This window comes from Ruditapes philippinarum, unplaced genomic scaffold (genome assembly GCF_026571515.1).
Source record: "Ruditapes philippinarum isolate M1 unplaced genomic scaffold, ASM2657151v2 ctg1271_1_1_1_1, whole genome shotgun sequence".
NCBI lineage: Eukaryota > Metazoa > Mollusca > Bivalvia > Venerida > Veneridae > Ruditapes > Ruditapes philippinarum.
This window is the reverse complement of record NW_026862369.1, coordinates 31,632-103,720: the sequence shown is the minus strand read 5'-3', so window position 1 is coordinate 103,720 and position 72,089 is coordinate 31,632. Positions and strand designations below refer to the sequence as shown.

At 32.0% G+C, this 72,089-nt stretch overlaps 2 protein-coding genes across 2 annotated transcripts in view; one reads left to right on the top strand and one right to left on the bottom strand.

The window, feature by feature from the left end:
* Positions 1-45,840: 45,840 nt before the first annotated feature.
* Positions 45,841-50,951, top strand: LOC132718857 (uncharacterized). The gene is made up of 3 exons (XM_060702596.1): positions 45,841-47,418; positions 49,690-50,532; positions 50,795-50,951. Exon 1 carries the CDS (start codon positions 45,957-45,959, stop codon positions 47,412-47,414), a length of 1,458 nt encoding a protein of 485 aa, XP_060558579.1. The 5' UTR covers positions 45,841-45,956; the 3' UTR covers positions 47,415-47,418; positions 49,690-50,532; positions 50,795-50,951.
* Positions 50,952-57,456: 6,505 nt separating this feature from the next.
* Positions 57,457-72,089, bottom strand: part of LOC132718856 (glycerol-3-phosphate dehydrogenase [NAD(+)], cytoplasmic-like) — a 22,769-nt gene continuing 8,136 nt past the window's right edge. Inside the window, 9 exon segments of the mRNA XM_060702595.1 lie at positions 57,457-60,670; positions 61,262-61,368; positions 61,838-61,947; positions 63,340-63,460; positions 64,203-64,315; positions 64,814-64,955; positions 65,377-65,475; positions 65,477-65,521; positions 66,190-66,367. Coding sequence (XP_060558578.1) covers positions 60,574-60,670; positions 61,262-61,368; positions 61,838-61,947; positions 63,340-63,460; positions 64,203-64,315; positions 64,814-64,955; positions 65,377-65,475; positions 65,477-65,521; positions 66,190-66,367 — 1,012 coding nt within the window. The 3' untranslated portion in view covers positions 57,457-60,573.

Here is a 72,089-nt window from a genome sequence, read left to right as displayed (position 1 = left end):
TATTGCTTAATCAAAATCCTGCATATTGTAAAGCTATGCCTAAATTGAAAGATAAATGTCACTTAAATGCCACTTAAGTAGGTAAACGATCGTACAATGACATAATTTGAGCATCTGCAGTCGTAAGCAACAACCACACACACACACACACACACGCACACACGCACGTACGCACGCACGCACGCTAAAAAGTTGTAATAAATGAAGTAATAATATATGATATATAAAGGTTGTTACAATGTATTTTATATAATGTATTGGAAAAAGAAAAACATAACATACAAGACTTGTTACTTATACAAATTTGTACTTTTTATTGTACAAACACTAGTTGTATATGTAAAAGTATCTTGTTAGATAAAAATCAAATGATGTCTGTATGTCTGCACACATAGACTAAATAACGCTTTTTACGTATATAATTTACTTTGTTAATTGTTTTTCTGTTATCGATATGGTAAATGCAATATTCAAATTTATTAGGAGATAGATCTACATTACAATTACAAAATAGTATAATGTTTATGATCGAATTGCGTAAAACCCTGATTTTTAGAAACTGCATCCATCTTTTTAAGTTGTTTTTCATAACATTGAGGTTCATCGATACATTTTTTCAGTTAAAGAGCGGAACATGACAGGAAGATAGTCATTAAATCCAATGTTATTCCACGTAATATATCATTATTTTTTAACTGGACAGTAACCTTTAACTACAGATATAACAAGGTCGTACAGGGCAAACAGCTTAAATAGAAATAAAGAAAGCACACCAAGAAATAATTAAAGCTTTTTTCTAAATCAATGTTTCAAACTTCAAAGCATACCAGTCACAAACAATACAGACACTAAAATAAAACATTATAGCTCCAATCATACCTCTTATCAAATACCGCCTCCGTGGTCGAGGGGTTAGAGTCGATGACTTCTAATTCAGGTACCTCTCTGGCGTGGGTTCGATCCCCGGGAGATGCTTTGGTAGTTTAGCGCGGAGGAAGGTAGTCTAGTACTGGTGTAACTCTCCAGGAACGATGGTTAGGAAACTACCCGCCTATATGACTGAAATAATTTATATATTGAAACATAACATGGCGAATCTATTTAGGTAATTTTTCGGAATAAATATACCATTATGGTCAATTATAAACGAATAAAAAGATTTGGATTGATTTATTAATGTATGCTATCAATGCTTTTATAATACTTCAAAAAACAAATAACTAAAGGTAAGGTATTCCAAAATCAACCCAATGTTAAATTCCATAATAATAACGAGAATATTTTCATTTTTTTATTTGGGCACGTGAGCACTGTAAATATATAATTTGTCAGTTTTATATCATTTGCGTCTTTAAGCGTTATTTCAGGTAGCAAATCAGCAGAACCTTCTGATGAACCTTTCATATCAAGCAGTTCACCATTTCTGACTGAATACCGCATACCCGCATAATCTCTTCAACTTTAAGTGCCATTATATATTTGAGTATAAATGATAAGTGTACACTTAAAATTCAAAATCACCTAACATTTCAACATAATTGTTTACAATTATCAGTTTAAGGAGACGTCAACGACAACGACGATCATAATAACTCCATTTGTTTCGGAAAAAATACAATATTGTACATTTCCTTTCTATATGTTCAGCACCCTATCAATCTATTCAAGTCACACCGGTACTAAGTTTTATGGTCAAAAGGACTTTTGAGTAGAAGCTTCAAGCTAATGGAAGATTAAAGAATAACCTTTGCATTATGTTTTCAAACTGAAAACAATTGAAAGATATTTTATAATTTGATCTTGCAAAAGTGCAAATTTAAATCTAAATGATATGCTTTTCCGATTGTACATATGCAAATGAAATAACAAGACATCGCCCACAAATAGTAATAACTTAAAAATGCTCAGATTTATGCTATGACGGTATTTCATTTGTTATCTTCATAATAGATATTACCTAAAAATTCTTCAAACATGTTCACTGATTTTCTCATCGTCAATCAATAATTTAAATTACTTACAGATTGTAGTGTAATTAATTCTTTTAAAGACATATTGTTTTTATCTTAAAATCATGTAATATCAGTTAAATTGGCATACATGATATTTGAAATGAATAACATAAAGATTTATTCCAGAAACACTTTTTAAGACTTCTTAATTAATATGAATTTCTGTTAACACGTTGTTAAGATTTAAAAAAGTTACAGACTTACATTGAGCTGAAGTAGAATTCACTATCATTTAATAATTGCATAGTTAAACCTGTCCAGATATACTTTTGAATATAAATAATATAGTGGTAAAGCAAAATTGGTTTCATTTTTAAATGATTATTTCTATATACAGTGACATGTGTATGGAACTGCAGCAAAACTGCATGTAATAAATTAAGAAAAGAAATATTTGAACTGATCGTGATCATGAATTAATTATTTTCTGAGCACTAAAGAAATCAATTATGCTCCTTTTGAAAAAAAAACTTGTGAAATGGATAGTCAAATATGGTACGAAATAATCGTTATTATGTTAATTTTGAGCTTTTGTATTTGTAATCAACACAGACATTCAAATACTGACTCTGGAATTATTTCTGGATTACACGTTATTGTGTCTTTCCTTATTCAAAGAACAATTTGTTTGAGCATGTCAACAGAAATTCTTTTATGAATGAAACCTTTTCCTGCAATAATTATTATGGAAAACGTTTCCATCACTAAATGGCCTAAAGACTTTTTAGCCATTTCCATGCTAAAATTGTTTACAGAATATTTTTGCTGTAACACTTAATAACAAATTCTAAAATCATGACCCAAAGAAACAATCTATAATATAAACCCACAATTTCTCTTGATATATATAACCAAAACAATATATAATCAAAACATTGAAAACATGGTATATATTTCTTTCAAAATCTTTAAAAGTCTTTAACGAATATATCATAACAAAGTAACAAGATGTTAAGAGCTAGGTAAAATGTTTTTTGTCAATTTGAAGCATAAATCATGTTTTATTACATTTACTTATAAAATATGTCCGGAATACACACTCTGAAACTACTGATTCTAACATTTGATACTCTAAGCAAAATTTTATTATGTCGTTAATTAAAAAAACAATACTTATTTAATATGTAAAAGAGACCACTTAAATTATATAAAAAGACTCTATCACTTAGTTTTTTTTATCTCACTAACCCGCTAAGGGTATCGAATTCAATTCTTAATATTGTCGTAATGCAGTTAATAGTAGAAGAATGATGCTTTAATACTGCATTTCTTATATTTACATTGACACTATTGATTCTACTAAAGATATAGCTGTTTATCCATCTTACACGAGAACGTTGAATAACAAAAGCCTCCTTTTCAACAACTTAGTTATCTTATTTCTCGTTCTTTCTTAAACAATCTTTCAAGTGTATTGAATTCTTATATCTTTATGCAGTTAAGAGTCATCATGTTCTTATACTGTATTTATTTGTATATATCTATCAACAAATATACTTCTTACAAAGATAAATTAGTTGGAATTGCTATATCATAGTTATCAGTTAGATCATTTTTATTTTCTATCTGAAACCAATTTTTAGAGGGCTATTTATTTCTTACTACAGTAAATGTTTAACATTCACATTCAATTTTATGTCAGTTTAAAATAATTAATATGTAGATTATATTTACTGGAAAATGTAATTATAACAGGAGATATTAAAGCCAAAATTTTCAGCAATCGCTAGATATAAATCATTTGATACTAAACAGATATTTTTGCAGACTATCTATTTGACATATTCTTGCATATATATTTAATTGGTATAATTACCACTCCGACAACAAAGGAAAAATTTATTTGATTCGTGCTAAGATTGATACTCATCGACATATTTAACAATTAACAAGTTCTTTAAGAAGTACTTTTGTTTAGTATTAGTTTCAACATTATCCATGTCACTTAATTGCTCGTGAACATTAAGCACAATCAAGTATACGATATCAAATGGTTGACGCAAAGTAAGCGTATATGTGTAACATTTAATGCAAGTTTTTTTTGCTTGCCTTTTTAACCTGACTTAAAATATCTGTGTCTTAACATATAACTTCAAAAAGTTCATATGTTAAGCAAAACATCATAAATGTATATTAACTAATCATTTTCAACATTGCATTTTGATTGCTTCATTATTAAATTTTTTGGAACCATTGTATTAAAATGTTGAGAAATAAGGATAATAAACAAGGTAACAGTAAAATATATCAAAGACACGCAATGTAAAACCCTGGAGAATATCTTTTGATAACTACTTAAGAAAGTCAGGCAATAATTCCCCCTTTCATAATTTGCATGATATATCATCTAAATCATGAACTTATATTTTTCAAAAAACATTTGACATATAAATCCTTACTATTATCGTGTATACTGTTTAAATGCAGCGAAAAGCCAGCATTTCCAGCAAAATGCCAGCATTTCTATGTAATCAAACTGATAGTTATATCAACAAATATAAACAAAGTAATGTGATAGTGACTTATAAGTCTTTTTTTGTTTATTTGTTTGTTTGTTTCATTTTACGCATTTTTCCAGCAGTATTTCAGTCATATAGGCGAGTAGTTTCCTAACCATCGTTCCTGGAGAGTTACACCAGTATTAGACTACCTTCATCCGTGCTAAACTACCAAAGCATCTCCCGGGGATCGAACCCACGCCAGAGAGTTAACTGGATTAGAAGTCATCGACACTAACCCTTCGACCACGGAGGCAGTATAAATTTTTTAGAGCATTTGATTCATGACAAGTAGATCTATTACTTTCAAATACCATTTTTTTCTCGTTGGATTTTAAATCATTTCAGCAGCAATTGTGAAACCATTGTTGCTTCAAACATTGCATAATAAGAAACAAACAAATTAACTGCAAAAAGAAAACATGCTTTCTATAGTCTATAGGAAGCAATGGCATGACCCATTTAACCTCCTGTCAAAATATGATGATGAATAACTCACTAAAACCATTCTTTGATTTGACATATCATTAAATTCAGCACTATTTACAAAAAATAGAACAGCATAGATCATGTTAACTCTGTTTGACCTTTAAAGATCACAAGAATAATTTATTCATCAAACTTGAGAATACATCTTATGTAAATATAATCATCTCAAAGAAGTTATTGTTTTATTATATCATAAAAATAACCAAGAAAAAATATATAAACATGCAAGAATCAGTAAAGAAGACGTCATTGTTTCATTATTGTTTTATAAAAATAAGCAAGAAATATGTTATAATCATGCAAAGATCAGTGTTGGTTTATGTAAATGTGACAAAATCAGCATCAAACATGCAATAGAAACACCGTCGATAATAGCCCGAGAAATCAATTACTTTGTATTATCACTGCATATACAGTCTTGTTTTCTTTTCTGTTTACCGTTACCGTTTAACTTTTTTCATTTGATTTTGGCCACACCAATTTAGTCAATCTTAATCTCTTAGTCTGCTTGTGGCAACTGAATTTACCCATGCAACCAGTGCAGACCAAGATACAGAGGTCTAGTCATGATCTGCATTATTCGCTATTACATCAATATATTTTTTAGTTTGTCTCAATGAATGGTTTTGTTGATTAAAAAAACTGACAAGTCCATTTTATAAATTGTCATTATAGTTATGAATAAGAGATGAGATGAATAAATCCATTTAACATATTTATGCAGCATTATTATTTTTAGGAAGGATATACAATGTCCCTCTCAGCATTGAAAAATACGAATGCACCAGAGAAGCAAAAACTCCGCATTGATATAAACTGAAGTTATTGACTACTGACATCAAAATGTCTTACGTCCAATTTACCTTAAACATTTACTGGCGCTATATCAACCAACAAGAAACTTAAGATCAAAGAACTCTTCAAAGCAACTTGTTGTTGCCAAAAGTAGGACTGTAAGATATGGTGAACGCAGTTTCTCTTCGGTGGCACCTAAACTGTGGAATGCTCTCCCAGACAGTATCAGAGACTCAAAAACAGTAGATGTTTTTAAGAAATCTTTAAAAACACATTTTTTTTCAGAAAATTTATAGTAACTAACTGTGCTGTATTTGTCATCACTATGAATTGGCGTGCCGTCTTTTGTTATGAGATATCTGGGTACACATTTGAAATATAATAGTCTATTTTTGAATCACATTTCCATTACTAATTACTGTTTTCATCAAATTGGATTTAAATTTCAGTTGTCTTATCTTGATTTGTGGGTTTTTTTTTATTAATTTTAATAGTTTTGTTTTAACGTTTCTCTTTATTTTATTTTCAAGTCTTAGATTATTCTTCATATACATTTTTTAATTTGATCGACTGAGTTTTAGACTTTTAGATTAATCATGGTATATTTTATACTTTGTAAATGTATACATAAATGTGTGTTGTTATTATTTTTATTACTTTTTTTTTTGTTTATAAAGTCATTGTAAACGTATATAATTCCATTGTAAAGCGCCTTTGAACATTTTATTTTTTCGAGAAGGGCGCAATAGAAATGATGTATGGGAAGTAGGCAGTAGCAGTAGCAGCAGTAGGAAACGTGAAGTTAGCAGTAGCAGTAGCACAGCAGTAGCAGTAGCAAAATTATAAAACGTGAAGTTGGCAGAAGCAGTAGCTCAGCAGTAGCAGTAGCAAATTTATAAAACGTGAAGTTGACAGTAGCAGTAGCTATGCAGTAGCAGTACCAAATTTATAAAACGTGAAGTTGGCAGTAGCAGTAGGATAGCAGTAGCAGTAGCAAAATTATAAAACGTGAAATTTGCAGTAACAGTAGCTCAGCAGTAGCAGTAGCAAAATTATAAAACGTAAAGTCGGCAGTAGCAGTAGCTCAGCAGTAGCAGTAGCAAAATTATAAAACGTGAAGTTGGCAGTAGCAGTAGCTCAGCAGTAGCAGTAGCAAAATTATAAAACGTGAAGTTGGCAGTAGCAGTAGTTCAGCAGTAGCAGTAGCAAATTTATAAAACGTGAAGTTGGCAGTAGCAGTAGGACAGCAGTAGCAGTAGCAAAATTATAAAACGTGAAGTTGGCAGTAGCAGTAGCTAAGCAGTAGCAGTAGCAAAATTATAAAACGTGAAGTTGGCAGTAGCAGTAGCTCAGCAGTAGCAGTAGCAAAATTATAAAACGTGAAGTTGGCAGTAGCAGTAGTTCAGCAGTAGCAGTAGCAAAATTAAAAACGTGAAGTTGGCAGTAGCAGTAGCTCAGCAGTAGCAGTAGCAAATTTATAAAACGTGAAGTAGGCAGTAGCAGTAGCTCAGCAGTAGCAGTAGCAAATTTATAAAACGTGAAGTTGGCAGTAGCAGTAGGACAGCAGTAGCAGTAAGTTGGCAGTAGCAGTAGCTCAGCAGTAGCAGTAGCAAATTTATAAAACGTGAAGTTGGCAGTAGCAGTAGCTCAGCAGTAGCAGTAGCAAATTAATCAAACGTGAAGTTGACAGTAGCAGTAGCTCAGCAGTAGCAGTAGCAAATTTATAAAACGTGAAGTTGGCAGTAGCAGTAGCTTAGCAGTAGCAGTAGCAAATTTATAAAACGTGAAGTTGGCAGTAGCAGTAGGACAGCAGTAGCAGTAGCAAATTTATAAAACGTGAAATTGGCAGTAGCAGTAGCTCAGCAGTAGCAGTAGCAAATTTATAAAACGTGAAGTTGGCAGTAGCAGTAGGACAGCAGTAGCAGTAAGTTGGCAGTAGCAGTAGCTCAGCAGTAGCAGTAGCAAATTTATAAAACGTGAAGTTGGCAGTAGCAGTAGCTCAGCAGTAGCAGTAGCAAATTTATAAAACGTGAAGTTGGCAGTAGCAGTAGCTCAGCAGTAGCAGTAGCAAATTTATAAAACGTGAAGTTGGCAGTAGCAGTAGCTCAGCAGTAGCAGTAAAACATTTATAAAGCGTGAAATTGGCAGTAGCAGTATCAAAATTATAAAACGTGAATTTAGCAGTAGCAGTAGCACAGCAGTAGCAGTAATATTGTAGCAGTAGAACAGCAACGCATTTTCGCGATTTTACTACTACGTTTAAGAGGGGAAAAGGCCGCAAAAAATAACTCAATATTTGCCCTATTTACATCCGATATATATCAAAGGATGAACCGCAAGCAAGCGGGATTTTTCGTTTTGCATTTCGAATTCGAGTTATTTTATCGTGTTACAATCGCCATTCAGACGACAATGAAAAACCAAGCTGACTTCATTCAGATGAACAGTCACTTCACTTCGGCTTTACCTACGAAAACCGAATTATTTCATTTTGTTCTATATATACCCGAAAATCAGAAATAGGTGTTAAATAGAGTTAAAAAATTTTTTACGGTCGTATGCAACGACACGAATTCTGCATGGAATGGAATTATTTGTAAATGAAGGGGATCATCCTTTAACTATGGAATTTCATACATGACAGTGTCCTGTTTAATGCGTACTTGGTCCTGTTTACTGCGAGCTGCCTCCTGTTTAATTGCATAATACTCAGCTGGAACTTAATTGACATTACGCCAGAGAAAGGATCGCTCCGCCCACTGGTTCACGCGACCCGGTCAGTAAGAACCTTAGACAAAGTACGGTATCGATGTATTGGCAAAACTGTAATGTCACTAATGTTACAAATGAATTTACCTTAATTTAAAATTTCTATATATAAAAGGTTGATGCTTTAATGGTTTTATTGAATAGTAGATCTTTTTCTCAATGTATAAATGCATTATGGTATTTCAAAAAAAAAAGCGTAGGAAAAACAATATCTGCATTCCGTATTAATGATGCATGAAACGTTTTATTAAAGATCGTGTTATTTCTTGTTGATTTCAATGAAAACTTAAAACTGACAAAATATCAGTTTATCTTACAAATTCAAAGAGAGACTATATGTAGAAAGTATATGATTATGTTATGAACGTTTTTATTTCGAAATTGAAAAAGCGAAGCAAAAACAGTAAAGTTATATTAGTGACACAAATATATTTAAAATCATTTTTCGGGTTTTATGTGCGAAATTCAGTTGAGATAATACATTTTTTGTCATGAATTGATAAAATTGATTCAGAAAATTGCATGCCCTTTTTAACTTTTTATATGTGATTATGTAATGTTAGCATACATTTGATATGATTCACGACATAACACAACGTTTTTCTCTTTAAAAATATGCTTCACATACATCAGACATGATGTTATTGAAATTTGTTTCGTATAAGCAGATCTTTTTGAATATTTTATATTAATTTATTGAACTTTAATAGAAATACTCAGGTTAGATAATTTCACCAAAGTTGTTATTGTATTTACTCATTATATTTGCATTTCTCTTGTAATTTTGTTGTGATTAATGCATCCGAGGGATCACTTTGTTTCCAGATTTTTTACAGTAACACAATGTTAAAACTGATTTCTTTAAATCAACATTCATACATCATATAAAGGGAAATGTTAATATTTTGAGATACTTTTATCTATTTAACCTTTCCTGATCTTGTTTATACTAGGTTTGTTGGAACTCTCTATATCGTGTAGATATTGATGGAATTAGATTCCATTTCTCATAAATGTCTTGAAAGTATCAGAATGTTCCAGATATGCAGCTCGTGTGTTTCTCATATGTGGGCATTACGCACGCTCATCTCTGACTTTAATTGCAAAAATCTTTTTCTAACATACTTAATCATAATTGTACGGAGCCCCTAAAGTGACATTTTCCACACTTTTTCCCGGGACTTAATTCATTTAAACGAAATATTAATTTGTAATAACGATATGTCAATTCATGTTTACGAAATACCAATTCGTAATTACGAAATATTAATTCGTTTTCACAAAAATATTTATTCGTTTTAACGAAATAATAATTTGTGTTTATTAAATATTAATTCGTTATCGAAATAATAATTCGTTTTTACGAAATATTTATTCGTAATTACCAAATAATAATCCGTCTTTTTCGAAATATTTCGTTTTTTCAAAATGTTAATTCGTTTTTACGAAATAATAATTCGTTTTTATGAAATCCTATTCCATTTTTGAGTAACCATGAACAGTCACAATACCTTCATTCAGTAATGAAGACAGCAAGCAAAATAAGATACCTGAGTAATTGGTTATTAAATTATTTCTCAACCAGGCAAATAGTGCTTTATATTTCTTTTGTAATGGAACTTTAATGAGAATCATCGTAACAAAACCATCATAACAACCATCGTAACAATATAAACAAAAATATATGGTGCTTAAATAGTTTTTATTTCAACAGTTCAAAAATGTGAAATGGCGTCTGTTGCGCACTTCAATTTAATAAACAATTGTGATTTTTCCCATTAGACGTATTATGTTTCTAATATACATGTAAGAATGTAAAACTCATTGTCATTTACTGTACATTATTACAATGTATATTAAATGCTGAATCCCGAAAGACTATTTAGAGGCAGGCAGTAGATATTATACAATATTAATAGTTTAATGAATGTATGTGTAAACTATTAACCAATATTGCAACAATACGGAGCCCCTAAGGTGACATTTTCCACACTTTTTTCCAGACTTAATTCGATTTTACGAAATATTTATTCGTTTTTACGAAATATTAATTCGTAATAACGAAATATTAATTCGTTTTTACGAAATATTATTTCGTAATTACGAAATATTAATTTGTGATAATGAAATATTATTTCGTAATTACGAACTAATATTTCGTAAAAACGATTTAATATTTCGTTATCACGAATGTTTCGTAATAACGAATTAATATCTCGTAATTACGAATTAATGTTTCGTTTTTATGAATAAATATTTGTCTTTTACGAAATGCATCATGTGATTAAAAGGACTCACAAAAGGCACAAATGCATCTTTCTTGTCGGCTAAATAACTAAAAACCTTTGAAATTTACTATCTTTATATTATATTTTAAATTAGTGTTTTTTATCATGGCATGGTGCCAATAAATAAATTTTAACGAAACGTATTTCTTTAAGATTTACTAATAGTGTGTATGATATATAGTCGTTATTTTTTTTTAAAGAAACATGTCAGAAAAGACTAATTATCTAAGAAATTTAACTTTTTTTTTGCCAGCTGTTGGGAATATGTTCCTTTGTCATAGTCAGGCATTTGAGAAGCACATGCACGTAGCGATGCACGAGAGACAAGAAAAGTGACATTCCGGCAAAACATAAAGCGAGCCGTGAAATTTCGTGGTACGGGATACTTCGACATGGCGAGATCTCGTGTTACAGTATCATGCCTCGCTTCTGGTCTCGTCGGAATGTCGCGTCTCGCCCGATTCTACGCGGTCAGATATTCCATAATTATGGCATTACCCGGATTCTTTTAGGAACTCATGCACGTTGTAAGTGCTTTTCAATGGCGGGTCTGAAAGTAGCACTTCTCTTAAAATTGCAATATTTTTATATGTTTCTGATGAAAACAAAGTACGTGTGGGATGGTCATCTCATTTTCTTCCTTAGATCATTTAGGGGTCTCCGTGACCGGGTGATTTCAAAAAACTACTTGCCTTTAACCGCTATTGGTTTGACACGCACTCAGAGCGTCGAACTATTCATGCGAGGAAGCCCGTCCAGGTTCCAAATGCAGAATACCTATCCGCGTGCGCACGTTATATTCCTTTTGAACGTAATAGCTATCGCGTTCGCCGATATAAGTATCGAGTGGCCACGTAAACGCTTTTGTGTGTGAACATAATAAATAAGAAAATCCCTTTTGCTACCTTTTTGTTGCTTAGAATAATTCTTTAATCATTTATAAAACTTTGAGTATCGGAAAGAAACGTGTCACAATTGATAACGATAAAAATCGGGCTGCATATGTGCTTTTTAGAATCGATGTTCGCCGTTTCACCTCATGTCAATTGTCATCATAAATAGGTTTGTACATATATTTATATAAAATCTTAAACCTAAAACCTACAGTGGAACTATATATTATTAAACTTCTAATTCAAGAAATTTGATTGGCTGAACCGGAAGCATACACTTAAACATACGAAATCCCGTCCATCGTGATAAAATGATGAAAACGCAATGGTACGATGGTGAAAACATGATGATACGAACGTAAAAAAACGGTTGTATGATGGCGAAACAACGATGGTACAACGGGAATGGTGAAACTACGAAATCACGATGGTAAAAACGTAATGGTACGATGGTGAAAATACGATGCTACGATGGTGAAAATACGATGCTACGATTATGAAACTGCGACGGCATGATAATGAAAATGCGATATTATTTTCACCATCGTGTTATTGCATTGGCGTTATTTCACCATCCTGCCATCGTTGTTTCACCATCGTACCGTCGTGTTTTCATCATCGTACCATCGTTACATCACGTTTTCAAAATTGTACCATCGTGCATAGTGTATCAGGGGAACAAAAATTGTTACTTATGTCCAAACGAAAACACCGTATCGGGCGATATTTGAACGATACAATATCGTGACTCGTTTCGCATCTCGCCTGAAATCTTCGCGTCTCTCTTCGCATATCGTACGTCGACGCCAGACAAGAAAATCCTTCGAGGACCACTAAATATTTCCCTCTATATTCTATATAAAATTGACATTTTTTTCAAAGACCTACAAAACATAGCTAGATCCATTTTAGAGAACAAATAAAGAGTTATAGATAAAACGGAAAATGTATCTCCAAAGAAAAAATGTCTAGCGTTACTATTTGTTATTGTAAAATATGCTATGACGTGGATAAACCACCAATATTAAAATTGAAATTCACTTATTAAATAACACCTTTGCTCGCATTTTGTTTTACCAAAATGTCTAAAATCGCGTGTCCCTTATAAAAAAAAGCTATCGCGCGCACATGTAATAGTACTAGTATCGCGTGGCCACGTAATAGCTATCGCGTGCGCACGTAATAGATAAGAAATTACTATGTCCCCCTATTTGCCACCGTAGATACTACCTTTGGTGTTGCATAGAATATTTCTTTAAAATTATTTATAATCTTTAAGCATCGAAAAGAAAACGTGTCACAATTAATAACGATAAGAATGGACTCTGTACATATGTGTTTGAGTTCTGGATACTGCACGGGTAGAAATTTTCATTGTGACACGCAGAACAGGGATATTCTTTTAGTTAATATAGGACTCCTATGCAGAGGTCGGTCGGAAGTGACATAAAAACGGTATTATAAATACAGACAACACAGAACAATGACTGGTTGCCATGATACGGACGGGCATAATTATTACCACTTTCTATTGTGTGTCGAACACATCTGTCTCATTTCCCATTTTTCGCAAATATAAATGTTTACGAGCACATCGGTCACACCTCGTGAGACAAATGTGACCCGAGACAAATGTGCTCCTACATTGCTTGCAATACTGTGATTATTGCTTGTTGAACTAGGTGGCCTTCAAACTCGTAGTCGAGATTTCAAGTATTCGACCTCGCACTTTCAATTTACGTTTCGCCATTATCAAATTGGTTTTAAGCGTTGTTACTTTAGTTACCGGTTGCCCAACGTACACAGAGGGGTTGGTTTGTTATGTCTGGGGGATACTGAACTTGAATACTAGAATACAAAAACGGTAAATACGAGTTTATTGAACTTTATTCGGGACTGTGTGAATTCGTTCTGTGTTAGGAGTCGGATAGGACGAGTTTGGTAATCTCGTGTGAGAGTGGTCCATTCTCCCGGAATAAACAAGTCTTTGTAATTCTAATGCTGTTTCAATGACCGTCATACACACCGATGGTCAATGTTGTACTTATACAGTAAAGAAAAGTTATTACACTGAATATTTCGAAAATTCGAGCAATGTTTTACATTATTATTACATTTTATACAGTCCAGAAGTGTAGTAAACAACAAGAACAAAAAAAAAGGTTTTTAAGGCTTATAAAGATCGATCCCTTTTTTATTTGAATATATATAGTAGTCGCAGTGGAAAAAACAGTTTCGAGGGAGCCTTGATGCGTGCCTTATATGTGACTGCTATCTATGAGGAAATACAAAAGACACGAACTATATTCGGCAACTGTTATATATGGTTCTTTGACCAATGTGATTGCAATAGATTTCTATTTTGAAACAAGAAGAAAATAGTTAGAAATAGGCAGTAAGACAGTAACACTGTTTGTTTGTAACGTTATCACAATATTCGGAATGTTTTGATATTATTGCTTTTTAAAATATGCACAGCAAGCAATAGACAGTAAGCAAAGCGCTGTATTTTGTATGTCTTGCTTATATCAACACCGATTCCTAAGTGATATAATTAATATCTTAGCATCAGAGTATCATTTTCATAGCTCCGTCCTATTCAATCTACTCTAATGTAAGAAACCAGTTATTTGGAAATACACCAAATTTGATATCTTGACACATGTCTTCGAATCAGTTAAAAAAATCAACATAAAATTTGGGTTTTTTTAGAAGAAATTAATTTTCATCATGTTTTCGTTTCCATGTGCATTAAACCAAAGGTCAGTACTTTCTGATTTGCTGGAAAAAAATGAAAACCCGATTAATACTTACCAACTACAGAAAATATTATGAAAAGTGAAAATGTCGAAAATTTATTATGTCGAATTACGCACCTATGTCCAGATTGAAAGTTAAAGTTTGCTCGTTTAATAATAAAAAAAAAAAAAGAAATCTTGTCCAGTTTGTTAAATTTGAAAAAAGACGAACATCATATATAAATCATTTATTGATAAATTATGTTATGTTCGGTCATGAAATCGATTACCTTGGAGTATTCAGAAGTGTTCGGCAGGGCATTACGAAGGCAAACCGATCTTCGGTTGTAAATTTAAAAATTTCTCTAAAAATACAATTAAATATATGATGAAACAATATATATGACATTGTCTTCCTTCTTTCTGTAACATGTCCCCATAATTTAGATTGACTGATTTACTCAACCCATTTAATAGTGTTATTTTTTTACCAATTGATGTTGAATAACAAAATAAAATAAAATATGTATTAACTAAAAAAATTAACAACTGAAAATAGTCATATTGTGGAAGTTGTAATACATGAATTGTTGAAAATGAATTATTCATGTCAATGCTCAATGCTCGTTTTATAAATTTGCTACTGCTACTGCTGAGCTACTGCTACTGCCAACTTCACGTTTTATAATTTTGAGCTACTGCTACTGCTGAGCTACTGCCTACTGCCAAACTTCACGTTTTATAAATTTGCTACTGCTACTGCTGAGCTACTGCTACTGCCAACTTCACGTTTTATAAATTTGCTACTGCTGAGCTACTGCTACTGCCAACTTCACGTTTTTGAAATTTGCTACTGCTACTGCTGAGCTACTGCCTACTGCCAACTTCACGTATTTATAATTTTGCTACTGCTACTGCTGAGCTACTGCTACTGCCAATTTCACGTTTTATAATTTTGCTACTGCTACTGCTGAGCTACTGCTACTGCCAACTTCACGTTTATAAATTTGCTACTGCTACTGCTGCAGCTACTGCTACTGCCAACTTCACGTTTTATAAATTTCGTACTGCTACTGCTAGTGCTGAGCTACTGCTACTGCCAACTTCACGTTTTATATTTTTGCTACGGCTACTGCCGAGCTACTGCTACTGCCAACTTCAAGTTTTATAATTTTGCTACTTTTACTGCTGATGCTACTGCTACTGCCAACTTCATGTTTTATAATTTTGCTACTGCTACTGCTGAGCTACTGCTACTGCCAATTTCACGGTTTATAAATTTGCTACTGCTACTGCTGAGCTACTGCTACTTGCCAACTTCACGGGTTTTATAATTTTTTTTGCTACTGCTACTGCTGAGCTACTGCTACTGCCAACTTCACGTTTTATAATTTTGCTACTGCTACTGCTGAGCTACTGCTACTGCCAACTTCACGTTTTATAAAGTTTGCTACTGTTACTGCTGAGCTACTGCTTTACTGCCAACTTCACGTTTTATAATATTGATACTGCTACTGCTGAGCTACTGCTACTGTCAACTTCACGTTTTATAATTTTGCTACTGTTACTGCTGAGCTACTGCTACTGCCAACTTCACGTTTTGATAAATTTGCTACTGCTACTGCCTGAGCTACTGCTACTGCCAACATTCACGTTTTATAATTTTGCTACTGCTACTGCTGAGTTACTGCTACTGCCAACTTCACGTTTTATTAATTTTGATACTGCTACTGCTGGGCTACTGCTACTGCTAATTTCACGTTTTATAATTTTGCTACTGCTACTGCTGTCCTACTGCTACTGCCAACTTCACGTTTTATAAATTTGCTACTGCTACTGCTGAGCTACTGCTACTGCCAACTCCACCATTTATAAATTTGCTACTGCTACTGCCGAGCTAGTGCTACTGTCAATTTCACGTTTTATAAATTTGCTACTGCTACTGCTAGTGCTGAGCTACTGCTACTGCCAACTTCACGTTTTATAAATTTGCTACTGCTACTGCTGAGCTACTGCTACTGCCAACTTCACGTTTTATAAATTTGCTACTGCTACTGCTGAGCTACTGCTACTGCCAACTTCACGTTTTATAAATTTGCTACTGCTACTGCTGAGCTACTGCTACTGCCAATTTCACGTTTTATAATTTTGCTACTGCTACTGCTGTCCTACTGCTACTGCCAACTTCACGTTTTATAAATTTGCTACTGCTACTGCTACTGCTCACTGCTACAGCTAACTTCCTACCGGTATAGAAATGTGGTAATTATTATTATTATTAATCTCAATCAGTATACTGATCACTTTTCCATATTATTTAAGATAAACTATATATACTTAACACAGCCGCATCAGGTTCGTATAACAATCAATGGCATGACACAAAAAGTACAAAATGTTTTTCTTCATGGTTTTTCAAAATTTAAATCAAAGTAAATCATAATAAGGTGCCCTCTTGTTCAATGAATTATCATTTTGTGAAAAATGAAACTAACAAACAATTTTGTAAAGTAACACCGCTAAAATTTGATCTAAAAATATAAAACGAGGTAACATTTCAGTGTACTTCATTGCTAATTTACATTGTTTACGTCCAATGAGACAACATTTTATCTACACAATTCATTAAAATATACTATACTTTTCCTAAACTATTTCGAATATATTAAGTGATGTATACTTTTTCAATTCTTCAAAAATCCTTAAGATTGTTTTGAACACGGAATAATTGTTCAAACAAAGAAGGTAAAATACAGCCTGTAAAACGAACAAGTCATACATTCATATAAAATCAGGAGAACATAATTATCAGCATTATGGCTATAACTTTTAATAGACATTTGAAGACAAGAAAATGTAGAGCAATATATGACCATCATGATTCTTTCAAAAGTTATGAATAAACCATTACAATTAGAATGTACTTCTATTCAAATATCTTTAATCAATTACATGTATATTATAATACGAGCTAAGATGATTCTGAATTAAATTAGCAACAATATGAACATACAGAATGCATTGCACGCATCCGCAGCCGGGTAATATCGGTAATATTATCTCATAGTATTATGTAAAGTTAATATGTGTTTGATGAAATATTTTCCACAGAAAAATAACCTACAAATCTATTACATTTTTCATCAATCAATGTTGTTTAAGTTAAAGTCTAAAACACCAATTGAAAATGTTGCAAGCTAAATTTGATTGAGCCTGATCTTGGACTGAAGTGGTTAATATAAGCAAAATTCAACGCCACCCACTTATTATCACTGGATTAAGCTATATTTATTAAATAATCATAAAAATATTGTAGAAGTATATAATGTAAATTAATGACAAAGTACTGAATGCCAAACTCAGATGAAGTTTTATAGACTGGAATATATTTTCGTAATGTCTGTTATGATTTAATGCAGTGTCTCTGAAAATAATCGTTATAGATATTGTTTTATCCGCTTACTAGCCTGAAGAGGTGTTTTATTCAATTATAAAAAGTGATATATTCCGAAAAGATATTTCATTAAGAAAAAGGAAAAGTGAAAATTACTATCAATTATAATCCAAGGCCTTAATATATCACTGTACCTAAGAATGAAGTCATCGGGCAATGAACAAAGTACATTGAACTTTCAACTACATTAGAATTAGGGGTGCAACTATACGGTCAGAACCATATTGTGATATATCTTAACCTCTAATTGATATCAATTTCATTCAATTATTTGTGAAAGGTAAATCTTTATTAATCTCATGGTTCTCTATCAAATGAAAGAAAATACATAAATATGAAATAACGTTTATATGTAGATAAAATATAAAAGAAAAGATCACAGCACTAGGGTTCCGTGCCACAGTACGTATCGGTTGATTTGTTTGTTTGGTTTTACAGCGCTCTAAAGATCACAGTATAGGATGATTTGGGATAACCTCAGGTGTCAAGGTATCGCACAGATTAGAATATTCTAAAATGCATATTTTTGATAAATCTTTTACTATTTATTAGCATTATGACATTAGATAAATGAAGTAAGTTTCTCATCTTGTTTCCATGACTTGATATCATGACATTTACCTTATATATTCTCAAATAAGCTTAAAAATCCTACAGTGATAATGACCTTTTGTTGTAAATGATGAACCCGTTTTTGAACTGTCAGTTTTCGTGTAAGTAAACAGTTGCAAAAAGGCAAGACCATATCTTTGTATGCATTGAAAGGATTATTTAACTAATACGTATCTAAATCAGATTTACAAAATGAAAACGGTCAGTAATCGAAATACTGGCTGATCTTGGTTTACACTAATCCTATGACCAGAATTTATCTTCAGCAAAGGTGCATTGTCTAATGTATCTGTACTGACTCCGATGCTTCTAATAAAGACAGAATCTTGAAATACAGTAGCGCATTTTAATACCCTGGTTCTATGATTGAAACTTTGGACAAAAAAGACTTGGTCATAGAACAAGACCAAAATGATTATCTAGACTGTCTGACCAATCAAATAAATGTGCTCTTCCTTGTTGATATCATATTCCATACTGCTGACTACTTAGAGAAACGTGAAAAACATGCAGATTAATACTGGATAGGTCCAAATACAACATCAACAGTATCACTTGACAGATCCACATACAACACTAACATTAACACATGACAGGCCATCCATTAATTAATTTGGTATGATACAAGAGATTTAAGTTGTTATTTGTAACTAAGGAACTGTTAACGAAACAGAAAAATGTTGCATAAATTTCAACGAACACTGACACAAAAATGGCATATTGCCAAAATTACGACTCTAAAGGATTATGTTTTTGAGATATGGTTCAATATTTGTTATTTCCTTACCCCATTGTGTCGACCTTTGTTAATAAAATTCTTTAAAATCCATTTCGCCTTCCTTACATTATTTCAGGCATTTGAAAAAAACCCTTCCAAATGTCCTTCCGAATGTCCTAGCATGCAAAGCTTGAAGACAAGATGATCAATTATCACCAATTAAACTTACTGTAGGGAAATATGAAAAAATAAGAATACAATCTTTACAATCCTGCCTAACAAATATCATAATTTTAATAAAGGCACATGCTTAACAAGTTTTTAATACACTATTTTCTGTGATTTCTCTTATTGAATATCAAAGTGAATATTGTTATTAACAGATCAAAGTGATATTATGTGGAAAAGAAAACATTCGCTACGTTTTCACCTAGACAATGGATTGCCTTCAGCTACAGACATAACAATAATGTAGTGTAATTTCATAATAACAACATTAATAAAAGTCAACAACACACATTATAAGGAATCTATCAAAGGATGAAAAAATACCAGTTACACCATCCACCTACAAAAGGCTATCAAAGTTGAGATAGAATAAAAAAAAATTAAAGAAAGCAATCGTTCCAAACCAAATCCCGATGCAAAATGCATTCCTTAACTAAGCTCTTAAACGTAATCAACATTTCAATAATACAACTATAAATATCTGAATAGTCGTTTACAGATTCATATTGAAAAATATTACACCCCTCCCACACCAATCCCATTCAGATGTATGGAATGTTGACCAAATTTAAAAAAAAAACAATAAAAACAACAACAAAGAAAAAAAGCAAAGAAACCCAACAAAAACAGGCAATTGTTGTTTTGTCAAAATCTCTAATAATTATTTTAATGGCAAAAAAAATAAAAGGTTGTAGACTCTGTTTGTATATGAGAGACAATGGTAGCTGCAATATTTTCTACTCCCCTGGCACCGGCTTAGACAGTATGAAATGTTCAACACATTGGATCAATTCCGACGGATCAAAAATGTGTTACAGCACTGGGATGAAGTAAGTTGCTATTTTACAGCTGACCCACAGTACCACAGTACATAACACCCGATGTTTTGAGATGTAATCTACACCTTAATATGCTGAATTTTATAATTGATGTATCTAGCTATATTAACAGAATTTGGAACATTTCATTATAAATTTAAGATTTAAGAGATATTATATCAAAAACACCAAACTTTAGCTAACAAAAGTATAGAGACCAATCGTATAGCACGGATGGAAAACGCCGATCATTTTCATATACATCAGATTAAGGATTAAAGGAAAATAGAAAATAGAGACGAAATACTTCATTATCATAATCTTAAAGCTATGTGAAAGAAAATCTGATTTTTACAACGTATCTGATATATATAAATACTTTGGATAAACATTATAAAGACTTGAAATAATAATTCTGTGAATGGTTAGGTTACAAATCATGACAAAAACATTTTTGAACTTTGTCACACTTTTCAACTCAAGTACAATCGTATTCAGTTCCTCAACAGAAATAATGCCTAATTATTTTCTAAATGAAGACTTCCACTAAATAATTATCTTCGAGTATGCTTCTACGACTAAATGGCCTGTAGAAGTATTTGGATAATGACAGAGAAGATAATGTTTTAAAATGCTTTCCCATTTGAAAAAATGTAATAATTAGAGGGAAATACATTTAATTATACTACAATGTCTCGAAATAGCACTCACTAACTTTATATGTATTGTGAAAACATGTACTTTTATGCCGATTCACTTAAATTGGAGCAAAGATCATCTCGTATACAACTACATGAAATATGTTTTAACGTAGCGAAAGTGTGTCTTTAAGTGTGTGATTATCTATAATCGCTAGTCAGTGACTTTTATGTAAATACACTTTTCGTTGCTGATTAAATTCATTCTCTGTTGCTCTTTTTCAAAGGATGAATTTAAAAGTTACTTCTTTAAGCAGATAGGTCTTCATTTTAGATTGATGAGCAATAGTTTAATAGTTACCTCAACGAACCTTTTATAACTTTATAATCCTAAAACCGAACCGAGAAGCCCCTTCGTCACATGTGTAGAGCCATGTCATACCAGTTATCTTGGATACTAAGTACCTGTCTTTATCATTAAATATAAACAAACATAAATGAATAACTATAAAGGCTTTTAAAATTCTGCAATCAATTTCTTACATACAGTGTTCATGACATACTTTTTATTCACTCGAGGTAATTTTACCGTTTTTATACAAATAACATTCATTACACATTTTAATAAAATCTGTTTAATACGGACATTTCAGTGCAATTCTACATATTGTATGTCGATCTTGTAGGGTGCAATAAGAAATTTGATGTGATGCACAATACGACGCACGACAATTGGACGCAGCGCATAATACAACATTTATAACAATGCGACAAGTCACTTGATATAATATTGTTCACATCACATTCTATATTAAGAGGCAATGTACATATTTCTTTTTCATTACCACTTGTATTGAATTGTCATGAAATGAGTCGCCCCTATTGTCAATAATCGTATCATGTGTCGGTTTCACATATCACGTCCACCTCAAAAGAGCAATGAATGACATTAGAGGATGACACATACCGGATTCCGTAGTTAAGACATAGTTGTTTCCTGTACCTAAATTCGCCAACACAGTTTTAAGTAAGAAAATATTGAACAAGAAATTTTATGAAGTTATCCTACTTCAGTTAAAGTCACTATATATTTCTGTAAACAAAATAAACTACACTAAAAATTTGATTTTCCTTAATTCTTTAAAAAATACTATCAATAACTATATTGTCACTGATACTAAGAGTTCATCAAAGACTCAAACTTTCTCATTCATATTTTTTTTCAGACACAGTTCTAAAATATATAACAGATGTTGTATCAGCGAAAAAGGCAACTTGGTATAAAATTAAATCAAGCATCGTAGAATGTTATCAAATTCAAACTAACGGACATGTATTGATTAAACATTTTATTGTAAGTTTATAAAATAATGACAAATGAATATATTGCGTGATTCCTATTGTTAAATTCATATGTGACATCATCCAGGATATTCTTTCAGATTTATTTGTTAATTTGTTAAAATTTGTAACTTATATGTTTGACATGAGTATTTAGTTTTGAACACAGGTGTCAGTCAACCTTACTGTATATGTGCTTTGTTTAACGTTTTTGAAACTATTGTTTGATAGTCTTACATTTACGGTTTATACTTTTAAAAGATATACATTGCATATCGTTAGAACAACAAAATCTACAACACTAACATGTATCTGTAATATGTAATACAATATATTCGCTGGTAAGCAAGTTTATATTTCATTTCTATTTCTATTTAATAAATACAATAAAGACCTTCTTTCAGTACTGTGTGCAACACATTTGGCATATCTACTGAAGCTTCAGTTATTACTGAAATGTCAATTTCTCTTTAGCAAGTCTTAAAATAAGACCTTACATTTCTGCACACATTTTTTGTCGTGAAAACAGATGTCTAACATTACATTATTAGCTGTTTCATAGAAACAATTATCACGTTTTTGGTTCTTTGATGTATGTCTATTACAAAGTCAGCGCTTTACTCTGGCACTTTGTCCTTAATTTAATTTAACCGTTTGATAGTGCAACATTATTTTGACGGATAAGGTTGATTCATTTGTAAAATTGGTTCATCCTCTGTTACAAGAAGTGCAAGATGTCAAATTAAACGCGTGACTGATTCTGATTACATCAATGGTAGACGTGTTTCTAAGATTGTTGACAGTGATATATCAATGCTCTGTATCGAAAAAAACCCTGAATGACTATACAAAATAGATTGTAAGATTTCTTTTTGTTATTCTTGTTCCATAATCCATTTTTTATATATCTATACTGACATAAATAATAATAATAATAAAGAAAGAATGAGGTTTTAATCTTAAATGATATAGTTAAATTATACAAAGCATCTTCTTTCTAATCAGTATGATATTTTTCTTCAACCAATCTTCCAAGTGTAAGGATTTCTTAATTCTTTTTCACGGTTAATATTTGACATTATTGCAGCCCTCTTTTTTGTTAGTAAACTTTTGATTTATCTTAGAGCATTCTTATAGCTTATTGAAATATTAAAATTTTGATTTGTATTAAAAAGGATAAGAGAGGTTTTAATCCTGTTTTATTACTATATACATTTACATCAGTTTCTTACAAAATGTTGACATAAATACATCTAAAATTTTAAGCAATTATTGAATCGAAATTGCTTCATGTGCAAATGTCTTTCAAAAATTAGCTGACTAATATATTGTCAATATTTGCCTTGTCGTTATAATACCAAGTTGATTTGATTCGTGCTGCAATTTACATTTCAATCAACATGAATCAACTTATAAGTAGTTCCTGTGTGGCTTAAGCATGGAATATATTCATTAATCACCATACTAAATTTTCTTAAATCATTACTTAATTAATCGTTTATATATAACACATTTTGATATGGTGTTAAGTAGTGGATTCGAAATAAACTATCAAGGTTACTATTAATGCAAAACAACATTTCCCAAATGGTGGACCTAACATAGAATATATTCTTATCTCTTACTGCCATAAAGAAATCACATGCTGAACAGAATATCCCTTGGAACAATATTTCTTTTTTATTTATTTTTTCAATAATGTCTTTTTATTATAAAATGGTACATAACAATCCTATAAAAGTCAACTAAAATATAGAGAAATAAGAAATAAGCTGAATACGGACACTGCAATTTTTTTTAAAAAGAATTTAATATCACCACACCGCTATTCATAAGTTCATATTACGAATTTCCATCTTGCTGGTTGAAAACTCGAATAACTTACTTCCATTATTTAAGCACAGAGGTACCGCCATATAATCCACCGACATTTACATATGTTAGATGAAAAAAAGTCCTAACAAGCCACTGGAAGTGTTCAAGCTAAATATTGAATAATTTAAAGATTCTTCACAATATATTCACGCAAAAACATATCAAAATGAAAATCTAAAAATGCAAGTATCATTTTTATATTTCATCAATTATAGATAAACCAGATAATTTTCAATTGGTAAAAATAAACTCGTGCTGAAATGGATTTTAGCTGAATCCAATGTTTCAATTTTTCGTGACACAGAAAGTCATAAATGCTTAAATTCTTATTAATAAATGAACTTACGAAAAAGGTATTATTCAGCTTGCATATCAGTTTATCTATCTATCTATCTCTGGATACTGCCAACCCCTCTTACGAGTGTTAAAGGCAGGAATTTAGTGCACGCCGGATTGTTAGTAAAAGGTGAAAAGAAAAACTAAAAAAGAAACATTGACATGCTTGGAAGGTGAGACTGAAGATGTATTCTAGTCATGGTTAAAATGTTAATAGCGAAACAAGATGATAAGAGATAAAATAGTTTAAAAACACTGGGAGTAAGACTAGTACTGCAAACCACCACTGCCTGTTTGAACTGACTCAGGTTGGGTAGGGTGGCAATGTTACTAGGAAGTTCATTCCATAGTATAATGCTATGAGGGAAGAAAGAGTACTTATGGTAGTCAGAGGATACCTGTATTTGGCGTAGGGATAAGGGATGCATATGTCTGGTTAATCTATGTGGGGTTTGAACATAAGTTGGGAGATTTATTGCAACTAGGTTATGGTATATCTTATAAAACATTATCAGTCTACAATCCAATCTGCGATGTTCAAGGGATCCCCACCCCGTTCTTCCTGCATGGCTATGACACTAGAGTGAGGGGAGTAATCCCTTTTAACCCATCTTATTGCGCGTCTCTGGATCATCTCAACTTTGTCAATATTGGTTTTAATGTAAGGAGACCATATAGTTGAGGCATATTCAACCTGTGGGCGGACCAGGGACTTGTATGCTAGTTCTTTCACTTTCTCATTTTAGTAATGGCATTTCTTTTAATAAAGCCAAGGGATCTGTTTGCATTGGAAGTTATTCGAGATATATGTGTATTAAATTTCAGGTCAGCAGATAGATCTAGTCCGAGATATTTAGCATTTGTAACAGACTCTAGGACTTGGCCATGGAGCATATATTTGTGTTTAATTATGGTTTTATTTTTGGTGATATGGATGACTTGGCATTTTGAAGGGTTAAACTCCATGTCCCACTGCTTCTCCCACAGAACCATATTGTCTAGATCATGTTGGAGAGTTGGGGGTCTGAGGAGGAATTGATGGTTAAGTATACAGCAGTGTCGTCTGCAAATAATCTGACTTGGGATTTAAGGACAGAAGATGGTAGCTTGTTGATATATAGAAGGAAACAAAGGGGCCCTAGGACAGAGCCTTGGGGGCACTCCAGAGGTAACTGGGACTTCAGATGAGCAGTCACTATCCACAACTACTGTCTGTCTACGGCCAATAAGGAAGGACTGTATCCAGTTTATAATTTGAGGACAAACACCATGTTCTTGAAGGGTATCTAAGAGTTTAAGATGGTTTACTTTATCGAAAGCTTTGGAGAAGTCAAGAAGTATGAGATCTGTTTGTTTGCCATTTGAAAGGTTGTTCACAAGGTAATCAGTTAGTTCAATGAGTTGTGTCACACATGATCGTCTTTCTCTGCATCCATGCTGAAGATCAAAGAGTATGTTGTGGGTGGTAAAGTGAGAGGATAGTTGAGAGGCAACAATGTGTTCAAGTGTTTTACAGAGGATGCATGTAAGGGAAATTGGGCGATAGTTTGCTGGATCACTTGTATCACCTTTTTTGTAGACAGGGCATACGTTTGCACGGGTCCAGTCATTGGGAATATTACCGGTGGTCAGGGATTTTTGGAAAAGAACTGCAACGCTGTCAACAATTTCTTCTCTCAGCTCCTTCAGGACAATTGGTCTAATGTTGTCAGGGCCGGCAGCTTTGTTGGCATTGAGGTTGGCGATGAGCTTTAGTACACCTGCCCTACTGATAATGATGTCATTCATTTGTGGGTACTGACAATACTTTCTGGGATCCATGAGTCTCAGTTTTTGTATACATTGATCTTTAAGTGTAAGTGGTATAATTGGTGAGAAAACTGATTGAAATTGTTTGTTAAGAATGTTTGCTTTTTCGGTGTTATTACTGTGTTTACTGTTACGGTAATATATCTCAGTAAGTTATAATATAATTATGGCCCGGAAAAGATGTCAACCAAAAAAGCAATCATAGAAATATATTAACAGAGCTACTGTAAGATGTTCACACTTTGTGTTATTAGACTAACATTTACGGACGATGAACCAAACCAAATTATACACCCAATTTATCCCATAATTCTCATTTGCAGCCGCCTTTCTATCACAATATTAATTGTATAAGGATGATAAGACTCCACTTTTAGCAAATTCATTAGTTCAAATAGTTCAAAGATGTGATGTGATGAGTCTATATTAAATAAAGTTTGGATGACACTGTTAATAAAACTTACATTTTAACTTCGATATGCGTGCAATTTATCAAAACCGATAGGAAAGTACAATTAGTGTAAATGTTTTGATCAAAATGTAACAAAATGAAATACTGATTTTCACCATTTTATAACAAATAATTTTGAGTTACTTATGAGTCAATAATAAGTACAACTGCAATTAATACAGCCTCTAGAACTTCGTCAGAAAATTGTTTCACTAGACAAGTTACTGATAACATTGCTTTTGTAAAAGATACTTTTATCTTAATGTGTAAATGAGAATGTAATGTTCAAGAACTGTACAAGCGGTGAAACTTTCTATACATTGATATGTTTTAGTGTTGTTACAATTTGAGATATTAGTTCTTTTTTTTAGATAATTTTATGAGCATGTAAGTTTGTGACGAGAAAACCAGAAAGCATCACAGAAAAGCTACATTCATAGCATTTTCATATTAAACAGTGTAATGTATACCATTATATTTTAACAGTGTTTTGCTTACAGCTATAGACATTACAAAATCTTTTGTGTAGAACTTCATCAGGCAAACAAAATGAATAAAAATCGAGAACACACATTGTATAGGAGGAATAAAAGAATGAAAGCAATGTTATAACATCTGTTACTATACCACATGGTCAGCATTTAGAAGTTATAGCTCAAAAACTATAAATAATTCTAAAAAGATACAGATTGCAAACTTTTACGCGCCTCCCACGCCCACTCAATTCAGATTTTACAAGATGTTGATCAAATATTCCAAACAACTCAAATGTTGTTTTGTCAAAATAACCGCTATTATAATAGCATATATAAGAATGAAAAGGTTGCATACTCGGTTTGATTAAGTCAGTTTATGGAGCAAATTTGACCACGTCCCTGTCTTGAACAGTATTCAATATCAGACACTTAACATATTTAATAAATGCTTCCAAAGGAAAATGTATAACAACACTGGGATGAAGTAAGCGGCTATTTTAACAGCTGTCACAGAGTATATAACACCAACTATTTTTTAGTATAAAAATTTAACCCAGAACCTGCTAATTTTTTTGTAATTGGATCTCTGAGTAGTTCATTTGCGATTTAAGGGATTTTAAATCAAAATATCAAAATTTTCACAAGTATAAAGCCTTAAGTTTGTCATATCATCTATCTTGGGTACTATGTATTTTTTCTGTTTTTCTTTAAAAAATAACACACATTAATGAATAACTATAGGCCATTAAAATTATTCTTTCAATTTCTTGCATACAGTGTCCATGACAATGCAATACTTTTATATACACAGGGTAACTTTTAAACCGTTTTTATACAAATTGCTTTCATCTGAAGTACTTATCAAATCTGTTCAGTGAATTTTTACATATCATATATAAGGCTTTGAGGTCGGAATATGGCATTTGAAGTGACGCACAATACAACGCACGGCAACAAGAAGCAACGCTTGATATAATTAATGTATACTTGTATAACAATGAGACCTGCCACTTGCTTGATATGATACTGTTTATGTCACATTCTATTTTAGGACAAAAATGCACATATTTCTTATTAATTTCCATTTGTAGTATTGAATTTCCATATAATAAGCCACCTCTTTTTGTAAACAAAATAATGTACATCTAAAATTTTGTCCTCACTTCTATTAAAAACCTGTGACTGATATTTTATGTTCATCTAAGACTTAAACTTATCATTCACATATGTGTTCAGACACGATTGTCAAATATGCAAGCAAATTCTGCAATCAGCTTAAAACGGCAACTTAATTTTTTAAAGGAAAAAAATCAAGCATCGTATAATGTTAAACAATTTAAACAGGTGAAAATTCATTTATTGAACCTTTTATTGTTTATAAAACAATGACAAATGAATTTTTTTCATGATATCTATTGGATGACATATTTGTGTCATCATATATGGTATTCTTTCAGATTTATTGGCTAATCTGTTCATATTTGGTACTAGTTTGTTTGACACAAGTATTTAGTTTAGACTTTACTGTGTGCGTGCTTTGTTGAACCTTCTGAGGCCATTAATTGATAGTCTTACACTGCGTATATACATGTATACTGTTTCGAATGTGATTTTTAATGAGGATATGCATGTATTACAATAACTTATTATATTATTATAGATAGTCTTCAGTTTCCTAACAGCGTTAAACAGAACAAACAATTTGATATTTATAACAATATAGATACGATATTTCAGTATGTCCTTTAAAAAAGCCACGCAGTCTGGTTGAAAACAAATAAATAAATGCAATCTAAAACATTTACATCTTATAAAAAAAGAAATTGCGCATGCAAACTTTCATGGCAAGCAAATCATAAAGATAGAAATCGTATTGTCATATCTGAATAATCCTAAAAAGTAGGTTCTTCATTATTGTTAGCAATGACAGAAAACGCTTTGGTATAAATGTAGCAGCTTCATTTATTACTAAAATTTCTATTTCTCCAAGCAAGGCTTAAAATAAGACCTTTCGCTTCTGCAGACAATTTTATGTTATGAAAGCAGATGTCTAACTTTACTTTATTAGCTGTTTTGCAGAGACTTTTATCAATTCTCTGTACTTTTACAAAACCGGTGTTTAAATCGGGCACTATGTCTTTCTGTGTATTATATCACAACACATTTAGCCGTTTATAGTGCAACTTTATTTTGTTAAAATCAACCTTTTCATGAGACATATACCCTTAACCGTAACATGTTAACATGACTGATACGGTGGTGAATTTGTTTGTCAAATTGGTTCTTCCTTCGTTGATTTTGTTACCAGAAGTGCAATATGTCAAACTAAATGTGTGACTGTTTTAGATTGCATCAATGGTTAATGTGTTTCTAAGATTACACTTCTGACAATGATGTATTCATGTTCTTTTTTGTAACATGTCTATAGCATTATACAAAATGGATTGTATGATTTTAGTTTTGTTGATTAAAGAAGGAAAATATTTTTTCCAGTTTTGCGTTGTTTGTATATCTATACTGATATAAATACTTCATATGAAGACAGAACGGTGTGTTCATCTTTAATGAAATCTATGAATTACAAAACCTTTTTCTTCCAGTCAATTAGATATTCTTTATTCCTTTCAATTTTCAACTAATCTTTTTATTGTAAGGATTTCGTATTTCTTACTACGGCTTATATTTGACCCTAGCTTTCTTTTTTTTTGTTAGGTTTTTGTCTAAGGACAGTCTTAATCTTAGTGTCTCAAAAGGTAATTGATTTGTATTGAAAGTGACAAAAAGGGTAATGCATTACGTTTACATTTTCATACGCAAAATACTTACAGAAATGCTGCTCAAAAATTGAAGCAATCATTGAATCCAAACTGCTTCATATGCATAAGTCTTTCAAAGATTAGCTGTCTAATATATTGTTCAATATTTGCCTTGTTTAAATTTGTATTAATAGTACGTAAATTTGATCTTTGCTGACATTTGCATTTCAGTCAACGTAAACCAATTTACAAGTACTTCTTGTATGTCTTTATCATAGAATAAATTCATCAATCAACCTACTAGAAATATAAGATTACCTTTACTAAATTTTATTCATTTAGAAATTTCCGTAAATATTATTATGTTTCTAAGATTTTTGGCAGTATATTTGATCCTATATAAACAGTAATCTATATAACGCATTTATAATACAGCAAAGTTCCTTGAGAAACGAAAAGAAAAATATTTCATAAATTGACAGCAGCCGTGCCTTTAGTTTTCTATAAATGCCATATTTATCCAACTAAAAGCTTTACAAAGTGCAGTTTTATAAAACACATTTTGATAAGGTTTTTAAAAGTTAATGAGAAATACTAGTAATAAGACAATTTATGTGTCTTACCAAATAATGTCAAACAGCGGCCACATGCAAATTAGAGGATCTGTTTGTTATCTTCAACAATATAAATGCTACATAATAAATTCTCTAAAATCAACTTTAATTAACAGACATAAAGATAATAAACATCGACAGTGAAAAGTTGTCGACATCAAATGAACACCCCTGATTATTATTTTATAATTACTCTATTAGAGAGTAAGGCAATATATTCACATTAAATTTTTGGCATACCGTGTTATATGCAATACACATATCTAGATCAATATAGTACTTTTTAAAAAAATTTGTGTCCACAAGTTTTCTTTTTATAAATCAAACTTTATTATGGTTAAAATATATAGATTTATTCGGCAAAGACAAATAACGATAAATTAAAAAAAAAAATGACTTAATTAGCCGATTACAGACAATTCTAATTATGCCAACGCAGCATCTGCGATGCGGTGGCATATAGCGATTCACCTGTGTGTGTGTTTGTGTGTGTGTTTGTGTGTGTGTTTGTGTGTGTGTTTGTGTGTGTGTTATATAGATTATATAGTGAACTTAAAAAATCTTCTTGTGAAAACCCACTAGTCCAATTTCAACCAAACTTGGCAGGATTGTTCCTTTGGTGAAGGGCTTTCAAAGTTGTTCAAAGAATTTCATTCCATGCAGAAATCTGGTTGCCATGGCAACCAAAAGGAATTATAAGAATAAATTTATTAAATCTTCTTGTAAAGACCCAAAAGGCCTAGAGCTTAGATATTTTGCATAAGGCATTGTCTGGTAGACCTCTAACAAGATTGTTCAAATTATAGCCCTGGGGTCAAAATTGGCCCCGCCCCGGGGGTCATTGATTTTTCACTATGTACATATAGTAAAAACTTAAAATACCTTCTTGTTAAAACCCAAAAGGCCTAGAGCTTAGATATTTTGCATAAGGCATTGTCTGGTAGACCTCTACCCAGATTGTTCAAATTAAAGCCCTGGTGTCTAAATCGGCCCCGCCCCAGGGGTCATTGGTTTTCCTTATATGTATATAGTTAAAACTTTAAAAAATTTCTTCTAGCAATTGACAAATGCTAGAGGTTAGATATTTTGCATGAAACATTGTGTTGTAAACCTCTAGCAAGATTGTTCAAATTATAGCCCTGGGGTCAAAATTGCCCCCGCCCTGGGGGTCATTGATTTCAATATATAAATATTGTAAAAAATAAAAAAATCTTATTGTCTGAAGGTACAAGGCTTAGAGCTTTAATATTTGTTAAATAATATCATCTAAAGGTACTCTACCAAAGTTGTTCAAATTTTGCCTCTTGTGTCAAAATTAGCCCCTCCCCTGGGGGCCATAGGTTTATCTTATATGTATATAGTAAAAACTTAAAAAATCATCTTCTCTAAATTTGCAAAGGATAGAGTTAAGATATTTTGCATGAAACATTGTGTAGTGAACCTCTAGCAAGATTGTTCAAATTATAGCCCTGGGGTCAAAATTGGTTCCGCCCCGGGGGTCATTGATTTTCATTATTTACATATAGTGAAAAAATTTTTTTTTGTCTGAAGTTTCAAGGCATAGAGCTTTGATGTTTGAAATATAATATCATCTATAGGTCCTCTACCAAAGTTGTTCAAATGTCAAAAATTGCCCTGCCCGGGGGCAGTGATTCTCATTATGTACACATAGTAAAAACAGAAAATAAAACAAATGTTTTCTGAATGGGAGAAAGCTATAGCTTAGATATTTGACTTGAAATGTTGTTTGGTGGACCTGTATCAAGATTGTTATTAAACCCTTGGGTCAAAATTATGCCTTGCCCAAAGGGACTGTGACCTACTTTCTTGTCCTTTGATGTACAGCAATGACATTTTCACCATGTGCACAGTTTTAGTTGTAAAATTGAACTTTGACCTAGATTTTGATGATGTGACCTTCTTGTCCTTTGATGTACAGCTATGAAATTTGAACCATGCGGTGGCATAGCATTTTTCTCAAATGCAATCTTGTTTTCTATTTAGAATTAAATTCATTACGCCAATATCAAAGTCAAATGATAGTTTTTACACTTCATATTATTAGATTCACATTTGCAGACGATTAATCCAATTTGTCACTAAAATCACATTTGAAGCCTTTCTATCACAACTTCAAGTACATTAGGAAGATAAGACTGCACTTCCAGCACACTAATTGTTTCACAGATGTGATGTGAGAAGTCTATCTAAATACATCCTGGATGACAGTGTTAATAAAGCTTACATTTAAGCTCTGATATGCGTGAAACTTATTAAAGGCCGATAGCAAAAATAAAAGTATTGCAGGTCTTTTTTTTAATATGTCACATAATGAAATATTGATCGCATTTAATTTATGTAACAAATAAGTTTGTGTTACATATGAGTCCATAATAACACCTCCGTCAGAAATTCAATTCACTTGAAAAGTTGATGATCGAATTGCTTTTACAAAAGTTATTTCTATTTGAATGTGTAATTGAGAGTATCATGTTCAAGAACTGCACAGTGCTGAAACTTTCAATACACTGGTACCTTAAAGTGTTGTTACAATTTAGAATATTGGTGCTTTTATTGAGAAAATTGTCTAACCATGTTAGTTTGTAACAAAAAACCCCATGAACAGCAGAAAAGTTATTGCATTTTCAAAAATTAACACACATCAATGAATGACTACTATAGGCTATCAACATTCTTCTACCAATTTCTTACATACGGTGTTCATGACATACCCTTAATCACAAAGGTTAACTTTATCGTTTTTATACAAATGACATTTATCCAAAGTATTAGTAAATTTAAATCTGTTTAATACGGACACCGTTTAGTACATTTTTACATATAACTTATCGATCTTTGACCTCGGAATTTGACATTTTAGATGACGCACAAAACAAGACGAAACGCATGATAAAATATATAAAACAGTCCATGGTAGGACATCAATACATATTCTTTTAATTTCCGTCTGTCGTATTGAATTATCATATAATAAGTTGTCTTATATTGTCAATTGCGTACCGTGTGTCGGCTCCGCATATTGCGTACTTTAAAATTCGGCAAATAGCATTTAAAATGACACCGGATTCCGTATTTGTCATAAAAACAGTTTTAGCCGAAAATACCAGTTTTAGCCATTATATAAAATAGCTACACCCTAAAACATGTTCCTAATTCTTTAAAAAGAATTATTTAACTATCCTGTCACCGATACTATGTGTTTATCTAAGACTCAAACTAGTTCTTTTACATTTTTGTTTCATATTGTCAAACATATAAGCAGACATTAAAATTAGCTAAAAACTGCAACTTAATATTTGAAAAATAAATTAAGAAATCATATAATTTAAACAGATTAAATATTTTATTGTTGATTAAATCATGACAAATATGTACATTGCATGCTGGATTTTCTTTAAGATTTATTTGTAAATTTGTCAAGATTTGTTACTAATTTGTTTGACAAGGGTATTTAGTTTTGAACACAGGTGTCAATCTCACTGCATATATGCTTGTTAAACCTTTTTGAGACTGTTGTTTGATAGTCTTACTAATTAAGCGTATATATTTTCAAACGATGTGCATTGCATATCATTATATTTTTACGGATATTTAAATTATAATAGTGTTAAATGAAACAAACAATTTGGTATTACAATATTAATATATGATTCTATTTTGAAAAAGTCACGCAATAGAATCTATAACACTCTCATGTCTCTATGAATATCATAAAGACTTACCTTCAATAATGTGTGCAATAATATATATCTACTGAAGCTTCAGTTATTACTGAACTTTAGCAAGCCTTGAAATAAGACCTTACGCTTCTGCATATAATTTCTTTCATGAAAAAAGATTACAAACATTACATTATAGAAACAATCATCGAGTTTCTGGTTCGTTGATTTATGATTAATGTCTATTTCAAAATCAGCGCCTTACTCGGGAACTTTGTCTTTATGTGTATTATAAGCCGTTTATAGTGCAACCTTATTTTCGTAAAATTTTGACGGATAATGTGTTGGAATCGTTTGTCAAATTGGTTCATGATCCGTTAATTTTATTACAAGAGGTGCCAGATGTCAAATTAAATGTGTGACTGATTCAGATAACATCAATGGTAAACGTATTTCTAAGATTGTTGACAATGACGTATCAATGCTCTGTATTGAAACCTCCTTAAATGATTATACAAAATGGATTGAAAGATTTTTCTTTTTGTTGATCTTGTTCAGTATTTCATTTATTTGTATATCTCTACTGACATAAACACCAATCTTCCAATTATAAGGATTTCTTAATTCTTTCTCACGGTTAATAATTGACATTATTGCAGCTCTCTGGTTTGTTACTAAACTTTAAATACATCTCAGGACATTTTTTGAAGTATCTAAAATTTTTTTATTGATTTGTATAGAAACATGATATAAGAGGTGATAGTATTGAAGCAATCATTGAATCCAAATTGCTTCATATGCAAAAGTCTTTCAAAGATTAGCTGTCTAATATATTGTTCAATATTTGCCTTGTCTGATTGGTAAAAATACCAAGTTGATTCGTGATGAAATTTACATTTCTGTCAACATGAATCAATTTACAAGTTGTTCATGTGTGGTTTAAGCATGGAATATATTCATTAAACAACAGAATAGAAATATAAGATTATCATTTCTAAACCACTATTTAATTCATTGTATATATAACAAATTTGGAAACTTGATGTGAAATGGACTATCAAAGTTGCGGTTAATGCAAATTGGTTGACCTAACATAAAACTATTCTTACCAGATAATACAGTAAAGAAGTAAAATGCTAAACAAAGCATCCCACAAAACATTATGTTAATTTTTATTATTTTCAACAATGTCCTTTCATTAAAAAACCTACATAAAACTCCTAGAACATAACAATGATAAATAAGCTCAGGACACTGCATATTTTAATATGATTTCAAGTCACCTCACCCTGTCCATAAGTTCATAAGACGAATTTCTATCTTGCTGGTTGAAAAATCCAATACCTACCATTCATTACTTAAGTCATGTGGTACCACAATAAAAACACGACGGTCGGTATAAGATCTAAAACATAAGTCAACATGGCCATCCCCCGCCGATTGGGTTTGCTCATTGGAAGAATGTATATGTAGTAGAGCAGAATAATTCAATTTTAAGAGGTCTTTTGGTAATGAAAACTAATGACTGAAGTGATTACAGATTTGAAACCTAATGAATACTGATGGCTGAAAATAACAAAGGGCAATAACTGAAAAATAATGCAGGATAGGTTATCATTCTTGTGTGCTGCACCCCTCCTCGGTGAAATCTATCCACCTATGAAGTTTTAAGTTGATACCTCAAATACTTTTTGAGATTGCTCCGGACAAAATAGTATGAAAAAGATCAAAGGGCAATAACTCAAAAATTATATAGGGAAGAGTTATCATTCTTGCGCATAGCATTCCTCCTCGATGAGGTCTATCCACTTATGACATTTCATAATGATATCTCAAATATTTTTTGAGTTACGCTCCACTCAGGTGAAAAATTAAGTACGAAAAAATAACAAAGGGCAAAAACACTGCACACATCCTGAGTGAGATCTATGCACCTATGAAGTTTCATGTTGATATCTCAAAGGCTTTTTGAGTAATGCTCTGGACAAAAATTAATTTTGAAAAATAACAAAGGGCAATAACTAAAAAAATATGCAAGGTAGAGTTATCATTCTTGTGCACTGCACACCTCCTGAGTGAGATCTATGCACCTATGAAGTTTCATGTTGATATCTCAAAGGCTTTTTGAGTTATGCTCTGGACAAAAATGTCGGACGGAAGGACGGACGGATGGACGGAAGGACGGACGGACGGACGGAGACTATTTCTATATCCCCTGCCGCCTTTTCGGCGGGGATAATAAAAAGCTTCATGCATAGCATTAAATCCCAAACAATGTAATATACACCATTACATTTTGTTTCAATAATGGTTTACCTACAGCTATAGACATAACAAAACCAAACAAAATGAATAAAAGTCAAGAACACACATTATACAGGAGGAATAAAAGAACGAAAATAATTGTTTTACCATTCACCTACAAAAGCTATCATAAATAGGATATAGAATTAAAGGATTAATAGCTTTCAAATCATAACTCTTTTACGAAATGCATTTCTTTACTAAAGCTGTTACATATGGTCAGCATTTAGATGTAATAACTGAACACATAAATAATTCTAAAAAGTTACAGATTGCAAATATTGACATCTCTCCCACGTCCGTACGATTCAGATTTTACAAGATGCAGACCAAATTTATTTTCAAAGACTGCTGACTCGGTTTGATTAAGTCAGTTTATGGGAAATAATGAAGGCTGCAGTATTTAGCTTGTACCTGTCTTTTACAGTATTCAATTTCGGACAATTAACATATTTGAATCAATGATTCCAAAGGACCAAAAAAAGTACAATAACACTGGGATGAAGTAAGTGGTTAGTTGTTTTAACAGCTCTCACAGAGTATATAACACCAACTTTTTTTAGTGTAAAAATTCAACCAAAAATCTTAATCTTCTCTATGTTTTTGTAATGGATTTGCTTACGTCTATTGCAATCATTTGGAACAGTTCATTTGAGATTTTCATATCCAAATATCAACAGTAAAGAGACTGGGCATAGGGTGGTAATAACAAACGCGTTTCATGTTCGTTTCGATCGTGTTGAGGGTTAATTAATCACAAAACGTTTAACTTCAAAATCCTGTCTTATAGATTGTCGAAAGTAAAGCAAAATTACTTTTATCAACTAAATGAATAGTAGATTTCACGCTATTACACTTTTTATATTAAATAAAGTCTGATACAATATTTCGCCATTTTAGAATGGTGAGCAATAGTTTATTAGTTACCTAGCTGTAATAACATGATACTGAAAACCGCATTTTCATCAGAATAGAGCCATGTTATATCAGCTATCTTTCTTTATCATTAAAAATTAACACACATTAATGAATGATTATAGGCTATTAAATATTTTCTTCAAATTTCTTGCATGCAGTGTTCATAAAATACTTTCATTCCGACAGAGTGACTTCACGCTTTTTTGTACAAATTACACACATCTAGCGTATTTATAAAATATGTTTAATACGAAGACCGTTCAGTGCATTTTTACATTTGTCTTTGAGGCTGGAAAATGACATTTGGAGCAACGCATAATACTACGACAAAACAATAAGACGCAACGCAACGCATGATGTAACGCATATAACAATACGACACAGCACTTGATATGATGTTGTTTATGTCACGGTCCATTTTAGGACAGCAATGCACATATTTCTTTTTCATTTCCATTTGTGGTATTGCATTGTCATACAATAATCCATATATTGTAAACAAAATATTGTTTACCTTACTTCTATAAAATAGAAAATATGAACAACTATACTGTCACTGATTCATCTTAAACAGACTTACACTATTTCATTCACATTTGTGTTCAGCCACAATTGTCAAACATAAATGCAGATGTTGTAATCAGCAAAAAGGCAACTTAATATTTTGAAACTTAATATCAAGCATTGTATAATGTTATCAAATTTAAACATTGAATCTTTAATTGTTTATAAAATCATGACAAATGAAAATATAGCGTGTTTCCTATTCGGTGACTTAATTGTATCATAATATAGGATATTCTTTCAGATTTATTGGCTAATTTGTCAATATTTGTCATTAATTTGTTAAACACGGAAATTTTGTTTAGAACGTATGTGTGGACCTCACTGCGTGTGTACTTTGTTAAACCTTCTGATTCTATTATTTGATAGTCTTACATTGAGTAGTTCTGTTGTTTTCAAATATAACTTTAAAAAGGATATGCATTGTGTTACAATACATATATAATTATAGATAGTCTTCATTTTCCTAACAGCGTTAAACAGACAGAACAAACAATACGATATTAATAACAAAACAAATATGTTAATGTATTGTGTCCTTTAAAAAGTCATGCAATTTGGTTGTTTGAAGTATAAAATATATAAACGAAACCAGACAGTTACATCTTTTTATCATATAAAAAACGCGCATGCAAAATATAATTATGGCAAGCAAATCATAAAAAAAGAAATCGTATTGTCACATTTGAAAAATCATAAAAAAGTACAACAAGGACCTACATTACTTTTGCAATGATAGAAAAAACTTTGGTATAACTGAAGCAGCTTTAGTTAAAACTGAAATTTCCATTTCTCTTAGCAAGGCTTATAATTAGATCTTTCACTTCTGTAGACAATTTTATGTAATGAAAGCAGATGTCAAACTCTACTTTATAAGTTGTTACACAGAAACTTTCATCAATTCTCTGTACTTTTACAAATTCGGCACTCGAATCGGGCATGTCTTTCCCCGTATTTTATCACAACACATTAAGCCGTTTATAGTGCAACCTTATTTTGGTACAATCCACCTTTTCATGAGACATATACCATTAACGTGTTCAGATGACTGATAAGGTTGTGAATTTGTTTGTCAAATTGGTTCTTCCTCCGTTGATTTTGTTACCAGAAGTGCAATATGTCAAACTAAATGTGTGACTGTTTTAGATTGCATCAATGGTAAATGAGTTTCTTAGATTACACTTTTTTACGATGATGTATTCATGTTCTTTGTTGTAACATGTCTAAAGCATTATATAAAATGAATTGTTGATTAAAGAATTTTAATTTTGCATTTGTTTGTATATCAATACTGACACAAGTACTTCATATAAAGATAGAATGGTGTCTATATCTTTTTATAGTTAATGAAATTGTTCAATCACAAAACATTTTTCATCTTTTTCAATCTTTAACCGCTCTTTCAAGTGTAAAGATTTCTTACTGCCACTATTACTTGAGATAACCCCAGCACTCATTTTATTAGTTAATTTTTTTTTAATTTGTCTTAGTGCAGTCTTAATATGTCTTGATGTTAATTGATTTACATTGAAAATTATAAAGCAAGTACTAAGAGGTAATAATCTTGTTTTATTACATTAAGTTTTTATTTGCATGCACAAAATATCTACAGAGATGATGCTCAAAATTTAAACACTCATTGATTCCAAATTGCTTCATATTCTTTCAAAGATGAGCTGTCATATATATTGTTCAATATTTGTCTTGTCTGGGTGGTATTTATTATAGTAACTTAATTTGATTCTTGAGGAAATTTACATTTCAATCAACATAAATCAATTTACAAGTACTTCTTGTATGGCTTTAGCATGGAATATATTCATTAATCACCCGACTAGAAAAATAAGATTATTTTTATTATATCACTATTCATAGATTTAGAACATTCCGTAAATATTATTAGTTATAGAGATAAAGAATTTTGGGAGGATAAATAATCCTATATAAACAAAAAAATCTATATGACGAATTTATAATACAGCAAACGTCTTGTTTTGAGAAAAAAATCTTAAATTTACAGTATAGTTATACAGTTAAAGAATTTTGAGAGGATAAATGATCCTACATAAAAAAAAATCTATATGACGAATTTATAATACAGCAAACTTCCTTTTTGAGAAAATAATCTTAAATTTAGAGTATACATTTTATATGACATATTTATCCAAGGAAAGGCGTTATTAATTAACGTACAGTATTATTCATCACTTAAAGAGACAGGTACTATATACGCATTCGATTTTTTTTTCATTCCCTGTAAAATGTAATAAAGATATCAAGATCTCTACTTTAAACGTTTAGTCCATATGTTTTCTATTTATATGCACTGGTATTCAATCAAAATTTATTATAGTTAAAAATTATGAAATGGTTCAGTAAATACAAATTATAATAATAAATCTAAAAATCATGTATAGAAAAGGTGATAACGAACACTACAGATATTCAATTTAGATTTCGAATCATTACACCACTGTCAAATTCAAATTACGATTTTTATCTTGCTTGTTGAAACCTTAAGTAACTTCTATCCATTATATCCTCAGTATAGAACTACGAACCTTTCCAGAGCATCTTCGATGTTATTTAAATGCTACATAAAAGATCATCAAAAACCAAGTAAAATGTAGAGAAATAAAGATAATAAACAAACATTGACAGTGAAAAGTTGTCGACATCACGCAACCGAATAATCCTGGATATTATTTTATGCTAACTCAGAGAGTCAGGCAATATATTCACATTCCATCCTTTGCATGCCATGTTATATGTAATACACATAATTATCTAGATCACGAAAGTACTAATTGAAAAAAGTTTGGTCCACAAGTTGTCTATGTATATGCACTGGTATTCTTTCAAAATTATTTTTATAGTTAAGAGATATAAATTTATTCAGCAAAGACAAATAGTTATAAATTAAAAAATCATGACAAAATAAGCTGATTACGGATACTACAGATCTTTAATTTAGATTTCAAGTCAATATTCTATTATCATAGTCAAATGACGAATTTCTTTTTGGTGGTTCAAACCTCAAGTAACCTTCGGCATGAGGTACCTCCACATAAAGCCAAGGACATATCCAGATGAAAATCGTCCTAACAAGCCTCAGGTAATGTTCAAGCTAAATGTTGCAGATTATAATAGGTAGCATTCAATTTTCTACCAGCGTTAAACAGAACAAACAATACAATATTTTCAACAATATAAATACGTTATTTATTTGTGTCCTTTAAAAAGCCATGAAATCGAGTTGTATGTAAACATCTTTATATCATATGAAAAAGAAAATGCGTATGCAAAATATTATGGCAAGCAAATCATAAAAAAAGAAATCGTATTGTCACATTTGTAAAATCATAAAAAAGTGCAATAAGGACTTTCATTACTTTTTGCAATAATAGAAAACACTTTTGTATCTGAAGCTGCTTTAGTCATTACTGTAATTTCTATTTCTCTAAGCAAGGCTTAAAATTAGACCTTTCACTTTTAGAGACAATTTTATGTAATGAAAGCAGATGTCTTACTTTACTTTATTAGCTGTTTCACAGAAACTTGTATCAATTCTCTGTACTTGTACAAAACCGGCGCTTTAATCGGACACTATGTCTTTCTGTGTAATATATCACAACACATTAAGCCGTTTATAGTACAACCTTATTTTGGTAAAATCCACCTTTTCACGAGACGTATACCCTTAACGTGTCAAGGTGATTTTTTCGGTGGTGAAATTGTTTGTCAAATTGGTTCTTCTTCCATTGATTTTGTTACCAGAAGTACAATATGTCAAACTAAATGTGTGACTGTTTTAGATTGAATCAATGGTTAATGTGTTTCTAAGATTACACTTTTGACAATGATGTATTCATGTTCTTTGTTGTATTATGTCTTTAGCATTATATAAAATGAATTGTTGATTAAAGAATTTTTATTTTGCATTTGTTTGTATATCTTTACTGACACAAATACTTCATATAAAGATAGAAAGATGTCTTTTATCTTTTTATAGTTAATGAAATTGTTGAATTACTAAACCTTTTTTTCCACCTCTTTCTTTCTTTAACCAATCTTTCAAGTGTAAGGATTTCTTACTGCGGCTTTTACATTAGATTACCCGAGCACTTATATTTGTTAGTTTGTATTTGTCTTAGTGCAGACTTAATGTGTCTTGATGTTAATAGATTTGCAGGAGGTACTAAGACGTACTAATCTTGTTTTATTACATCTTGTTAACATTTGTATACACAAAATAATTACAGAAATGCTGCTCAAAATTTTAGCAATCATTGAATCCAAATTACTCCGTATGCATAATTCTTTCAAGGATGAGCTGTCTAATATATTGTTCAATATTTTCCTTGTCTGGGTGGTAATCATTATGATTCTTGATGAAATTTACATTTTAATCAACATAAATCAATTTACAAGTGCTTCGAAATGGAATATATTCATTAATCACTCGACTAGAAAATAAGATTATTATTACTATATCACTATTAATAAATATAGAAATTACCTTAAATATTATTAGTAGTAACAATAAAGAGTTTTGACAGGCTACATGATCGTATATACTAGTAAACAAAAATCTATACGAATAATTTATAATACAGCAAACTTCCTTTTTTGAGAAAAAAATAAATTGACTGTATAGTATACATTATATGGTTTTTATATATTACATATTCATCCAATGAAAAGCGTTATTAACGACAAGTATTATACATCACATAAAGAGTCAGGCAATCTTTTCGCATTCGATCTTTTTTTTATTCCCTGTAAAATGTAATACAGATATCTAGATCATTAGTTAAAACGTTTAGTCCACGTGTTTTCTATTCTTATGCACTGGTATTCAATCAAACTTTATTAGAGTTAAAAGATATAAAATGGTTCAGCAAAAACAAGTTATAATAATAAATTAAAAAATCATGTATTATAATAGATAAGCTTGACACAACAGATTTCCAATTTAGATTTCGAATCATTACGCCACTGTAAAAGTCAAATAACGAATTTTCATCTTGCTTGTTGAAAACACAAGTAACCGTCCATCCATTATGTCCGGCATGAGTAACCTCCATATAAAACTACGAACTTTTCCAGAGCATCTACTTGTTATCTATAACATTGTTATTTAAATGCTACATAAAAGATTCTCATAAAATCAAATAAAATGTAGAGAAATAAAGATAATAAACAAACATCGACAGTGAAAAGTTGTCGACATCACGTAACCGAACAACCCTAAATATTATTTTATGCTAATTCCGTCAGAGAGTCAGGCAAAATATTTATATTCCATCTTTTGCATGCCGTGTTATATGTAATACACATATCTAGATCACGAAAGTACTAATTGAAAAAAGTTTGGTCCACAAGATGTCTATGTATATGCACACGTATACTTTCAAAATTATTATTATAGTTAAGAGATATAAATTTATTCAGCAAATACAAATAATTATAAAAATAAATAAGCAGTTTACAGACACTGCAGATTTTCAATCACTACGCCACTGTAAAAGTCAACTTTCGAATTTCCATCTTGCTATTTGAAACCAAGTAACCTTCCATCAGTTATCTCAGGTATACGGTGCCTCAATATTAAACCACGAACCTTTCCATGTGATAATCGTTTTAACAAGCCACCAGAAGTTTTCAAGTTAAATGTTGTTGAAGCCAAAATAATCTAAAGTCAATACTGTTTATAGATCTGTAAAAAATAATACTTCCCACAATTTTGATTGAGGCAAAAGCATATCAAAATTAAATTCGAAAATATAAATGTTTGTATTGTTCTATTTAACCAAGTAGTAAATACTCAAAGATTTTTTTAATCGGTAAAACTAAAATCATGCTGAAATGAATATTAAATGAATGCATAAAAACTACCTATTAGTAAGTTTCAATTTTCAAATGACGCAGAACTGTTTACATGTATTAAATGGACTTTCAAAAATGTCTTATTCAGCTTGCAGAACTCGGGTATGATATAATAGAATTATAAACCATGTCTGAAAAGATTTTAACAAACAAAGCAATCATAGAAAATTAGAAATATATAAACAGCTTCTGTAAGAGTTCCACACTTCGTATTATTAGACTTACATTTACAGACGTTGAACTAAATTGGTAACCAGATTATACACCCAATTTGTCACTAAAATCACGTTTGCAGCTTTTCTATCACAACCTCAAGTGCATTTCGCAATATAAGACTGCGCTTTCAGCAAACTAATTGGTCACATATGTGAGGAGTCTAAACTTAATACATTTTGGATGACATTACGTGCAACTTATTGAAGGGGATATGAGAAGAACAATTAGAGCAAAATGTTTTTATCAGAATGTCACATAATGAAACATTTATTTTTTTAAAATCTTATTTGAACATGCATTACAAATCATTGTTGGCTTAATTGAGCTCATAATTAGTAAAAATAGATAGGTACAACCTCTGAAAACTGCGGCAGAAAATTGATTCGTTAGTCTAGTTGCCGATAGCATTGCTTTTATAATAAACATTTTTATTTAAATGTGTAAAAAGACACGCATAGTTCTGGAATTTTCTAATGCATCGATATTATTTAGTATAACAATTTGAAATATTCATGTGACTAATAATAAGACTTATCTGCGAAAATCTTATGAGCACCCAAGGCTAAATAAATAAATAGAAGAAATACTGTAATGTTCAAAATTCTGAACAGTTTGGCGTAAATGTCAAATTAAAACAAAGCAAAGGACCACTGAATCAAATACTTGATTTCCGATGTCAGAGGGTGAGAAAAATGTGCAGCCTGACCGGGACTCGGACCCGAGATCCTTGAAATACCGTCCCGTGACTCTACCGAATGAGCATTTCCGGCCGCTTACACATCATCTCCCCTAAATATTGAACAGTTCTGAACCGTGACATACTCCATTGCTATATTGAAATTCGTCCTCGAATTTCACAGAGTTACAGAGCAATGTAAACCTCTGAAAACCGTTCCGCGCTTCCACTGCCTGAGAGATACATCTTCTCCCCAAATAGTGAACAGTTCAGAACCGTTACAATGACTACATGTTTCATGTGTTTGTTTAAATCAAATTGAAATAAAAATCTTTTTACAACAGACTTCTTAATTTCACTGTGCAAGAGGAGAATAATTCTTTAATAATCTTTAAATATGAACGAATATAATTAATATGACAATTACAGTTTAAAATAATTATACTTTTATTTATTTTATACTTAATCCTTATCTTGTTGAAACTGAGAGTGATTTACCTTTACCGCATGCATAGAGCCGGGCCAGCAGCTTCAAATCAAATCTGCCTAGGCTCTATACTTATCGAAATTTTCATTTTGATGTCCAATTGATAGTTCAAAAATGGAGGTTGGACAAGTCCATTTAAGAATTTCAGAAGGTTCAGAGGGTTAAAGTATAAACCTGTAAAATACTTAATGCAAAACAATGCTTAATTTCTGTCTTATATAAGGGAGCATACTGTTTTCATTTTATACAAGTAAGATTAAGTGAGTGTTCATTCCCTTTGGTTATAGTAATGATGAAATCCCTCATTCGGCAGCGTTTGGTTTTCAAATATAAAATCATGAAGTGTACATTTACATAAACAATATTCTTAATAAATCTAGTTGTGCACTATAATAACATTCAAAGACTGGTATAATATGATCATCCTAAAGCACCATAGTTTAAAACATTTTAATACCAGTTTCAACCTTCAGTAATAAAGTTTAATTTCGTAAATAAACTTACCCGACAGTACCATATGGATTCCTTCCGTTAATTTCTCACAATTCGCTAAACTATTAACACCGGAAGTAAGCTCTTCAATTAACTCCCCTTACTTCCGCCACGTGTTAAAGATGTCAGTTTCCTTTTTTCGGCGACCAAATCGGTCGTGTTTTTTCACATTCTTCGCTTTAGTTATGGCTCAACTGTTTGTTGATACAAATAAATTACCAGAGGAAGGTGAAATTCCTCCTTCGGACTCGGAGTCGGGTACTAATACGCCGAAAACTCCACTTAAAAGACGTTCCAGATACGATGTTCTAGAAGAACAATGGAATCAAAAATTCTCAGCTCTGGAGTCGAGTATTTCGGGTAAATTGGATGGATTAGTTGCCAAAATCCAATCTGCTCAATCTCAGTGTAACTCTTCTTCGTCTAAATTTACGGAAAGACACGTGAAGAAAAAGAACAGTGTGCATCGTTCTAAGTTCGAGTCGGGCTCAGATTCTCTGTCGGACAGTGATTCAGATTCTAATCATCCTGGCTTGAACAGTGATATTTTGTCTATTCATGGAGATAATTTTTTGTCAGATGAAGACAATGTTTCTATTAAGGGGAAAGTCGATGAAAAAGAACTTTCTGATTCAACTAAGAAATGTCTTTTTGACATTTTTGGTGAAGATGCTACAGTGAAGAAGTCCACCAAGAAGGAAGGTATTTCTGTGGACAATTCTCAGAAAGACGTCTTGAATGACAGTCTACATTCAACTTCTCCTAATTTTCTCTCTGCGTTTAATGAAGAAAATTTTGATTTATTTCCGGTGGATGAAGAAACGGAAAATTTTTTGCAAGTTCCTACACTTGATCCTTTAATAGAAAGTTTACTTGTTAACAGACATGGCAGTAAAGCGGCTTTTAAGAACAGTCAGGTTAAATGCTTGTTTTCTCAACCACATAAAACTGTAGAAAAAGTTTCTTACCGTGGAGCCCAAGCAGCTCGTTTAGGTATTGTTATGCAACTTTATATGCAACAAGCTTTGGGAAATTTGGTTGAATTTGTTTCTTCTGATGACTTTTCAAAAGACAAAACAGTGAAATTTGTTAAAGACATTTTTGCTATGTCCACGAAGTGCCTTGATCAATTGGGTCGCTCCGCAGCTTTTCATCACATTGTACGTCGTACAGTAACTATGGCAGATACAGGCATGTATGATCTTTCCGATTACAAAGATTTTGCTACTTTACCTTTAACTGGTGATGGTGTTTTTGGTAATGGACTTGAACCTTTATTAAAGGCACGGAAGGACAAAAAGAAGCAGTTAGATGATATGTTACCTGAGCTGAAAAAGAGAGACAGGAAAAGAAGGCTCTCACCTGTTCGTTCTTCAAATGACACTAAACGTTTACGTAGGGCCATTCCAGCAACGCAAACAAGCAGTGGCTGGGACAATAATTTTCGTATCCCCAAGATTCCATCAGATAGTCATACCAAGGGGCAACATTTCACTGGACAGTACAAGAAAAATTCCAAGCCCGATTTCTTTCCAAAACGTTCATATGGAAGGAAAATGGGAAGATCAACTCAACAATGACCATGTTAGTACTCTAGCACGTTTTCCTCAAATTCCGGTAGGTGGTCGAATTTCACTTTTTGTAGAAAATTGGAAGAAAATAACAACAGACAAATGGGTTCTAGATGTAGTTCAGAATGGCTACAAACTATAATTTCTAAAAATTCCACATTTCTTGGGAATAAAACACATGAAAGTACCTTTAGATCAAGAAAATTTAATTCAAACAGAAATAGAAGAACTTTTATTGAAAAACGCTATAGAAATAGTAGACAAATCTCAGATTCTTACAGGTTTTTACAGTACGTTGTTCCTAGTTCCAAAGAAAAATGGGGAAATGAGACCTGTAATAAATTTAAAGCCATTGAACCGGTATTTGAGGAAAACTCACTTCAAAATGGATACTATGCCAAAAGTTCTAAACCTAGTTCAAAAAGGAGATTATGCAATAAATCTGGACTTGAAAAACGGTTATTTGCATGTAAAAATGTTCAAGGGTCACAGAAAAGATCTTCGTTTCTGTTTCAAAGGTCAGGTGTACCAATTTCGAGTTCTATGCTTCGGCCCAACATCATCTCCAAGGGTGTTTTGCAAAATAATGTCTGTCATAGTAGCACATCTCAGACAACAAGGTCTTTTTCTAACATCTTATCTGGACGATTGGTTAGCTGCCAATCGGACATTTTCAAAGATGATGTCAGATCGAAAGATTATTCTAGATCTCCTTTTTCAACTAGGGTTAATAGTAAACAAGAAAAAATCCTCTTTAGTTCCTTCTCAGATTTTCACTTACATAGGCGGCCTATTCGATATGACAAAGGGGTTAGTTTATCCAACACAAGAGAGAATTACAAACCTGAAACATGCAGTTCTAAAATTGTTACAAGGCTCGATTTCAGCAAAACAATATATGATTGTGTTGGGTATGATAGCCTCTTGTCTAGACTTAATTCCAAATGCAAAGTTGTTCATGAGACCCATACAGCTTCATTTGCTCAAGACTTGGAGTCCGGCAAGAATGCCTTTAAGTTTCAATATACCCTTAACTCATATGCTACGATATCATCTCCATTGGTGGTTACAGGATCAGAACATTCTAAAGGGAAGATCTGTTCAACAGATTTCCTTTCCAGTATCTGTCACCACCGATGCGAGTGGGACTTGGGGCTGGGGCGGTCACATGAACAACTTTACAGTGCAAGGCCGTTGGTCAAAGATGGAAAAATTACAACACATAAACATTTTAGAAATGAAGGCGGTAATTCTGACAGTCCGTCACTTTCTGTCTGCTCTGAAAAACAAGAATGTATTGATACGATCGGACAACACGTCTGTGTGTCTGTATATAAATCGACAGGGGGGCACTCGTTGCCCTACACTTTGTCTGTTAACTTGGGAGTTATGGGAACTGGCATTGAATCACAACATTGTGTTGAAAGCAGTTCACATAATGGGGAAATTGAATTTTCTGGCAGATTTTCTGAGCAGACAGGAAGTGAGGGATACAGAATGGAGTCTGAACAAAACAGTGACATCTCAAATTTTCAATATTTGGGGTCAACCTCTGATAGATCTCTTTGCAACTCAAGAGAACAAACAGACAACACTGTTTTGCTCATGGCTTCCACAACCCCAAGCGTTTGCATTGGATGCCCTGTCTATTGCATGGCAGAACATGTATGCATATGCGTTCCCGCCAATACAGCTAATTCCGAAAGTTTTGAACCATATGAAATTATTCAAGTGCAGACTGATTTTGATAGCCCCAAATTGGCCAAGACAGCACTGGTTTCCACAGCTGTTGAAATTGTTGATAGCAAAACCAATAAAACTCCCTGTGTCACAGAATCTATTGTCACAATACAAGGGGAGAATATTTCATCAAAATCCTCAGAGTCTAAAGTTGACTGCATGGCTTCTATCGACAAAGTCTTCAGATCAAAGGGATTTTCTGAAAGAACAAGAAATTTACTTGTCGCCTCATGGCGAAAAGGTACAAGAAGAGATTATAATTGCAAATTCAGAAAATTCAGTAATTGGTGTTGTAGACAACAGATTGATACGTTTTCAGCTTCTTTGAATGATTGTGCTGAATTTTTGACTTACCTTTATGACCAAGGGTTAAAATATAAGACTATTACAGGTTATCGGTCTATGCTATCATCAATTTTACCTCCTGTGGAAAAATTTCAGATTGGTCAACACCCCTTTATTATTCGCCTTCTTAGAGGCATTTTTAATGAACGTCCACCTATTAGAAAATAAGTTCCTGAATGGGATTTACCTCTTGTTTTAGAATGCCTGAAGAAGCCACCATTTGAACCGATGAAGGACGCATCTTTGAAGTTTATTACATGGAAGGTGTGTTTTTTGATAGCTATTTCCTGTTTTCGTCGTTGTAGTGATCTTCAAGCCTTGTATTTGGGAGAAGGTAACATAAACATTCAGAAGAAAGGAATAACTTTTATACGTTCAGGTTTAGCAAAACAAGATAGACCAAGTAATCATTCAAGAAAGATTTTCATTCCATCTTTTTCGAGGGAAAAATTTTTAGACCCTAAGAGGGCTTTGACTTATTACTTGAAAAAGACTGAAAGTTTTAGAGTTAAAGACTCTAAAAATGAACTTAAACTTTTCTTAAGTGTTATTAAACCTCATCATCCAGTGACAAGTCAGACTATTTCTAAATGGTTAGTTAATATTATTAAGTATGCTTACAAAATGAGTAAGAAATCTACTGGAAAAATTAAAGGTCACCAGACTAGAAGTATTGGGCCTTCCTGGGCATTGTTCAAAGGTGCGTCGTTGGATCAGGTACTGGATGCGGCAGATTGGTCTTCAGAGACCACCTTCATTAAACATTATCTCAAAAACGTAGATACAAGTGTTTTGGATTTCAAGTAAATGTTGTTACAGAAGTTATTGTTTTTCACCAAGGTGGTGTGTACAAACTCTTTGTTTTTCCGGCGAATTGCGACTGGATGTTTTTGTAAATTTGAGTATTTACGGTTATTCTTGTACAGTTGGGATGAACTTATATATATTGTTGTGCAACTGTAAATAGTGGGTTAGCAGTTATACATGTTCAACTGGTATTGTTTTACTTAACATGGTGTGGAAATATTGGGAAACACTTTAGGTAAGTGTTTAATGTGTCTATTTTTCATTGATATTAAAACAAGTTTATGTTTTATTAATGAATGTAATAGATAATTTTGAAACTTAACTACCCACCTCCTTTCAGTACTGCTTTTTAATCTGGGTTAATCCATATGGTACTGTCGGGTAAGTTTATTTACGAAATGAAAATTGAAAATTTGTTTTCAAATTTAAGTTTTATGAGTAAATAATACTTACCCGACAGTACACTACCCACCCTAACCTACCCCTCTCTGTTAAAGTTTCAGGGCGATTTGGTCGCCTCATTTGAAACTGACATCTTTAACACGTGGCGGAAGTAAGGGGAGTTAATTGAAGAGCTTACTTCCGGTGTTAATAGTTTAGCGAATTGTGAGAAATTAACGGAAGGAATCCATATGGTACTGTCGGGTAAGTATTATTTACTCATAAAACTTAAATTTGAAAACAAATTTTCAATTTTGACTGGTGATGTCACTGAAAATTTCAATCTGTTCCGAAAACGATAGACTACACAAGTATTAAAACATGTTTGTGACGTCATCTGTACATTTATGTGTTCATTGTAATGATAGGTGAGAAAGTTTCCAATATTTGCTAAAAAGTATCCAATATTTAAATATTGGATACTTTTCCATAATGAACAGCTGCATTTTTTTTCGTGAATATAATGTCTCAATAAAAAAACAATTGAATGTACTGAGACAATTCAAACATCTGCAATAAAAGTGTAAACCTTTAATACTTAAAATATAGATACTAAGTTGAACCTTTAAATTTGAAGATTATAAAAGTTATGTTTCCATAATTTATTATTTAGGGCTGATATTTCTTAAATTCTGAAAGACACGGAATTCATTCTTTGTTTGTGAACAAAATAAAACCTTTACCATGTTTAACATCAGTTTGTGTTTGATTTTACTTAGAGACATATTAACTGAAAAATCCTATAAATGAAGAGTTTTCGGAGTTTGTCCTTAACTAATATGTTGACATCTTTCGGAATAAACAGAATAGGTCAATCTTAACGAAGACAATTGTTACATATTCTATCTGTGCACGTGCGTGTAGCATACCTTACAACGGGATTTCTATCCGAAAACGAGGACTCGTGACAAACAATAGAGGAGAACTGTGTTATGTATAAACACATGACTTCTTAAATCAAACACAACATACACGTGCTCACATCTACACGACTATTTAATCTCTTTACATACCCAACAGTAAATTAAGACAGCCTTTATTTAAGGATGAACATTAGGGTTAAAAATCATGTTATTCACAAAATTGTATTATACTATTAAAACTCATTCAACTTTCAAAACGCATTGTTCGAATTCTTTCGGTAAATTACTTTAAAAAGATAAACAATCGATGTACTGAAATATAAGTCCATAATATATCTATTGATCACGACAAAAAAGTCTATAAATAAATAGTAAATTTCTTACCAATACAAATTACTTCAATATGTTCATCAGTCAGCAAATAACACTTTTGTCCCTGGTTTTGAAAATAAAGAACATAATTTGAAAATAAAACCTTCCTGTATTAATGGATGACAAATAATAACAAATATAGTGTACACATGGGTTTCATATCAAAATCTTTAAAAATCGCCCCTTTGTAGACCATACATTTTGCTTTTCATATGCAAATTTGCAGTTACCTTCTGCAGGAGAATCCTATGCAAAATTCAATTTTTATGGAAAAGGACACAAATAAAACTAACACGGGATTAGATATAATAAAGCAATGATAAATGGGTAGAGAAATAAATCATGGGTGGTCAGCAGTTTTATCACTTCGTGGTCAATTTATTTTAAATGGTAGTAAAAAAAGATAAGATGTTAATACTCTTTATGAAAGCTAGGTATCAGTCATTGGTTGTTAACTTTCGACATAGACCGTGTGTTTATTTTTTTAACTACTGCTTAAATCTTAGGCCATCAAATTGTCTCTTTGATATTAATAAGCAGATTACGGCAATTTAATTCATCTTGCACATTTTATCAAGATATTTATATTGTTTCATATTATTGTCAGACCTTTTTTCCCCGATAATATATAGCATATGTGTTGTTGATTTTTAACTTATTACTTTTTATTTTAATTAATAATATTACATTAAATACGAAAAAAAAGAGGGGAACGATTTTTTTTTACTTATTTCTTTATAATAATGTAAATAGAAGTCCGCACTTTATTTCAAATAACGAGTAAAGTGGTCGTGCTGGTATTGGCAGTTTTTACTCCGGATAACGGCAGTAATCCACAATGAATTTTCCAGTGCAGAGTTCAGCCATCGCAACGTTTCTGAGGAGGCTTTCAAGCAGTTTACCAAAACTAGTTGCCTTCACTTTCGCAAGGAACTTCAGTGCATACCAGAGCCGAGTTACATTGCGAATGACCGTAGAAATCACAACGAAAATGACCTGCGCCGTCCGGGATCGAACCCGGGTCGTCCGATTCACTGTCAAACGCTTTACCTATTGAGCTAAGCGGACGGCATTATATGAGAAAGTGCATACTATCATTTATTTATACTGGTTTTTTTTTACTGATTAAATAAAATTATCTACCACATTGCTTTTCCGCTCTATTTTGTAAGTAACCACCTTTTCGTCACAATATAGTTGTGTCTCTTGGGTTTCAATATTAGCTTGCCTTTTGTATTCCATTTTTTTTGTAGTCATGTGGATTTTTTGGGACTAGCTATATTTGGATATTTCCTTAAGTAATCTGTTTTGTGATACTGTTTAAGGAACTTACTGGCTTCCTTATTATATAGAAAGTACTGTGTGGTACGGTACTGTCGAGTGTCCCGTATGGTAAATGTCGCTTTCCTCGGTTGATCTTTACTTTTCATATTTTACATGAGATGCATTCAATCAAGATATTTATAGATACTGTGTATAAATAGATCTACTTTATTAATATGTATATCCTCCTTATTACAGCTAATCATTAACTTGTTTCTGTTCTATCAAATATGTTCTATGACACAATTAACGAACAAGGTACACTATTCAAATTCAGTATCAACACTCCTCAATATAAGCAATCGTTGGATTCTGGTTAAAATCTGATGATTTTATGAATGCTTGTTTGGTTTTACGGCGAACCAACACAGTATAGATCATATGGCACCAAAAGAAGAAAGATAATTTTGACTATCCTCGGGTGTTTCAACTTCAAAGCAACACTAGAGGTCAAAACCACCCTACCTGCTAGAGCTAAGAGTTGCATAGACTCCAGTTATTCTAACCAATTTAGTTGTCTCTTACGCCTCAACCATTATATGCTTTAGTTGTCTCTTTCATGTATGCCTCAACCATTATATGTTTTAGTTGTCTTTTACGCCTCAACCATTATAGGCAACACATCAGCTATCAGGGTATTCATGAGTAAAATACCATACACGCCTATTAGGTATCTCACATTTTTCTTGGGATTTCAATCATACGTAATGTGTTGCTTTTTTTATATTGACTTTGAAGATTTCAAGATATTGAAAACTTATATATAGACTTTTAAGCATATCAATTAACTTTCTGTCAACATAAATCACTTGAAGGGATTCAAACCTGTAACATTTAAGAAGAAACATATGAAAACAAGAAACCTTTCCCATAATGACATGGGGGCAATTCAGTTTGAGTGGATTAACAACTGAAGTTTTTCGAAATCTGTGAAATGTTTTCGTTTGCAATTGCTTAATTCAAATGCAATCGTACACGTTACAGTACTATGTGAAAAAAACAAAGCCTAAGAATTATATACATTCTTTTTTAAAATATCAAAAATCACAATAACTTTTAATAGGTGTCCGAGTTCTTATAATAACCTAACCATTAAAGGGTGATAAGGGGGGGGGGATGTTTGCCATCATGAATTGTTATGGTTGGGGGGGGGGGGGATAACTGGGGGAGAGGGATGCAACAATTTAACAGGAACATGGCCTTTGTCTTTTGAGGTATGCCAGTTATGAACTCAAGGGCCATTTCTTTTGTTATTTTCTTTGTTAAATTAAAGCTGTGGCCAATTTTCCTATAGTCAGAGAATAAATATGTTGTTTCTTCTTGTTTCTCAAGCAAACGACAGGGCAATTAAATACTTACTGCATCCATTTGAGGGTATCGAAACTAAGCTCTGTGCATTGATTTTTTCTGACAAGAGAGATTTCATTTTTTCTTTCAAAATTGCTTTTCAACCTATTTTTGCAATAGACTAGAACCACTTAATAGATAAAAGTATATCATTTCTCAGCACTTTGTGCTCTGGTGAGCGTTTGTGTTTTTTTTTATATAAATAACAACAAACACAAAATATAAAGAATCACAAGTATTTTTACTGCTAGGTGATGATTTGTCAACTATATGTATCTAACAGTGAAATGATTCCACATCTCAACATCATGAATACATTATAATAATAGGGAAATAAAACATTGTCATACCTTCATTTTAAGACTACCACAAATATATAAATGATACACTGTTTATATGAAATACTCTGACACTAATATACAGCACCATTTATATAGTATAAAGTGTAAGCAGTCAGTTTCAAAGATATCAACAGTAATTCAATATTCTTGCAAGCTAAACAATATTTCCTATCATCAACAAAAGAAAATGCTTATCATCTCATTCATACAATACTGCTGATATATTTTACCCCCTAGTACTTATATTATACAGCTATTACAATTTACCCCCTTGGTGTACCATGAATACATGTATAGAAATTATCCCTTAGCTAAAATTGCTGATTCCTAACTTGCATCTTTATTCACAAATTAATATACTCTTTGGAAAAAAAATCAAAATTTCAAATAATACAGCAGTTGTTCCATAAAAAGTTCTTGTTATATTATATTGAAATAATGTTTGACTCTCTCATAGATTAAGCTATGATGTGCACTCTTAAGGAACACATTTTTTCACATATAATATGTAAGTGAATTGATTTATTAAAAACATGGTGAACACAATAGTTTGTTTAAAACTTGTGACCAAGACCAAAACTTGCAATGAAATACCAATGTAATGATTTTTTTGTACAGCTATGTAGCAGTCAATCTGTAAACTAAAGCCTCCCAACCTCTGGTAATAGCAGGGACTTCCAACTTTTGTATCATCTAACTCCTTGTCAAACTAGCATGAGTGCAATGATAAAATTTCCAATAATATGCCCTCAGCCACACATAAGTTTTCAATATCCACTATTCTGGTAAAACGAACACAGGGACATGTGTAAACTGTATGTAAAAGTTATAAATATTTAAATTCTTAAAGAATTACTCTTACATTCTTTTAAACTGAACCAAAAAAATATTACAATGAGTAAGAAAACGATGCTTGTAACTAAGTTAAGATGATTTACCAAGCAAAATGATAAATGCTGAAAACACTAATAAACTGATTATAAACTAATCAATACTGTGAAATTTGTCAATAACTATACTTTTTATGACTACAGAACTTAAGTAATTTACCCAAACAAATAATACCTGTATGCTAAAGCTTTTAAGTTTCACATTTTACAAAAATGACAGCTAATGATTTAAATAATACATAGTAATAGCTAAAAATAACTAATTTATAAATACTAAAATGAATAATCACCCATCAAACACAAATTATATACATGTGCAAACTTATTTCAAAATCACCTTGTGTGCAAAAATAAATTAACTTTCCTACAATAATTTCTTTTTTAAAATAATACAATGGTGTGTGATTTAATGAAAGCTGAAAGCTTACTATTTATTTCACATTTCTTTGGTTAAAAAGCCTTTTTCTAGAATATAGTAAAGAGATCAATGGATAATAATAAACCTTAAAAATACGACTAGACCATCAAGAAATTTCTCCCCAACCACATCTTTTGGTAAGGAGTTGAGATCCCCTGGGATATTTGGAGGAAAAAAAGAGTGATAATGAATACCAAATTAAAAACATTTTAAGGGGAAAATTATTAACTTCTGACAATGGATTTGTCTGAAGGAGGGGGAAAAACATAGCGCCATTCTTAAATGATCTTTTAGAGACTATACTGCTTCTTCATTCATCATTAATGTATAATCAGTATTGTCATTAATCTATATTTAAATTCAATATCTATAAAAAACAAACTTTAAATTTGTTTGATGAAAACAATTGATTTTTGTAGCCCAAAGTTCAATCTGAAATTGAAGGTGATCAGTTAGAAATAGATAAACATGGACCATAATTAAGCAGCCCTAAATAAACAAAGTAAGTAATTCAACAAGGAAAGTTATTCAATAAATAACACACAATCAATTATTTGTTGCATCACATATACAATATACAATAATATATATCAATCATGTAATAACCATAAGTTACAATAAACACAAGCTATGAGGCTTTCACTGTCCTATTATAAAATTATCTCTTTTTTTAATTGAATGAAATTACAATTGTTGCATCAACTTTATTTAAATATTTTATCAAATTATTTAGATTTCTATCACAGATGCTGGTAAATGTCATCCTGGACATAAATATAAAACACATATGGGTAATTTCATTGACAATCTATTTAGCAATTTAATCAGTAACAACAATAAACAATGTGATAGTTAAAAAAACAACATAATTAATAAATAGAAAAAAAAGGTTTAAAATAAAAGTGGGACCATGGTTTAACACCGGTTAATATAAATTTCAGTCCTTACATACCATAGATGCAGAATATTTAGAACCATTTTAAACAAGAACCTTTGAAGTGTTTATTTTAAAGAGAAAGTATGATGTGGAACAATATAAAAAAAAAAAAAATAAAAAAAAATGAAGAACAAGAGGGCCATGATGGCCCTGAGATCGCTCACCTGTATATAGCACCCCCCCCCCCCGGGGCCAATTTTTACCCAAGGGCTTTTATTTGAACAGACTTGATAGACACCCATAAGAAGATGTTTCATGCTAAACATCTAAGTTCTAGCTCATTGGGTTTTTTAAAAGAAGATTTTTAAGTATTTACTATACACATATAGTTCAAAACAATGACACCCCTGGGGCAGGGCCAGTTTTGACCCCCCGGCTTTTATTTGAACAAACTTTGTAGATATTTACTTAAAGATGTTTCATGTATAATATCTAAACTCAAGCTATTTGGGTTTTTTCAAAGAAGATTTTTAAGTTTTTGCTATACACATATAAGGAAAATCAATGACCCCTGGGGCAGGGCCAGTTTTGACCCCAGGGCTTTTATTTGAACATACTTGGTAGACACCCATTAGAACACGTTTCAAGCTAAATATCTTAGCTCTAGCTCTTTGAGTTCTTTAAAAGAAGATTTTTTAAGTTTTTACTATATGCATATAGGGAAAATCAATGACCCCCTGGGGCGGGGCCAATTTTGACCCCAGGGCTTTTATTTGAACAAACTTGGTAGACACTCATTCATTAGAAGATGTTTCATGCTAAATATCTTAGCTCTAGCTCTTTGGGTTCTTTAAAAGAAGATTTTTTAAGTTTTTACTATATGCATATAGGGAAAATCTATGACCCCCTGGGACGGGGCCAATTTTGACCCCAGGGCTTTTATTTGAACAAACTTGGTAGACATTCACTAGAAGATGTTTCATGCCAAATATCTAAGCTCTAGCTCTTAGGGTTCTTTAAAAGAAGATTTTTTAAGTTTTTACTATATGCATATAGGGAAAATCAATGACCCCCCGGGGCGGGGCCAATTTTGACCCCAGGGCTTTTATTTGAACAAACTTGGTAGACACTCACTAGAAGATATTTCATGTCAAATATCTTAGCTCTAGCTCTTTGGGTTCTTTAAAAGAAGATTTTTTAAGTTTTTACTATATGCATATAGGGAAAATCTATGACCCCCTGGGGCAGGGCCAATTTTGACCTCAGGGCTTTTATTTGAACAAACTTGGTAGACACTCATTAGAAGATGTTTCATGCTAAATATCTTAAGTCTAGTTCTTTGGGTTCTCTTAAAGAAGATTTTTTAAGTTTTTACTATATGCATATAGGGAAAATCAATGACCCCCTGGGGCGGGACCAATTTTGACCCCAGGGCTTTTATTTGAACAAACTTGGTAGACACGTATTAGAACATGTTTCATGCTAAATATCTTAGCTTTAACTCTTTTGGTTCTTTAAAAGAAGATTTTTTTAAGTTTTTACTATATGAATATAGGGAAAATCAATGACCCCCTGGGGCGGGGCCAATTTTGACCCCAGGGCTTTTATTTAAACAAACTTGGTAGACACCTATTAGAACATGTTTGATGCTAAATATCTCAGCTCTAGCTCTTTTGGTTCTTTAAAAGAAGATTTTTTAAGTTTTTACTATATGTATATAGGGAAAATCAATGACCCCCCGGGGCGGGGCCAATTTTGACCCCAGGGTTTTTATTTGAACAAACTTGGTAGACACTCACTAGAAGATGTTTCATGCCAAATATCTAAGCTCTAGCTCTTATGGTTTTTTAAAAGAAGATATTTAAAGTTTTTTCTTTCGGTTGCCATGGCAACCAGAGTTCTGCATGGAATTAAATTCTTTGAACAATTTTTAAAGGTGACCACCAAAGGAACATTCCTGTGAAGTTTGGATGAAATTGGCTTAGTGGTTTATGAGGAGATGTCATTTAAAGTAAAAGTTTACGGACGGACGGACGGCCGGCCGGACGGACGCCGGACGAAAAGCGATCACAAAAGCTCACCCTGTCACTTTGTGACAGGTGAGCTAAAAATGTTTCCCCCAAGAGGTGTGACATTTAGTGAGTAATATAAAGTATATTTCATTGAAAGAATCTAATATTTTATGAATTGCAAGAAAACAAAGACAATAAATATAATTTATGCGAAAAAGAGTGAATTTTAGCATGTAAACTAACTACACTATATCTACATAAAATCATGCAAGCCATTTACCATCCCACATACACAATAAAGTTTATATTTTATATTGATACAATACAAACTTCAACAGTAACATTTTCCCTAAATACACATACATACAGTTTATTATTAAACTGAACTTAAAGCAATAAGCTGCATACCCTTGGTTGTACAATTACTTAATACCCTTAAACAATGTATAGTAAATACTGTAAAATAAAGTTGTTATAATAACAATTTCAGTAGAATTCACGATAAGATGATAAGAACCAGACTCATATGACTGTGGTTCTTGTTTAATTCCCTGAGCACAAACATATATTGCTTAATAAAAAATTAGAAACTTAAGCAAAACGTGGCCCATTCTAAGTAACAATATTTCTAAAAGTTTAAACGTAAAATATGCGCTTATATCAAATTTGATTTATCTATACATGCACATATATGCATGATACATGATAAATATAACTTTAAGACATATGTTAGTTTGTAATGGAGTATGTAAAGAATTGCATATGAAAAAACATCTTTTTATACATCAACTTTTAGCCTGGTAGCAGCAACTGATTCTACCAATGCAACTAGTGCAGACAAAGATTGTTTGTCTAATCAAGGTCTGCATTGTCCACTATTCATTCAGTATACAATCTTGAAATTTTCAACTAAAAACTAACAAAAGGTTTTGCCCAGATTAAAAGATAAACAAGTACATTTAAGATAGTTGGCATGGTATGGGTTAAGGCACAGTGGTCCCACACTTCCTTCAAGATTGAATGATCAGTTCACAGTGATATGAACAAAATACTCACAATACTTACAACATATGTTTTTCATTCTTAACAAAACTTGCGCTATGACCTTAAATGTTTTTGTGTAAAAGTGACAAACATTTTAAGAACTTATGTAATACTATACTGAAAAGAGCAAGAACTACAATTCAAATTAAAATGATACAGACTAGCATAACTTCAGGTATTCAGGGCTACACTTACTAAACTCTTTAACATTTTGTATACATCTCTTGACTACTAAATATAAATAAAATCATCATAAAATCAATTGCTAAAAACTCCAGGTTGCCTAATAACAGAACAACAATTATATATATTTAACTATAAGAAAGTGTGTGTTTCTGTTTGCTGTTTTTACATATGCTCTGGATGGTTCTTTAAACAGTTGATAAATTCCTCTACTGGCAAGTCACCTTTGCATATTTTATGAACGGCAGTAAACATTGGGAATCTGAAAAAAGGGAGATAATTATGATCAAGTGTGGGTGGTTATAGCAAAATGAGATTGATTAAATTGATAAAACCTGTTTTTAGTTGTAGTTAATCATTCTGCATAGATAAGACGGCTATCAAGTAGGTATTAGTATTTATTTAGAAGTACTGTTAACTTGTTATCTTTTTAATGCATGCTGGACATTTTATTTAAAATTACAACCTGATAACAAATAAATTTAATAAAGATATTTATCAAATAGCCGTGCCACTTTTACGATTCCATAAAAATGGTCTTAATGTTAGCGTTATACTATAGTCCCGTCAATGAAAAATGGTTCTTTTTCACTTCAAACAGTCTTTATTTTCCGTATGTGATATTTTCCGCATGTGATATATAATATAGAATATTATATTCGTGTAAGTTTAATACTAAATTTATTGAACTTGTTGATAAAAATAATATTATTGTCGCCAGAGGCTCGCATAATATAATTGTATTCAACTCATTCAATAAATTCAGTATTGAACTTTACACTCATTTAATATCCTCTATATATTGATAGAATTCTACTGCAGTAAACAGTAAAATAACAATATAATGCCTTACTTATCTTCCATATTTTTGCTCTTTAACATAAAGTTAACCTCCTCGGCTGTCGGTGGACCTTGTAGCTTCTGTCCATTGAGCATCTCTTGTTCTAACTGCTCGATTGTCTGGAATATATAATGTCTTATATTGAAATATTATCCTACCCAATTTTTGTAATGAATTTTCCCTACTTTGAACTTGGAACATTTCATTTATAGTTTAAGGGATGTCATTGAGGAAAATAAAATGTGTATTAGCATACACATTTAGAGCTAACTTTTCCATGAAGTTAAGCAACTTAAAAAAAAGGCATAAGTGCATTTGAATTATTTGAAATCCTCAAATTTATATTAATACATATATTACCAAGATTGGCTAAATGAACATAATCAAAATACATCCTTATAATATCTTGAGATCATTAAATTTTACAGCTGCTTACAAAACTTTTTTATTTTGCTGACAGAGCATGTTCAAGTTGATGTATACAAGAAAAAAACCCAAAGATTAACTGACAGCCAGTATATAACTTATAACTTGTAAATGATTATGTGTCACATATGAAAAAATAAGCTATCAAAACAAACAACATACCTTTCCTGCTTTAACAAAAGCAGCTGCTACTCTCCTATTTCTGCCTGCATAACAAGTAGTTACTAAATCAGCTACACCACAACTCTCTAAAAATGTACTCTGCGTCGATCCTAAAATAAAAACATAAAAAATTTGGAAAGTTTTGCAATGTAGTATATACTGAATACATTTTTTTGTTAGGCTTTATGTCACACAAAAAATGTATAGGTCATAGGGCGACTTAATACTTTACTGGTAGAAGTAGACCTTTGTAGCCTGGGTTCCGATCTATTGATTTTTTTTTACCTGCTTCTGTTCGGCAAATGTACATTTTAAAAACACGAATGAATATGAAATAGCCTATATGTTATGAATAAGGAAAAAATATCAACACCTAAATCCCATGGCTAAGACCTCAGGTGCCTCTCCAAGCATTATTTCAGGCACGAACAAGCACCTGAGTAGAACCACCAATGTTCTAAAACCTAGCTGGATAGTTTTCCAAAACATTAAAGGAACTGAAACCAGTAGCAGTGAGGGGCAAGTTGTGTGAAGTATTCGACTACAGACGCCCCTTTAACCGAATTCAAAACATGATAATGTTTACAAATCTAAATACTTGAAAATTAGAAACTTGGAAAGAAATGTGTATTCTTTTTTTTTCGTTAGGTTTTATGTTGCACCAACTTTGTATAGGTCATACGACGAATTCAAAGATTTTCTGCCATAGGAAGACCTCAGGTGCTCTTCCATGCATTATTTCAGGCACAAACTGGAACCTGAGTAGAACCACTGATGTTCCTTAAGCTAGCTGGATAGCTTGCTCGAATGAAAGAATCCAAAGTCCTTATCAGGATTTGAACCCACAGCAGTGAGGTGCAAGTGGTTTGTAGTCAACAACTTGTGTATTCCTATTACCTGTAATTTTTTTTTACAAATCTTCTTACATAACTGATATAATATGTCAGCAATTTGACAGAGTTATAAATATTTCACAACATATAAAAACCTACATGACTGATGATCAGACAGAAGATTTATTTCCTTGTTTTTTTTAGCAAGCTTATTTCTTGGAAATGTGCATTAAAAGAACTGCATCAAAAAAAATCCTTGGCAGTTTGCCAAGTTAGAACAATGTAATAATGTTAATGGAATAGTGTTATTCACATTTTTGCAATTTAGATCATTTAGTAGTAGTATGCTCATGTAACTTCTATCTTTAGATATAGAACACTACAGGTGATAGATAACACTTCAATTATTAAATCTCATTCACCAAATATCTCTTTAAGTACAATCTGAATATAAAAGCTAAACTCTTAACCAAGCCTTTAACACTGGTATGGAGCCAGGCCAGCCTGCATGACCCTGCAGTGTAACAAAACTCTAACCTGTTTAAAGACTATCTTCATATTCTTATCTTCATATCCCAAAAATTGAAAATGGACAGTTCCAAAAATGGCAGCTGGAAAAATCCACTTTATAAATTCAGCAAGTTAAAAGTTAATTAAACTACAACTAACCATGCCAGAAAGCTTCACAGAATTTCACCATTTCCATAAGACCTAGACGAATCACAGCTGCCTTTGTGTTATCACCATACCCTAAACCATCAGCAAAACCTGCTCCTGTTGCTACTATGTTCTGTAAACAATAAAATATTCAATATCAAAATATATCATAATTGTTATTATACTTACATTTTAATGAATAAATTTACAATCTTAAAGTTTTCAGGTTTTCACATATATCAACATAATTTAGGGCAAATAGCAATATGGATATTTCAAATATACTTAGGGTGAAAAAGACACAAGGTTTGAGTTAAATATTTTATATATACAAGATGGCATGTTAAAGAAACATTAAATAACAGATCCAGTCAACTGTGACCCTGGCCCCAATTCTAAGAAAATAACAGGGAAATTGGATTCACAGACACATGGTAAAACTATTGCCATGCATGGACAGTGAAATGGTAAAAATTTGCACTACACATCCTGTGCTACAAGTTTGCCATTGTCATATCCATCTGCTATTTTGGCATCAAAACAATACCAAAGCAGTGAACTTGCAGACTTTGCCCTTTTTCCACACCACCACCTGCCCTGCCCACCTCTGGGGACTGGGGAAGTGGGTGAGGGGGAGTAGGGTTGTAACAGACAATTGCATTACCTGCTTTGATTTAATTTTTATTTTTTGGTTCAAATGAAAACAGTATGCATATAAACAGCATTTTCCAAATTTTAAAATGGTAACAAAATGACATTTTCATGATGACAGGTAAAACCACCTGATTTCCCTGTAGTATGTGAATATTTATTAGGAAAACCTATAATTACAGTTTGGTTAATGTATTTTCATTGTTAAGGAGTAATAAACGCACCTTTAATGCTCCACACAGTTCTACAGTATCCTCATCTTCACAGACAACTATACGGAAATAATCTGCTTGAAACATTTTCTTCAATAATAATCCCTGAGACTTATCTTTAATACCTGTAACAAATAAAAGCTAATTTTTAAGAAGTTCTTATATAGATATTTAAGTGAACTTGCTTACCTGGTTAATGATTCATGTCCTTAATTTTTTATAATATGCTCGACTCACATTAACTCCAGGAATCTCTTCTTTTTTTATTTTAAGGGGTTTTCAACAATCAAATGCTCAAATTAAGCAAAAAACAGCATAGTCCTTGATCAGATAACAGAGCCGAACTTAATAGTGCTATCATAAGTAAGTATTGCCAGTAACATTCCCTTCTAAAAAGATTTCATCATACAAAAGAAAAAAATATTCTAAGGTAACAGACAAAACATTTGTCATCAGATGCCTGGTACCAAATCAACTGATTTTTAATAGAAATCTCAAGTAAAAGCCCACATTTGGTACAGACAATGTATCTGAGCTCCCTTATTTTGTTTACAAATTATGCATTTATATAGATAGTCATATTTCAATATAATTGTAAATCACACAAATTAATATAGACTTACCTATTGTGGCTTCACAATAATTTTCTGACGCAACTTCATTTGCAATATTGGCACCCATTAATACAGCACAGGGTATCTCTAATGTATTTACTACTTCTTCTGATATAAGGGCAATTCCACCACCTTCTTTCATTGAAAATCCCTTAAAATAAGAATATTTCACACTATAATACAGGAAAATATTTATTTCTTTAATTACTGATCAATTAACCATGAGACCAATTGCAGAAACCTTCAGCGGACAAAAAAGGCCAGTCTGTGCTCAAAAATGATGTCATTTTTGAGCATTTTAGAATGAAACTACATTCCTATTGGCCTTCGGGTACCTGCCATATGCAGCAAACTTGGCAAGCCTTATTTTACTAGCCCAAAGGGCAAGATCTGAGGACAGATATTCTGATCCGAAACTGCAACATATGACATAATATTAATATGTTCCACAAAATTATGCATTTATCACTGCAAAAGCAGGCAAAACAAATTTATTTCAAATGTCTATCTTAATCAAAACTTGATTGCATGTTTTGACATGATTATATATTTCAAGTGAAAATACTACTTACCTTAATTAATGAAACACCTAAGGCTGATTTTTTAATTGTTCCCTTTAGTTGATGAACAAACTTGCTTGGCAAGAACTGATGTGGTATCACAAATATGAAAAATATCAGCATCTTTTGCTGACTCAACAAGATCTGGAACAGCTATCTAAAAGAGAATATAAATAACACATTTTTTTACATTGAATTATATCATATATATATAATATATATAATATGACAATATTCAGCTAAAACCAAGATATTTATTGTATACATTCAACTATCTGATTTGAATACAACAATCACTTTTATAGTCACTATTAGCATTTAATGACAGAACATTTCATCCCAGTGTTCTCAATAATTTCTTTTATTGGCTGGTTTTTACGTCACACCAAAGCTGTAAAGGACTTTCCAAGATTGACTGGTAGAGGAAGACAATGCATTCAGGCACCTAAGTAGAACCAGCGACGTTCTGTAAGCTTGCTTGACAGTTTCTTGACATGAAATAATCAAAGTCCCTTGTTCAGGACTCAATCTTATGATGGTGATGGGCTAGTGGTTTGAAGTCTATGTCCTTAACCACACCGTCAGGATGCCCGTTTCACAATAACTTTAAATGCAACATCACTTAAAGAGATACATTTGTTTTGCTTACAATAAATTCTTCCAACCTATAATACATATAACTTAAGGGCAGCATTACAAATGCATATGGATATCTAAAGTAGAAAGCAGAATCCATTAAAAGACAGCTTCCACTCATTGGTATAAATCTTATCTTGTTTTCCTTCCATTCATTTTCTACCAAATTTCATTATCTAAATAACTCACCACATTTGTTGGTATTTTATGTCCTGGCAGGTATTTAACATTTTCATGATCTGTGTTAATGATTTCTGTAAGTTTTCTACCATTAACATCCTCCTCAAACACCCACATCTTAATCTCTGTCTCAAAATCATCCAACTTTTGTACATTGTTTCCTACCACTTTAGCAATAGCTGACCCCCTGAAGAAGATAGAAAATGTATATTTATATGCTAATATCATAGTGTAAAGTAAAAGTGCTAAATAATTTAGAGTAAAATAACCCAGAAAAGGATCTTATATAACATTCATTGCAATTTTACATAGACTTGCATTAAACTTTTACCAGAAATGTTACATGGCTTGACAAAACATCAGTGTATGAAATTTTTCTAGACTTAAGTTGGTCCATTTTTAATATTTATAAGTGTTTATGACTAATGATTACTCATGTCAGATCCTATATTACTCTTGCATTAAATCTGTGAACACAAGTGTACATTGACAGAGTAGGAAACATGCATTAAAAATCATTCAAGCAAATGTATCATTTTTTTTAACATGTGTGACTCAGGTTGCCATGCAAAAGTAGCTGACTGCAATGATGGCCCCATATAAATATAACTGTCAAAAGACATCACACTCTTCTGTTGGAAGCATTATAAATTTTTGCGGGCTCAGGCTTTATGTGCTCTCATGTTTCTGCAGATGTATAGGTGTTTTTGAACCCTCTAATACATATGTGTAAGAATATAATACAATGTTAGTTGTATATAAACATATACTTTCTCAATGAATGTTATATCAATTTAATATATCAGCCTTGCCAGGCTAAAATTTCTTAAAACTAGAGGATGCTTTTGTAAAAAAGCGCATGTCTCCCCCACTGCTGAGAATAACTGTGAATGGAAACAGGAATGGAACTGGAGAAATCCGGAAATGAGAAAATGACCAATGGTCACTGTGACCTTAACCTTTGACCTACTGACCCCATAAACAAGAGGGATCATCTGCTCAATAAGACCAATCATCCTATGAAGTTTGAGGGTTGTAGGTCTAAAGGAACTCTAGTTATCATCCGGAAAGGAGAAATTAACCAACGGTCGCTGTGTGACCTTGACCTTTGACCTACTGACCATTAAAACAATAGGGATCATTTGATTAATAAGACCAATCATCCTATGAAGTTTGAGGGTTGTAGGTCAAAAGGAACTCTAGTTATCATCCGGAAATGAGAAATTGACCAACGGTCACTGTGACCTTGACCTTTGAACCTACTGACCCCAAAAACAATAGGGGATCATCTGCTCTATAAGACCAATCATCCTATGAAGTTTTGAGGGCTGTAGGTCAAAAGGAACTCTAGTTATCATCCGGAAACGAGAAATTGACCAACGGTCACTGTGACCTTGACCTTTGAACTACTGACCCAAAACAATAGGGATCATCTGCCTCAATAAGACCAATCATCCTATGAAGTTTGAGGGTCTTGTAGGTCTAAAGGAACTCTAGTTATCATCCGGAAACGAGAAATTGACCAACGGTCAGTGTGACCTTGACCTTTGACCTACTGACCCCAAAAACAATAGGGATCATCAGCTCTATAAGACCAATCATCCTATGAAGTTTGAGGGCTGTAGGTCAAAAGGAACTCTAGTTATCGTCCGGAAACGAAGAATGGACGGACTGACGGACTGACGGACGGACGGACTGACGGACGGACAGGGCAAAAACAATATGTCTCCCCCCGAGGTGGGGGAGACATAATTATGAAATAAATCCTTCACATTTATCATTTTTTTATAAATAGGTCAAATTTTTTTATCAAATCTGCACAGGATGACACCTGAATTGAATTTTATTTTAATGTTACCTGTAAACTTACAGTTTAAGGCACTTGATTTGCAACTCTTAATATTGCTTTATATCAAATATATTTCACAATAAATGTTATGACAGACTTATTTTCTTAAAAAATATGTAAAGTACATGTAATGCAATAATTAAAGAAATTATGCATAACACACACCAAAACCTTTCAATAAGGGTTCGTTTCAGTATACATCATGCTTTTTTATGAAGTTTTATAAAATTATATATATCTAAATATATAATTAGTCTACATATATTTTTTTCAGGACTTATAATTTAATCAGCTATCAATTAAACTTTTTCATTGTCAATTATTAATGAATTTACAGTTCCCCAAAGTTTGTCTGCCAATGAAATCTCTCTATTTTGTTAAAAATTTTCCAAAATATTTACCAAACAGTGCTGTAACTCAACTGTATATATTAAATTTATATGTTAAATGAGCAGATTTAATGGACTCCACCTATTTACATGATGCACTCAAATTTGAATGGGCGGGCTAACAGTTGTAAGTCAGTTATAGGTTATATACAAAGTTTTAAGAAAAAGAAACTTATTTTCTTGAAACTCTGTATATACTAGGGCTGGGGCGAGTATCGGAGTACTCGGATAATCACGAATCAAAGTGAAAAATCGAGTTTGAATATTCGTAAGCCCAGAGATTGTGGATTGCGATCTTATTTTTTTTTATATACATTCACTGTTTCTCACACTCATAAAATCGAGAAAATAACAATTTGAGTTAATTCTATGAAGTTTACCTAAATACTATTTGCCGGTTAAAGACCAGGTAGTATGATGCTTAGCCAGGAAGTAATATGTTTCAAAATAAAACAAAACAAAAATACTCATCCAAAGTATAACAAGAGCTGTCGGTAGGACAGCAACACTCGACTATTCTTAGTGCTTGATAGTAAAAAAAATGCTTGATACAGTTACCTCCTCCTGTCTACAGGTTGGGGTCATGATGGTGAACAAGTGTGCAAAGTTTCAAAGCCATATGTCTATGGACTTTGAAAATATTTGAACTATTACAAAAACTTTAACATAAGTGGTTACGCCGACGCCGACGCTCGGGTGACTGCAATAGCTCTACTTATTCTTATCGAATAGTCGAGCTAAAAACATACAGCTAGTTTATATCTTATATGTTTAATGTTTAGAATTGTTGTTTTTTTTAAAATAAACATGTTTTTATAACTAATGTACATGTTTTTATGGGTGTCTTGATAACAACAGATTTGTGGTTCGATTTGTGAATCGTAAGTGCTGAATCGTGGTTCGGATCGGATCGTCACTTATCCGACGATCCACACCCCTAGTATATACCCTAAAACATACACTTAATGTGCCAGGACACAGGTATTATTTGTGTATGTATGAAGCTGAACAATCAGGTTTTGTGTATGTATGAAGCTGAACAATCAGGTTACTTGACTTTTATTCAGAATAATCAACCTGTGCATTATCAATACATTTTAGGGGTGTATTAGGGAATTTTTAATGGTTTATTTTGCAGCAAGCATTGTTGCTTATATGGATCACTACACTAAAACTGTACCCATGCATCTTCTATTTAGCAGTAGTTTGTCCATCATAAGCAAATTTTGTTTAACAAGCAGAAACAGTTGTAATAATAGTTTGAAACCATCTATATTTATAACTTGACCTATAAACGTTAACAATCTTTTCTACCTGATTATATAATCTGTCCTCCTTTAGGATAATTCAATGACAACACTAAAATCTTAATCTGTTTACCAATATATTTGAAATACAGATAAAAACGTCTAGACATGATTACACACTGCCTCAGTTTTATCATGACTCTATATATATATAATCAGTACAATATGAAATTGATAGTAATCCATTCTATTTTTGAAATTATTCTGTTCAAGTTCTGACACATTCAAAGCAAAGGTATTATCATATTTCCTGTACTTATTTTATGTAAGTATAAGCAGAGATATTTTAACAAATAACCGACCAATGTTGGTATATATCGCTGTGCTGAGTAAATGAAAAAGATTTCAACAGTGTTGGATCACTTGTATATAACCTCAGGGCCCTGCTAGCCTAATAAGACCATTTTTGCAATGCAACAGTATACAAAATATCTAGATATGGTTTCATATAATGCTCATCCCTGGCTTTTACAAAGTTAGACATAAAAAGTTTATTCCTATACAAAAAAAACTTAATATTAAGAGTGAACAACAAATAGAACTATATTTGATCCCAGAGGGATATTGTGAGAGGAATATTGTGATCAATTTTGTTGAGGACAAAAAGCAATGTCAAATACGTGAAGTCAGGGCCTTGTTAATACAAATAAGAAGTATAAAATGAGTTTTTACATACAAGCCAATTCTATAAAGGATTATATATAACTTTTGTACTGACATTAGGCCATCTCAAAAGCTAACCATTCTAGAGGTTTCATGCACAGATTTATATAAATAAAAGAAAAAAATCTGCAAATCTCAAAGCAGCAAAAGAAAAAAACCGAGCTTTAATTAGTAATTTATATCCTGTTCAAAAAGAATTTGTACATTGTTGTTTACATCTCTCTTGAAGACATGACTGTCTAATTTCACAGACATTGAAGTAGTTATATTAAGAGGATTGAAGACAATGTAAAGGGCAAATCAATCTCTAGACTACACTAAATCAATAAGAAGATTATAAGTCTGAGTGTTTACAGGCTAAAACAAAACCAAATCAGTACATGTACATGTACACACTATCAAATAAAATGATTTTATTGTTTATAAATTCATTGAAACTGTATATAATTATGTATATTTTGATAGAGGCTCATAGGGAAGACTAAGGGCTTGCCTAACTATGCCGCCTCTTCAAATACAGTTATTATTATCACTTGCCAAAATAACATTCCTCCAAAACAAAATCATGAACGTCTTTTTCTGATTCAAAATCTGCTACATTATATTCTGTTCTCAAATTCAGCATCTTAAAAATAATTATGCATTATTTTGTTTGATTTGGGTTTTACGTCACACCGACACAGTATAGGTCATTTGGCGACGTTCCAGCTTTACTAGTGGAGGAAGACCTCAGGTGCCCCTCCGTGCATTTTTTCAGGCATGAACGGGCACCAGAGTAGAACCACCGACCTTCCATAAGCTAGCTGGATATAGCTTAAACATAACACTCCAAAGTCCCTGTAGGGATTCGAACCCACAGCGGTGAGGGGCAAGTGGTTTGAAGTCAACGACCTTAACAACTCAGACATGGACGCCCAAATTATGCATTATTCATATTGGTAAACTTTCCTATATTTGTCAACTCTATTACACTAAAATATATTACACAATCACTTCTAAAGGCACTTTTTTTGCCTCTTTAAACATAACAATATAGTCAGTTGAATAAAGATACTGATACCAATATATCAAGTAACTCAAATTGTTGTAACATTTTCAATTGTCCCATTCTTTTCAATAATTGGTTCAACTTCATACAAATTTTGAAGTTTTAAAAATAAAATATACTGTCCATATCTATCCAACCTTAGAGGTTAGTATTTCAGTATTTTTTTTATTGGAGATAAAACATAATATATGACTATATCTGTACAATCTTTGAGAAACATAAATCATATCATCACCTGTAGTTTATCTATAAAAAAAGACAGCTCCAGTCCTTTATCAATGACAATTTCTATAATTTAGTGTCACAATGCCCTACAATATCACCCATTAAACTAAAAATATCACATATTTGTTATGATAAGGTGTTTCCTATCAAGATTGGATAAATGTTAAAAATGGCCACAATGATTAGCATTCCTATGAATATTAATAGAGACAGATAGGTGTTGAAAATTTATCTAAATATCAAAGCATTCATTGTCATCATGAATTGCAATCAATACTGTGTAATCCAGAGCACCAATTTTCCAAATGAGTTTAAACAAAATTTAAAATAAGAACATTTTCAAGATATAATGACACAAATGTCATTCATTATATCAAGTTTCAGTAAACGAAAACCATACAAATTTTGTTTAGAAGTTTTATCAACTA

Coding starts and splice junctions, on each gene's coding strand:
- LOC132718857 (XM_060702596.1), top strand. CDS start 45,957: ATGTCAGTTTCCTTTTTTCGGCGACCAAATCGGTCGTGTTTTTTCACA.